This window comes from Coregonus clupeaformis, chromosome 15, assembly GCF_020615455.1.
Source record: "Coregonus clupeaformis isolate EN_2021a chromosome 15, ASM2061545v1, whole genome shotgun sequence".
Taxonomy (NCBI): domain Eukaryota; kingdom Metazoa; phylum Chordata; class Actinopteri; order Salmoniformes; family Salmonidae; genus Coregonus; species Coregonus clupeaformis.
In genome coordinates, this window is record NC_059206.1 from 31514193 (window position 1) to 31585942 (window position 71750).

At 44.0% G+C, this 71750-nt stretch overlaps 3 protein-coding genes and 1 non-coding gene across 7 annotated transcripts; all 4 read left to right on the top strand.

The window, feature by feature from the left end:
* The first annotated feature begins 5396 nt into the window (after positions 1-5396).
* dtwd2 (DTW domain containing 2) lies at positions 5397-18715 on the top strand. The gene is made up of 6 exons (XM_041899537.1): positions 5397-5630; positions 6735-6825; positions 8325-8419; positions 8509-8761; positions 14400-14531; positions 18261-18715. The coding sequence occupies exons 1-6, from the start codon at positions 5452-5454 to the stop codon at positions 18438-18440; spliced, it is 930 nt and encodes a 309-aa protein (XP_041755471.1). The 5' UTR covers positions 5397-5451; the 3' UTR covers positions 18441-18715.
* A 773-nt stretch (positions 18716-19488) lies between these two features.
* On the top strand, positions 19489-19559 carry trnag-ccc. Its single transcript has one exon. It is a non-coding gene; the product is annotated as a tRNA-Gly (tRNA).
* Positions 19560-19754: 195 nt separating this feature from the next.
* LOC121582653 (nucleolysin TIA-1) lies at positions 19755-28843 on the top strand. Of its 4 annotated transcripts, none has more exons than XM_041898624.2 (12): positions 19755-20018; positions 21455-21551; positions 22582-22680; positions 24181-24235; positions 24482-24569; positions 24953-25028; positions 25308-25416; positions 25552-25647; positions 25774-25858; positions 26083-26233; positions 26471-26616; positions 27184-28843. In XM_041898624.2, the coding sequence occupies exons 1-12, from the start codon at positions 19990-19992 to the stop codon at positions 27320-27322; spliced, it is 1170 nt and encodes a 389-aa protein (XP_041754558.1). In that variant the 5' UTR covers positions 19755-19989; the 3' UTR covers positions 27323-28843. The 4 variants fall into 4 exon arrangements, with proteins under 4 accessions (XP_041754558.1, XP_041754557.1, XP_041754559.1 ...); XM_041898623.2 differs by having other exon boundaries at positions 19756-20018; positions 26468-26616; XM_041898625.2 differs by having other exon boundaries at positions 19756-20018; positions 26083-26221; positions 26468-26616.
* A 1571-nt stretch (positions 28844-30414) lies between these two features.
* Positions 30415-37737, top strand: LOC121583509 (uncharacterized protein C2orf42). Its single transcript, XM_045225433.1, has 8 exons — positions 30415-30710; positions 31095-32368; positions 34136-34249; positions 35008-35112; positions 35193-35300; positions 36302-36402; positions 36592-36754; positions 36841-37737. Exons 2-8 carry the CDS (start codon positions 31156-31158, stop codon positions 37098-37100), a joined length of 2064 nt encoding a protein of 687 aa, XP_045081368.1. The 5' UTR covers positions 30415-30710; positions 31095-31155; the 3' UTR covers positions 37101-37737.
* Positions 37738-71750: the final 34013 nt, after the last annotated feature.

Genomic DNA, 71750 nt, shown 5'->3' on the forward strand with positions numbered 1-71750 from the left:
CAAGAACACCATCCCAACCGTGAAGCATGGAGGTGGAAACATCATTCTTTGGGGATGCTTTTCTGCAAAGGGGACAGGACGACTTCACTGCATTGAGGGGAGGATGGATGGGGTCATGTATCGCGAGATCTTGGCCAACAACCTCCTTCCCTCAGTAAGAGCATTGAAGATGGGTCGTGGCTGGGTCTTCCATTATGACAACGACCCGAAACACACAGCCAGGGCAACTAAGGAGTGGCTCCATAAGAAGCATCTCAAGGTCCTGGAGTGGCCTAGCCAGTCTCCAGACCTGAACCCAATAGAAAATCTTTGGAGGGAGCTGAAAGTCCGTATTGCCCAGCGACAGCCCCAAAACCTGAAGGATCTGGAGAAGGTCTGTATGGAGGAGTGGGCCAAAATCCCTGCTGCAGTGTGTGCAAACCTGGTCAAGACCTACAGGAAACGTATGATCTCTGTAATTGCAAACAAAGGTTTCTGTACCAAATATTAAGTTCTGCGTTTCTGATGTATCAAATACTAATGTCATGCAATAAAATGCAAATTAATTACTTAAAAATCATACAATGTGATTTTCTGGATTTTTGTTTTAGATTCAGTCTCTCACAGTTGAAGTGTACCTATGATAAAAATTACAGACCTCTACATGATTTGTAAGTAGGAAAACCTGCAAAATCGGCAGTGTATCAAATACTTGTTCTCCCCACTGTATACTGAGATCATGTGACACTTAGATTGCACACAGGTGGACTTTATTTAACTAATTATGTGACTTCTGAAGGTAATTGGTTGCACAAGATCTTATTTAGGGGCTTCATAGCAAAGGGGGTGAATACATATGCATGCACCACTTTTCCGTTATTTATTTTTTAGAATTTTTTGAAACACATTATTGTTTTCATTTCACTTCACCAATTTGGACTATTTTGTGTATGTCCGTTACATGAAATCCAAATAAAAATCAATTTAAATTACAGGTTGTAATGCAACAAAATAGGAAAAATGCCAAGGTGGATGAATACTTTTGCAAGGCACTATATATATATATATATATATATATATTAACACACACACACACACACACACACACACACACACACACACACACACACACACACATACATACATACATATATATATATATATATATATATATATATATATATATATATATATACAGTACAAGTAAAAAGTTTGGACACACCTACTCATTCAAGGGTTTTCCTTTATTTTTTACTATTTTCTACATATGGAATTATGTAGTAACCAAAAAAGTGTTAAACAATCAAAATATATTTTATATTTGAGATTCTTCAAATAGCCACCCTTTGCCTTGATGACAGTTTTGCACACTCTTGGCATTCTCTCAACCAGCTTCATGAGGTAGTCACCTGGAATGCATTTCAAAAGTTAATTTGTGGAATTTATTTCCTTCTTAATGCGTTTGAGCCAATCAGTTGTGTTGTGACAAGGTGGGGGGGGGATATACAGAAGATAGCCCTATTTGGTAACAAGTCCATATTATGGCAAGAACAGCTCAAATAAGCAAAGAGAAACAACAGTCCATCATTACTTTAAGACATGAAGGTCAGTCAATACGGAACATTTCAAGAACTTTTAAAGTTTCTTCAAGTGCAGTCGCAAAAACCATCAAGCGCTATGATGAAACTGGCTCTCATGAGGACCACCACAGGAATGGAAGACCCAGAGTTACCTCTGCTGCAGAGGATAAGTTCTTTAGAGTTACCAGCCTCAGAAATTGCAGCCCAAATAAATTATTCACAGAGTTCAAGTAACAGACACATCTCAACATCAACTGTTCAGAGGGGACTGTGAATCAGGCCTTCATGGTCGAATTGCTGCAAAGAAACCACTATTAAAGGACACCAATAAGAAGAAGAGACTTGCTTGGGCCAAGAAACACGAGCAATGGACATTTGTCCTTTGGTCTGGAGTCCAAATTTGAGATTTTTGGTTCCAACCGCCGTGGCTTTGTGAGATGCAGTGTGGGTGAACGGATGATCTCTGCATGTGTATTTCCCACCGTAAAGCATGGAGGAGGAGGTGTGATGGTGTGGGGGTGCTTTGCTGGTGACACTGTCTGTGATTTATTTAGAATTCAAGGCACACTTAAGCAGCATGGCTACCACAGCATTCTGCAGCGATACGCCATCCCATCTGGTTTGGGCTTAGTGGGACTATCATTTGTTTTTCAACAGGACAATGACCCAACACACGTCCAGGCTGTGTAAGGGCTAGTTTACCAAGAAGGAGAGGGATGGAGTGCTGCATTAGATGACCTGGCCTCCACAATCCCCCGACCTCAACCAAATTGAGATGGTTTAGGATGAGTGAAGGAAAAGCAGCCAACAAGTGCTCAGCATATGTGGGAACTCCTTCAAGTCTGTTGTAAAAGCATTCCAGGTGAACCTGGTTGAGAGAATGCCAAGAGTGTGCAAAGCTGTCATCAAGGCAAAGGGTGGCTATTTGAAGAATCTCAAATATAGAATATATTTTGGTTTGTTTAACACTTTTTTGGTTACTACATGATTCCATATGTGTTATTTCATAGTTGTGATGTCTTCACTGTGATTCTACAATGTAGAAAATAGTAGAAATAAAGAAAAACCCTGGAATGAGTAGTTATGTCCAAACTTTTGACTGGTACTGTACATACAAATTTTCCTTAAAGTACACTTTTTTGGAGATGACTAATGTTACTGTCCCCACTACATTAAAAATAAAAATTGCATGCAATTTTGTCCTTGACACATTTAATTGAAATATTGTAGAATTCCATTAATTCCTTTGGAGGACTGCTCCTACTGGGGAGTGCCAATATGGCTGACCGGTGGCTTCAAAGGCTCTCAATGGCCAACAATGTATAGTATCAGCAATCCAGGGTTTATATACATCATTAGATCAAGCCCAAACTGTGTGATGTAGTAGGGAGTTGTAGTTTCCAACAGGCCAATATTCTACATAGTGTAGTGAGAGAGAAAAAAACATAGTAATTAACTACAATGACCATAATCCATTGCGTGCCTACATGCCGGTGGACAGAGAGAAGAAAGAAGAATGCGTAATCGAGAGGGATAAAGAGCAGTGGCTTCACAAGGTATCTCTACCTGAAAATACATGATCTAAGTGATTGATAGTTGGTATTCAGCAGCCATAAAAGTATGCCTTATTTACTTTAAAGAACTACTAAAATTGTGATTTTGTCAGACAGCATAGACAGCAACTCTATAGAGATGAGATGTTGACTTGGAATGAAATAATAAAGTAATCAAATAAAAACAAATGTAATATACACAACAACTGAAATATTGTATTAAAGTACAACAATGTGAATAAATGATTGTTAATAAGTGATAAGCAGTAATGGGCAGTCACTACCATCATGGAACTTTTATTAATTGTTTTATTGTGTGTTGTTACAGCATTCAACCCACATTACATTTACATTTACGTCATTTAGCAGACGCTCTTATCCAGAGCGACTTACAAAGGCTTGTCCCTTTGAAAATGGACTTCACGGAAGAAGAAAGAACATTGACACAGGACAATAAATTAAGAAAGTGAACAAAATTATTCAAATTTAGAATCTTCAAAACACCTGTTTTCTTAAAAACACAAGAAACATTTTCAAAAAAAAAAAGGATGCAATGATTTCTTAGGATATTTTTTTGAATTTATATACAAAAATATGCGAGTAAGTATCACATCCCACCTATTCAAGGTGTGAACTGTAACATTTTGTGTATTGTCCTGTGCAATGGATGGTGTTTCTAACCCAACAACTCAAAATACAGTCCTAGGTGGGTTTTTCGACCACTTTCTGCCAAGACCAAAATGCCCAAAAGGCCTACTTCCAGTCAAGAACCAAATATACACTGAGTGTACAAAACATTAATAACACCTTCCTAATTATATTGAGTTGCACCCCCCTCCTTTTGCCCTCAGAACAGCCTCAATTCGTCGGGGCATGGACTCTACAAGGTGTCGTAAGCGTTCCACAGGGCTGCTGGCCCATGTTGACTCCAATGCTTCCCACAGTTGTGTCAAGTTGATACACATGGGAAACTGTTGAGTGTGAAAAAATAACCCTGTTCAAAGGCACTTAAATATTTTGTCTTGCCCACTCACCCTCTGAATGGTACATATACACAATCAATGTCTCAAGGCTTAAAAATCCTTACTTAACCTTTCTCCTCCCCTTCATCTACACTGATTTAAGTGGATTTAACAAGTGACATCAATAAGGGATCATAGCTTTTACCTGGATTCACCAGTCTATGTCATGGAAAGAGCAGGTGTTATTAATGTTTTGTAAACTCAGTGTATATTATCAATGGAAAAGTTATCCAGATGCAACTACCTCACAATTTTTTTTTAACTGACTTAAAGAAATGTTCCGAAACTTTGGCGACTATTAAGTCTTTTTCTAAACCTCCAACTTTGGGCTGGATGTGTATTTCCTTTTAATTTAGCAAATATTTGCCTCATTCTTCAACTCTGCATTGTTAGGAATGGCCTCGTAAGTAAGCATTTCACTGTAAAGTCTACGTAGACTTGTTGTATTCGGCGCATGTGACCAATACAATTTGATGTGTAGTTGATACATGCATAATCTATGAGCAGAATTACTTTCTTACCTCAAATTAGCCACAACATCCTAGTTTGGAAGAGGCATAACACATAGTACATTTCATGTCTAAAAAAAATCATTGAAATCGAAAACCGTGATAATATTTTTATAATCAAACCGAAACCGAACCGACCTCAAAAAGCACTAATCACTCAGCACTAGTGTCCAGGCACCCCATTTTAAGCTGTTTGACCACAGTAAAAGGCCAGCAACACTCCGTATTATTCAGAGCCCCATGAAATGACACTATATATAGTTTCTATAGACCCTACTGAGTACTCTCCACCCCACTTTCATGTCGGGACAAATAATGGTTTTATGTAATATGTAATGCATATAAAGCAGAGGAGGCTGGTGGGAGGAGCTATAGGAGGACCGGGTCATTGTAATGGCTGTAATTGAATCAATGGAATGGTACCAAACAAATCAAACACATGGAAACAACGTGTTTGACTCCGTTCCATTGATTCCAATACAGTCATTACAATGAGCCCATCCTCCTATAGCTCCTCCCACCAGCCTCCTCTGATATACAGTGATTTGCATTGGGGGCATTTATTTAACCTTGGAACATGTTTTCAATCCCAAATTGAATGAAAATGTGAACAAATATTAATTCCTGAACAAATATAAATTATTTTCATATACCATGAATACAGGTTAATGACACCTTTCTACTATTACGTGGGGGACTTTTATTTAGAACGTTTCCGAAATTATGTGACCCGGAAGTACTTGTAATGTTACTGACGAGATTCTGATACGAGTCTCCCTTCATTTTTTTAGTGTCCCATACATTTATAATGGACACAACATGCCGAGGTCTCTCAAATCTTTCTCTAAACCACCCTCTTGCTCCAGTTGAATCTGCCAATTGTGGCAGCTCTTCTTCGCAAGATGATGAAGACGTGGACGGCTTTGTGGATCTGCGATCTCTGCCTGTAGATATCTGCGAGAGACGACCCACATGTTTACGATGTTGGTAAGTTCAGTGGGAGGCTGGGAGCACCACCACAAAATATATAAGTTACCAGTATCTTTGCCACCACCATTGATTGATAGTGTGTGATTGAAAGCTTTTCATCATAGTCGAATATTTAGGATTAGCTAGTTACTGTAATGGACCATCACATATCCCGTTACAATTCTGTAGCTAGAGCTGGACTGTATTGATTACACGGATGCGAACGAAACGGGGAGGGACCTACCTGAATTTGTCAAATAGAAACTTTAGGTTTCGTTGCAAAACGCAACAGTTTGAACTAATGATTAGACCCCTGGAACATTGGTACATTGTGGGAGCCTTGGAGGCAACCCGCCTGAGAGAGACTAGCTAGCTACAGGAGAATATTCATTCTCACCATGACGTATTCTGCTGCTTCTATCGAGACGATATGTGGAAGGAGTCCCTCGCGGGACTAGGGGTAGGCTACTTATCAAATAGTCTTGCAATTTATACGGTTTACCAGACTCAACAGGAAGCAAACAGGGCACCACCCATACGTAAAAATGTATGCAGGCATGACTGTAAGTCGCTTTGGATAAAAGCATCTGCTAAATGGCATATTATTATTATTATTATTATACTTAACGGGGAGGGACCTACCTGAATTTGTCCAATACAAACTCTCGTTTAAATTAACAGTTTCTGTTGCAAATTGTTTGTGCAACAGACGAAACGTTTTGCAACAGAATCAGCGTAATGAATACACCCCAGTACTGTGTCCTTGTCTCCTTTCCTGATTTGTGGACAGGTGAAAGCAAATTCTCAGTAGTCATCCACCATAAGTATACCTTTCACCTCTCCCTGGTAGTCACATATGAAGGTCGGCAGGTAGCTTAGTGGGTAAGAGCGTTGTGCCAGTAACCGAAAGGTCGCTGGTTCTAATCCCCGAGCCGACTAGGTGAAAAATCTGTCGATGTGCCCTTGAGCAAGGCACTTAACCTCTTATCCAGAACACCTGTAAGTCGCTCTGGATAAGAGCGTCTGCTAAATGACCAAAAAAAAAAAGGTCTGCGATGAGGAAGGTATTTATTTAAGACTGTTTGGGACACATCTTCACACTCTCCTCTTCTCTCCAAACAGCCGTCCCCAGAAGGTGTGCCTCTGCCCGTTCCTGCCAGTCCACCCCCTGGAGATCTCCACGTGTCTGTACATCGTACAGCATCCTGCAGAGGTGGGGTGTGTGTGGGGGGGGGGTCGTTCCATATGATTTCAATCACTTTCTGATTGCACCCCTTTTGATTTGAACGAAACCACCCTGTATTCAAGTGTATGCTGTGTCTCAACTGATGGCAGGCACAACACAAACACCTCAGAATGTAAAATAGGTTCTAAGCTACAACATATATGAACATGAAAAAAATCTGAGTTTTTAGATAATTGATGTTAAAGCTTAAAAAATGACTATTTTAATTAAAAACATTTTTTTTTCAATAAATCATTGAACAGTTTGACAACCCTGTTTTATAAGCATTCAAATTATACTGAACAAAAATCTAAACGCAACATGCAACAATTTCAACGATTTTACTGAGTTACAGTTCATATAAGGAAATCAGTCAATTGAAATGAATTCATTAGGCCCTAATCTATGGATTTCACATGACTGGGCAGGGGCGCAGCCATGGGTGGGCCTGGGAGGGCATAGGCCCACCCACTTGGGAGTCAGGCCCAGCCAATCAGAATGAATTTCCCCACACGAAGGCTTTATTACAGACAGAAATACTCCTCAGTTTCATCAGCTGTCCGGGTGGCTGGTCTCAGACGATCCCGCAGGTGAAGAAGCCGGATATGGAGGTCCTGGGCAGGCGTGGTTATACGTGGTCGGTGGTTGTGAGGCCGGTTGGACGTACTGTCAAATTCTCTAAAACGACATTAGAGGCAGCTTATGGTAGAGAAATTAACATTGAATTCTCTGGCAACAGCTCTGGTGGATATTCCTGCAGTCAGCATGCCACTTTCATGCTCCCTCAAAACTTGAGACATCTGTGGCATTGTGTTGTGACAAAACTGCACAATTTAAGAGTGGCCTTTTGTTGTCCCAGCACCTGTGTAATGATCATGTTGTTTAATCAGCTTCTTGATATGCCACACCTGTCAGGTGGATGGATTGTCTTGGCAAAGGAGAAATGATCACTAACAAGGATGTAAACAAATTTGTGCACAACATTTGAGAGAAATACGCTTTTTGTGAGTATGGAACATTTCTGGGATATTTTATTTTAGCTCATGAAACATGGGACCAACACTTTACATGCTGCGTTTATATTTTTGTTCAGTATATATCAAAATCAGTGATGAAGACATGGCTGTCTCATGGTAGGGTGGAGTAGGCAAACTGGGTCAACTTTGAGCACCTCCATCTCCTGAATGTTTTGGCATTCAGGTCCAAAAAGTCACTTTCTGACCACTACTACCATGGGCAAACATGTATGGAAGGTTTCATTCAAATCATAAGGGGTACATTAATAAAGTGATTAAAATGATATGGAACGACCCACTCACAACCCTGAGTTTTGACCTTGAGTAAGGCCCCAAACTGCTCCAGGGGTACTGCTCTGCAGCTGACCCTATGCTGCTCTGAGCCAGTGTGTGTTTGTGTGGTTGGGTACTGTGTCAGCAAAAATAAGAATTTCTATTCAACAATGGAAATTGTTTTCTCTGTGTTTTCAGGAGAGTCGAGCGCTTCGTACCGTTCCTCTCCTTGCTGCGTGCTTGCCCCCAGGAAAATGCAAGGTCTTGGTGGGAAGGAGATTCAATAAAGAGAGGTAAACATTTATCTTTATGTTTGTCCGATACTGAACATTACATGTACATAATTCTCTGTAAACATGTTGCCTCGCTCTCTGCCTTACAGGAACCCAGAGCTGGCTGCAGTGTGTCAAGACAGCAGAACCCTGATCCTGTACCCGGGACCAGATGCTCAGAACCTGGAGGAGCTAGTCCAGAAACAAGACCGGGACCAGGAAGACCAGGACCAGGACAACCTGGACAGGATGGGGGAGCAATTTGTAAGGGCAGTGGAACACAACGTCATCATCATCGACGGCACCTGGAGCCAGGCCAAAGATATGTTCCTCAGAAACACCCTGCTCCACCAGCCCAAACAGGTGGGACAGCTATACTCCAACGGGGCACATTAGATTGAGTATAATGGAACCAGGGTGCTTTACACCAGGGGTGTATTGATTATGTCACGGTTACTATGCCAGAACCCAGAAGCAGACCAGGACAAGGTACGTTGAGAGAAAGGTGAGTGTTTATTTAATAGATTCCGAGTGAGGCTGAATAATCCAGGGAACAGAGCGGGTGGCGTGGATGGGTTGTTGAGGGTGCAGTGGTTGGTCCGGTACTGGCTCGGCAGCCGCCGACCATCAGGCAGAGGTTGGGTGAAGGTTCCGGGTGAGAGACTGCAGACAGAACAAAAACGGAGGTCAGTACACAGCAAGTCACAAGGTGCAAAACAACAAAACTAACACTAACGGCTCAGAGGCTGATACGCTGACAAACATACTGTTCATAGCTAACGATCCGGCAGGAACTGGATGTTAGGCCAGAGCCTAAGAAGGGTGATGATCAGGACCAGGTGTGCAGATTGCTGATGGGATGCAGGTGCGGAAAACAAGAGCGCTCCCCGGAGCGTTCCCGAACCCTCGGGAAACTGGAGATTACGAACCGGAACACTAGTCACCAGACAGGACCCGACTCAGACAGCCGGGATCGTTACAGTACCCCCCTCCGACCAAACGCCACCGGGCGGACTCCCGGAGCGCCAGGATGGAGGCGGTAGAAGTCACTGATGAGGTCCGCATCTAGGACCTGTCGCCGCGAATCCAACTCCTCTCTTCAGGGCCATACCCCTCCCAGTCCACGAGATACTGGAAACCCCCGGCCCCGCCGTCTGGAATCCATGATGCGACGCACCGTGTAGGCAGGACCACCTCCGATCATCCGAGGAGGAGGAGGAGGAGGCGGAGGAGGCAACAGAGGACTGAGGAAGACAGGCTTGAGGCAGGAGACATGAAAGGTGGGATGGACTCTGAGCGTCCTCGGTAGTTTGAGTCGAACTGCCACTGGATTGATCACCTTCTCCACCACAAACGGACCAATGAACTTCGGTAACAACTTCCTAGACTCAGTCCGTAACGGAAGATCCCGTGTGGCCAACCAAACCCTATCTCCGATGGTATAGGTGGGAGCGGGGATCCGGCGACGATTCGCCTGGAGCTGATACCGGTCCGAAACTCTAAGGAGTGCCTTTCTGGCCCGATGCCAGGTCCGGTGGCAACAACGAATATGGGCCTGAACAGAAGGCACTGAGAGCTCCCTTCTCCTGAGAAGGAAACAGGGGAGGTTGGTAGCCATACAGGCACTGGAAGGGGAGACATCCCAGTGGCAGATGTAGGAAGAGTATTGTGGGCATACTCAACCCAAGGCAACTGAGAGACCCAGGAGGTGGGGTTGGAAGAGACCAGACAGCGTAGCGTGGATTCCATCTTCTGGTTGGCTCTCTCCGCCTGACCATTGGATTGGGGGTGAAAACCAGATGTGAGACTGACTGTAGCTCCAATGGCCAAACAGAAGGACTTCCAGACAGCAGAGGTAAACTGAGGGCCACGGTCGGAAACGATATCACTGGGCAAACCGTGGACCCTGAAAACCTCCTAACCAGGATCTCGGACGTCTCCGAGGCAGAGGGAAGCTTGGCAATAGGCACAAAGTGGGCGAACTTGCTGAATCTGTCCACGATAGTCAGAACGACCGTGTTCCCCTCAGAAGCGGGCAACCCAGTGACGAAGTCCAGGGCCAGATGCGACCATGGTCGCCGGGGAATAGGAAGGGGGTGAAGTAGTCCAGAGCTGGGCCGATTGGTACTCTTATTCTGCGCACACACTGGACAGGCAGCAACAAAACCCCGAGTATCCTCGGCCATGGCAGGCCACCAAAAAGCGTCTGCGAAGAAACGCCATTGTCCGAGCCACGCCAGGGTGACAAGCCATCTTGCTGGCGTGGGACCATTTGAGGACAGCCGGACGAATCCGACTCAGGCACAAACAACCGACCCGGGTGGACCGTTACGGGACCGGGCTGAGTCGAAGGGCCGCCAGCACCTCCTCCTCAATCTTCCACATAACTGCTCCCACGACGCAGTTCCGGGGGAGGATTGTCTCGGTCTTGGACCCACTCTCCTCCGTCTTGGAGAACATCCGGGACAAGGCGTCCGCCTTGCCGTTCTTAGATCCAGGTCGGAACGTCAGGGGCAAACTTGAATCGTCCGAAAACAACGCCCACCTGGCCTGACGGGGAGTTGAGACGTTTAGCCGATTGCACGTAAGCAAGATTCTTGTGGTCAGTCCAGACAATAAACGGTTGCTCCGCCCCCTCCAACCAGTGGCGCCACTCCTCCAAGGCAAGTTTCACCGCGAGAAGCTCCCGGTTACCCACATCGTAATTCCTCTCCGCAGGCGAAAGGCGACGAGAGTAGTAGGCGCAGGGATGGAGTTTACTGTCCGTGGAGCATCGCTGCGACAGGATGGCGCCAACTCCCACATCAGACGCGTCCCACTTCAACGACCGAACTGACGGGCCGTGTCCGGTTGAGAGAGAATCGGTGCGTTGGTGAATCGCCTCTTCAAATCCAGAAACGCACGATCCGCCTCCGGATTCCACTTGAAGGTCCTGATACTGGAAGTCAAGGCAGTTAATGGAGCGGCCACACGGCTGTAATCCCGGATGAATCTGCGGTAGAAATTCGCAAACCCCAAAAATCTCTGGAGCTGCAATCTCGTACCGGGCTGGGCCCATTCCAGAACCGCTCTAACCTTCTCCTGGTCCATCCTAATCTCTCCCTGGAGATGATGTACCCGAGAAAGGATGTCGTGTGGGCGTGAAACTCGCACTTCTCGGCCTTCACGAACAGGCGATTCTCCAACAATCGCTGCAGAACCTGCCGGACATGCTGGACGTGGTCGGAAGGTTCCTTCGAGAAGATCAGAATGTCATCCAGGTAAACAAACACAAAGAGACCGATCATATCTCTCAGGACGTCGTTCACCATACTCTGGAATACCGCTGGAGCATTGGTCAGTCCAAACGGCATCACCTGATACTCGAGTGACCCATCGGTGTATTGAAACCCGTCAACCACTCGTCCCCCTCTCTGATCCGGACCAGGTGATACGCATTGCGTAGGTCTAGCTTGGTGAACACCGTAGCACCCTGTAAGGAGTCGAAGGCAGAACTCATCAAGGGCAGGGGATACTTGTTCTTGACCGTGATGTCATTCAACCCCCGATAATCAATACACGGTCGAAGAGAGCCATCCTTCTTACCCACAAAGAAGAATCCTGCCCCCAGGGGTGATGACGAGGAACGAACGAGACCAGCAGCTAGGGACTCCTTGATGTAGGTCTCCAACGCCTCACGTTCAGGTCGGGAGATACTGTATAACCTTCCCTTGGGGTAGACAGCTCCAGGGACCAGGTTGATGGCACAATCATATGGTCGGTGGGGAGGGAGTGACAGAGCCTTCTGCTTACTGAAAACTTCCCCCAAATCGTGATATGTCTCGGGAACCAGGGACAAATCTGGGGGTTTAGCCTCAATCACCTGACTGGGAACCGAATGGGGGCAGGCAGTCTTGAGACAGTTAGCATGACAATCAAGGCTCCAACTCGTTACCTTGCCCGTCACCCAATCGAACGTGGGATTGTGTTCCTTCAGCCAGGGGGTATCCAAGGACCAGAGGAACATGGGAAGACGGCAGAATGAAGAATGAAATCATCTCAGAATGATTCCCCGACAACCGCATCTTAACCGGTTCAGTCCTCATCGTGATACGTGCCAGACTACTGCCGTTCAGAGTGGTCGCTTCAATGGCTTCCGGCAATTGCTCCTTGGAAAGCCCCAGCTGTTCCACCAACTCGGCATCAAGAAAGCTTCCATCGGCACCTGAATCGATAAAAGCGTTAAGCGCTAAGCTCTGATTCCTGTTCACAAGGGTAGCCGGGAAACGGGGTCTGACAGAGGTACTGAGAGGTTGAAACTGGCTCGCTAAAAGTCCTCCCAACTTTAGCGAGCCGGGCAGTTTGACGACCGCCGGGAACAAGTGGAAATGTAATGTCCCGAGCTACCACAGTAGAGGCAGCAGTTGGTCTTACGTCTATGTTGACGCTCCTCCTTGGTTAACCCGTGCCGCCCCACTTGCATGGGTTCAGAATCGGGAGAGAGGACCTCTCCACTAATCCATTGTGGTGGAGAATGATCGACGTGTTCTGGTCCACCACCCGACCCGACTGGGAACTGAGAAGCTGATCGATTGGACGGACCCCATTGCTTCTCCCTCCTTCGCTCTCGGACTCGATTATCCACCCGAATAGACAAGGCTACCAAGCTGTCCAGGTCACTAGGCTCCGGATAGGAGATCAACTCATCCCTTGAGCTGCTCCGACAGACCCTGGTAAAAGGCCGCTTGCAGAGACTCCTCGTTCCACCCACTCTCCACAGCCAACGTCTTGAACTCGATCACGAAGTCGGCCACGCTGCGGGTTCCTTGGCGAAGCGAAAACAGGCGCCTAGCTGCGTCCCTCCCTCGGACGGAATGGTCGAAGAGCTTCCTCATCTCGGCCGTGAACCCCTGGTATGAAGCCATGCAGGGGTCCTGTCGTTCCCAAACGGCTGAAGCCCACTCCAGCGCTCGACCACGCAGCAACTCAATCACAAAGGCTATCCTAGCCTTGTCTGTGGCATAAGAGTAGGGCTGTAGATCGAACACTAATCCACACTGCATAAGGAAGGAACGGCATCTTCCCAGCTCCCCCTCATATTTATCCGGCGTCGGAACCTTGGGCTCACGGATGGACACAGCTTCAGAAGCGGCAGGCGAGATGGGTGAAACCGGTAGTGGATCCTCCACCGGACACTTACGTTGGTTCTGGACCTCCGTCAGACCGGTAGAAAGGTTCCGAACTGACAACGCGATCTCCTGTAGTACCGTGCTATGATGGCCCAACATCTTCTCCTGCTGGGTAATAGCATGGCGAACAGAGTCCAGGTCCGCTGGGTTCATTACTGGCCGGATCGTTCTGTCACGGTTACTATGCCAGAACCCAGAAGCAGACCAGGACAAGGTACGTTGAGAGAAAGGTGAGTGTTTATTTAATAGATTCCGAGTGAGGCTGAATAATCCAGGGAACAGAGCGGGTGGCGTGGATGGGTTGTTGAGGGTGCAGTGGTTGGTCGGTACTGGCTCGGCAGCCGCCGACCATCAGGCAGAGGTTGGGTGAAGGTTCCGGGTGAGAGACTGCAGACAGAACAAAAACGGAGGTCAGTACACAGCAAGTCACAAGGTGCAAAACAACAAAACTAACACTAACGGCTCAGAGGCTGATACGCTGACAAACATACTGTTCATAGCTAACGATCCGGCAGGAACTGGATGTTAGGCCAGAGCCTAAGAAGGGTGATGATCAGGACCAGGTGTGCAGATTGCTGATGGGATGCAGGTGCGGAAAACAAGAGCGCTCCCCGGAGCGTTCCCGAACCCTCGGGAAACTGGAGATTACGAACCGGAACACTAGTCACCAGACAGGACCCGACTCAGACAGCCGGGATCGTTACAGATTAAGTACAATGGAGCCAATGCAATAGTCCCAAAAGTGCAAACTACAAGCTAAATCAAGGGCTTTCAAGTATATAGTCTGGTTATTTGTAGTGTGGAAATGGAGTCTGCTACGTTGTGTATTTCAGGTACAGCTGAGCAGGAGTGAGCAGACTAGCCAGTATGTGATCCGTTCTCAGCCATCAAACATCTGCCTGTCCACCCTGGAGTGTGCTGCTGTCACCCTGTCCATCCTAGAGAGGAACGAAGCAATACAGGAGGTGGGTACCATATAGACCTATACTGTACGTGACATGACAATCATATATACAGACATTCATACTTGTTCTACACGATAAAATATACACATCGATTTCTATCTGTACTTTCTATAACATCTCACAACTTCTACCCTCCTGACCATACCCTCTTGAGCAGTGTTGGGGGTAATGTGTTATAAAGCAACGCATTACAGTAATAATATTACATTTTATAGTAACGAGTAATGTAATGGAGTTATTGCTTCAATTTGAGTAATAATATTATAGTTTCTGATCAAAGAAATAGGTTGTTACTTTTGTTATCATTCCCTTCCTATTGCAGTTATTGATCCAAATAAATATTTGTGGTTATTATTCCCTCTCTGTTGGTGCAATATATATTTTTTAAACCCATCCCAGATTCAAATAGTTTTCGTCCTCAGTGTCACCAAGTTCCTGTTTACGCACGCACTACTACTAACTGCTTTAGTGAGAGAGATGAAAAATGACAGCAGCATCTAAAACATTGACTTTCTCAGTGTGGAAGTACTCTGCAAAGGCAACACGCCAACACAAAACACGTATCGAAAGACCCCCAAGACCTGACCACTGCTGCTGAAGATGACTGTAGGCCTATCTCATCCAAACAACCAAGGCTTGATTTTAATCGTTCAGGAGGACAGGCTGTAAACTAGGGAGAGCTGAACAAGCTTGTAGCGGGGCATGTAGTAGACGAAATGCTGCCCTTATCCATGGTAGAATCTGTCATTATTACGATACTTGTTTTGGTGTATAGGCTACCGTAGGGCTGTGGTGGTGGGGCAGACCTACAAGTCTAATAAATCCTTGTAATATAGCGTTACACCATCACAATAAATCCTTTTTTTTTTTTTGACAAGTCTAAAGAAACATGATATGAAGAAAATGTAGTCTATTTCAGAAGAACAGAATAGCATACTCTGAGTTGTTCTTATGTTAGGGCCTGATCTGGCTATGCCATATGGCTGTGGCCTACACTATTTCATTTAGCAGACAAGATTTGCTTAGAATTCCATGCCATTATTTTATAGTATGAAGAATTGAACATAGCTGAATAAAATAGAAAGGATCTTTTCTCCAAATGATTTGAGGGAGTGCGCACGTGACTATTCTGTGTTGAGCGGTTAACATTTTTACATTTTTAGTCATTTAGCAGACGCTCTTATCCAGAGAGGCTTATAGTTAGTGAGTGCATACATTGTCGGCAAGGAATATGGGAACTGTCATGGTAATTATTCTAATCAAAGGAGAGACTTTTAGATTTCCTCAAAGCAATTTAGCTTTATTAATTACATTTACGTCATTTAGCAGACGCTCTTATCCAGAGCGACTTACAAAGTGGTGCATTCAACTTATGATACCCAGTGGGACAACCACTTTTTTTTATGTGGGGGGGCGGGGGGTAGAAGGATTACTTTTATACTATTCCAGGTATTCCTTAAAGAGGTAGGGTTTCAAGTGTCTCCGGAAGGTGGTCAGTGAGTCCGCTGTCCTGGTGTCGTGGGGGAGCTTGTTCCACCATTGGGGTGCCAGAGCAGCGAATAGCTTTGACAAAGAAACAGGTACTCCTATATGTTTTATTTAGAGGCTGTACACACTTCATCAGTCTCCCATTCACAATTTGACAAGCACTTGATAATGCCTCGAATTTCTCGGCTGCATCCCCTTTGTGTGGCCATAATGCCCCCTAAAAAAATCTGTGCCTTTTGCGGCCAGTGGCCGTTGTGCCCTTGGGCTGAATATAATAATTAGAATTCCCTTCACTCACACACACACTGCACCTCTCACTCACGTGGCTCTGAGTCACATGATCGGGTCTTTCTCACATGCTACAAGTGGAGACCGACACATCGGGGACGCAACTGCGCATGTCCTTATCCAATTCCTAGGCGCATATTGAAGATATTGGAAGAACTGTCCACATTGACTTTTCGTCAGCCAACAAGATGAGTAGGCCTAACAAACAGCAAAAGCACTAGCCTATGTCAATCTACTATCCCCCATGGTACAAAAGTTGACCTATTCTGTGCGATAAATAAATATTCCAAACATAGTCTGGGACAGTTGTGGGATGCGATAGATCCCAAATTAATAAAACCACTAGCATCAAAAAAACTGTTTTAAGCAATGAGCCTGACACAACATGAGAATGTTTAGCTTAAAATGTTAGGCTATTTCTTCACATGATAAGTGCAGCAATGCCAGGGTTGTGGGTTCGATTCCCACGGGGGGCCAGTATGAAAAAATAAAATAATGTATGCACTCACTAACTGTAAGTCGCTCTGGATAAGAGCGTCTGCTAAATGACTAAAATGTAAAAATAATATATCATTCACAAGTGATAGGCTAATATTGTCACCCATCACACTATTCTTGATTTAAAATTGTATTTACATATACTAAATAATATATGTGTGAAATTTGCGTTGATTTAGAATGGACCATTATCATGCAACTGTCTCGAAAAAAAATACGTATTCTATTCATTTAAATAGCGAATGGAGGACGCTTTTCCGTGGTTCATTTTCATGCCAGCCAGGTAGGCTATACTCCTGTTTTTAAAGAGAAGCAATGTGCTTAATATTAGGAAAGTTGAGAAATAAATATAGTAGACCTAGCCTATAGAAAGCTTTTTTTGGTTTACCTTTATTTAACTAGGCAAATCAGTGAAGAACAAATTCTTATTTACAATGACGGCCTACCAAAAGGCTAAATGCCTACTGCAGGGACGGGGGCTGGGATTAAAAATAAAAATATAGGACAAAACACACATCACGACAAGAGACAACACTACATAAAGAGAGACCTAAGACAACAACATAGCATGGCAGCAACACATGGCAACACAGCATGGTAGCAACACCACATGACTACAACATGGCAGCAGCACAAAACATGGTACAAACATTATTGGGCACAGGCAACAGCACAAAGGCAAGAAGGCAGAGACAACAATACATCACGCGAAGCAGCCACAACTGTCAGTAAGAGTTTGCAGCTCGTTCCAGCGCTAGCTGCAGCGAACTGAAAAGAGGAGCGACCCAGGGATGTGTGTGCTTTGGGGACCTTTAACAGAATGTGACTGGCAGAACGGGTGGAGGATGAGGCCATCACTCTGTTTTCTCATGCAATTGCATAGCCTATAGAAATGTTGCGCAACATCAGCTCATGGGCTCTCATGAAGTGATTGATTAGATTTCCGATTAGATTTGCATTGATGTCAGAGTGATTAGAGGGACAATAGAGTGCTGAGTACCAGGCAGTTAGCAAGTTTGTTAGGCTTCTAATGACCATCAGCAGCATCAGAGCTTGGAGAAGCCTAATTACTGTAACTAAACGGTCACGTGGAATTTCACTGCCATCATGACTCGTGACTGCCGGTGTGGCGGTAATACGGTCACCGTAACAGCCCTAGGCCTACGTAACGTTGACATTGTTTACATTTAGTGAGGACGTCTAACATTTTGGGATGTAATGCGAAAAAGTAATATGACGAGTAGTGTAACAAATTACTTTTCCCAAGGAGTCATAAGTAAAGTAATTGTTGAAATCAGTAACGCGTAATGGATAATATATTACTTTTTGTGAGTAACGACCCCAACACTGCTCCTGAGCATAAGACTGCTACAGACCCACACCATGATGGCGGACGGCCCTTTGCAGCAACCTGCCTGTACGTGACTGTACATTTCCTCTTCCTGTCCCTTCCAGGTTCTGTTGAAGCCTCTGCAGGCTCTCTGCTCCTTCCAGCTGCAGCATGGGGCCCTTGTCCACCACAGCAAGGAACACCTGATACGACACGGCATGTATGACAAACAGATGCCCACGAACAAACGCAAGATCAAGAGAATGGAGAACCTTATTACTAACCAGCACATCTGCCCTAGATGAGGGACTACTAGGTTGTGTCTGAAATAAAAGAACACCCTGGCCTATCCTCATATAGTTCACTACTTTTGACCTGAGTGCAATTTGGATTAATCAACATTTCTTCTACCTTTCCCAGATGTGTGCAGAGCACTGAAATTCAGACCCCTCAAGGATTTAAAACCATTGGATGGGTGTGGATGGTGTTTCTACCCCCATATTTCCAATCCAATGTGTGGTTATTTGAAATGTCTTATTTGTTTTTATACATGTGTTGAAATAAATTATGAATAAGTAAAGTGTCTGCTGTCTAATTTGATTATGCAGAACCTGATGGCATGGTGCACATTGGTGGAAAAAGTACCCAGTTGTCTTACTTGAGTAAAAGTAAAGATACCTTAATAGAAAATGACTCATGTGAAAGTTACCCAGTGAAATACTACTTTAGTAAAAGTCTGAAAGTATTTGGTGTTAAATATCTTTAAGTATCAAAAGTATAAATAATTTTAACATTCCTTATATTAAGCAAACCAGACAGCATGATTTTCTGGATTTGTATTTATTTGTGGAAAGTCAGGGGCACACCAACACTCAGAAATCATTTGCATTGGTGTTTAGTGAGTCCGCCAGATCAGCAGCAGTAGGGCTGACCAGGGATGTTCTCTGGATAAGTGTGTGAATTGGACCATTTTCCTGTCCTGCTAAACATTCTAAATGTAACAAGTACTTTTGGGTGTCAGGGAAAATGTATGGAATAAAAAGTACATTATTTTCTTTAGGAATGTATAGTAAAAGTAAAAGTTGACAAAAATATATAAATAGTAAAGTAAAGAACAGATACCCCCCAAAAAACGACTTAAGTAGTACTTTAAAGTATTTTTACTTAAGTACTTTACACCGCTGATGGTGCATAGAACTTCAGTGAGGACACCTGAACAGTCTTTGACCTAACCCGGTCATTGGCAAGAGGAATGCGTTGAATAAATAAAAATGCAATTGAAAGGATGAAGAAGGATGTTATACAGTACTGCAGTGAAGGCTTAGAATCTCAAATTCTCCGAGTTGCTATAACGCGCCGCTGGTGTAGTGGTATCATGCAAGATTCCCATTCTTGCGACCCGGGTTCGATTCCCGGGCGGCGCACGTGTTTTGTTACATTATATCCCAATTTTCTCCTACATTTTACATACACATAAAACCAAATATTCAACATGCCATCCCATAGCACAAATCATATGTTACTGTTAATCAATCGTTGCATTACAAGTCTTATTTTGGCCATCGCGCCATCCTGCCAGTACTTTCACCAAAGCCACAGTGCGCATGCGATGCTTTTCCTCAGCGATGCGATATATCCGCTTTCTTTCTCCGCCATTTTATGTCTCTTTTCTATTGTTCATAATTGAAGTTAGCAGGGGCGGCGGAGCGATTTACTGCGCATTAAAACATTTTTGGATATTGCTCAGTGGACATCAGCAAAATAGGATAAAGGCGCAAGAATCCAAGGTCATCATAGAATACGACACACGTGGATTTTTCTCTCAGGGTTCGATCTCTCACTCGGTCGGAAAATATGATGGACGACGAAACACCCAAGACCCTGTATGTATGAATAGCGGCACGATAACAGTATTAGCTAGCCGACTGACCATTTATTTCAAGTATCATGTGGCAGTGCATGTATCGGTCTTATGTGTCAATTGCATTTTCATAATATGTGGTTCATAATAATCATGTCAGTCATTTCTCTACCCTCCTGTTTATTAGCTAGCTGGTTGTGAGCCAGCCAACTGGGTTTATGATGAAAATGCACTGGCTAATAGGCGAGCTAACTAACAACATGTCAGACGTGTCCATTTTTTAGACAAAGGCATTGTAGCCAGCTATGCTGTAGAAGAGAACATTGTTGCGACTTGCATAATTGTGTCGAAAGCCACCTTTTAGATCTCAACATTTAGAGATATTGTGATGTTCTTATTCGCCTATGGGAGTTAACTGTGAATAATTGTGAATATTTTGGTAATAATATCATATTTGATGAAGACTAGCTAGTTAGCCTGCTAATCATGCTATCTTGCTTACTAACTCTTGTCGGCAGCATGTCGGGCCTCTAAATTAGCTTCAGCATCATGCTGAACAATGCTGTTGTCGTCAGCCCGACACCTTTCTACACCGGTGTCGATACAGTATTAGAGAAATCATAACCTACCTGCTAACGTTGGCTAGCTAGCTATACCTACACTGGTCGGCATACATCAATGACCAATAATCGTCGGACATCAATGTGTTATCTGTTGATGTTGGCTAGCTAGCTACCATACCTCTACAAATCTGAGATTCAGGTTGGGTTTGTCAGCTAGCTAACATGAGTGTGTTGGGTTGGAACTACGACACTGGCCATGTATGAAAATGCACATATGGAAATTGTTGAATGTGAAAGCGCGGCCTAGTCCTGTCGATACCAAGTTTCAGATTCTGGGGCCTAGGCGCCTAGCTTTAGGAAATTCTAACCGTGAATGTTAACTTACTCTATACATTTGTGTTAGTTCTTGCAGCAGACACAAACTGTGACACTAACAGAATCTGTCGTGAAAATGTTGCAAATATTATGTTCGGTAGCTGTAAAAGCCAGGTGTCTACTTTCCAAACAAAGCTGGCTAACGTTATTTGACTGGTTTTGAATGGCACTGCCCTCTGCTATGTTATGGTTTTAGTTTCACCTCAGTTGTCTTCTTCATGTGGCCACTGTGGTTATACGGTGCCTTGCTTGGGCTGGTATCCATTTTAAGATGTGAAATCCCAATATCCTAATTGTTAGCTGTGAGGGAGAATACACTGAGTTAAAGGGACAGTTCATCCCAAAATAAGAAACAATTCCAGATGGTTTCATACAGCTGTACATTGTAGATGGTGAACTATACCTTTTTTTAAATCTTCACAACCACACTTCCTTGTCTATCAGCTAAGTGGAGCATTTGTGTGTCTTGTATTTGCTGAGCCCAGGGTGTCCATGCTGATGTGTTGTCAATGTGCTGCAGGTATGTGGGGAACCTGTCCCGGGATGTGACCGAAGCCCTCATCATGCAGCTGTTCGGCCAGATCGGCCCCTGCAAGAGCTGTAAAATGATAGTAGATGTGAGTCTATATCAACCTGCCTATTGGCTAGTAGGGAACCTTCTCCAATCAGATTCCCCTTTGATTCAAGTCAGAATTACTTACCACTGTGCCATGTTCAGTCAGAACAAATGGGAGAGAAGGTTTTGAAAGGAAAAACAAAAAGAGCATTATGATTAGACTTGGAGCTCAGCATTATGGACAAAAATCCATATTGCCATAAATTGCCTGAATTGTGGGGATAACAATGAATAGGATACGTTTATAATATTAATGTGAACCACAATTTTTGTAAATGATAAATTTATACTACTAGTTTGATCGTTGTAGGCATCAATTGTCCCATTAACAATCACCCATATTAGCAAATGTATTTCATTTCAAACTTCACATTTCTCTAGTATAGGCTATTTATCTTAATGAACAATATCAGCAAAATGCCTGCGATAAGTGATTGGTATGGTCGGTGTCGATAATTTTCGGTTTAACATCACAGCTCTAATTGGGCTCGTTGAAAACAAAAACATCTACTTTTGTGCATACTGAACGCAGACCATGACTAAGGGCCTATTCAGTGGTCTGCAACACATTGCAAATGGGAATTTTATGTATAAAGCCTATAGAAAAACAAAGATGACCACACAATTCCCTGTTCTACATGACAGAGGGATATCTGTCCTACACACTACTGCTTTATCTGGCACTCACTGAAAGAGACCCAGGACTGACTAGCCAAATAGGACAGAACAGCTTTGACCAATAATAGCCAGGTGCCGGTTTAAGAACACATTGTACTGTACTGTTGGGAGACTTTCCTCTGGGTTTGATTAACATTGAGATCCTGAGTCTGTCAAGCTAAATAGAGGGAAAATTGTTTGGCTAATCTGTAAATGATGATGATGAATGATAATGGATTTTATTTATATAGGCTAGCTGGGGCTTAACATGCTTTACATTGTAAGGAGACTCAACTTGGCCTACATTTTACAATGGTAGGATGAAACGGTGGGAAGGTCTGGTGTTAAAGTTCCTGTCCCCTATTCCCCTCCAGACGGCAGGTAATGACCCATACTGCTTTGTGGAGTTCTACGAACACAGGCACGCTGCCTCGTCACTCGCAGCCATGAACGGTCGTAAAATAATGGGTAAGGTAAGCTATCGTATCTACAGGGTGAGTCTGGTTGGGTCGGCTGGGGAGGGAGGGAAGGAGGAGAGGGTTGGCCAAAGAAGAAGAAGAGGAGGAAGGAATTGAAGCAGAGTTGTAATCAAATCAACCCCTAGACCTTATCCCTAGACACTTGACTTGATGTAGGTCTGGAAAGGACAGATGGGTGCAAGCAATATGGCGGCCCAATGAGGAGTGGGTAGGGGCTTGGGGTTGATTTGGGACTGAGTGTCATTGACTGGGTATCGCACTGAATCGTGTTATCAGTTCAACTTTAACAGTTTACATTAAACATCAGGAAGTATGACATGCATGGAAAGAGTTTCCTCATTGATCAATAATACCACAACACCAGAAACATCAAAAATGTTTTATACTTAAGTAGGCTACATTTGAATGGTCTGGCAACATTCCTTACAACGGTAGGCTACTTTGTTCTTCACCCCAAAATCTGTCTCCATCCCTCAAGTGTCTAAAGATAAGACTACATATTCCACACATATGTTGTGTAGATGCCATTCTATATAAATTAGGAACAATCTGCAGGCCTCAATCTCTAATTAATGGGGAAGTTTGACACTGTGTAATTTGACTGAATTAGATGGTGCCAATCTTTCCCATTCATTTGGGTTTGAAGCCTGCAGATGTCGCAATGTAAGTTAAACATCTGGTTCCTTTGACCTGGGGGGAGATACTTAATGAAGGAGCGTGGAAGACGGATTGCATTTGAATTCAAACACGTTGAAACTCCTGTTGATAAGATGTTTTTTTTTTTTGCTAGCTACTGATTTGGGATTCTGTGCTATCACCTGACCCTGGCCATCCCAGATTGGTTGTAGCTAGTAGGCCTACTACTCTACATACTACTTAATCCTACTGGTAGAAACAGTGTCTGGATGTCACCCATGTACAGTTTCATGCTCAGAAGAGAAGACTTGGCATAGCCAATTAATATTGGCAGCATGTCCAATGACTTTAAACCTGGTTGGGTTGTGTAATCTTTCTAAGTAGTGTCCCGAATTGACCGGTTTCAAATAACACTTCTATACTTCTACCCTACCCCCATTTATTATTCTGTACAATGTGTTCTTTTGCAAAAACCCTTTGCATAAAGAATCCAAATAATAACAATACTATTTATATCTCTAAAGACACATTCAGTTGAAAATATTTTATCCTCAACAGGTATTGAAGGACCATTTGAGGAGTAATACAAGTTCGTAAAATTCACTTGTTTGTAAGTCCCTTGTTATTTGGACCTTTTTACTTCCTAGACGTTTTGTTCCAAATTTGATTGATTAGACGGTGAGACTGAATTGTGACGTAGTCTGAGTGTGACCAGGCTTTCCCTCTATCACTGGTGTGACTACAACAAGCCCTCTAATAGGCTGACAGACGCGTGCTGTACAAGTAAGGCTTGCTTTTCACCCCTCTTTCCATCCCCCTCTATCTTTTTCTCTCTTTCCATCTCTTTCTCTTCTTTAGGAGGTCAAGGTGAACTGGGCAACAACCCCTAGCAGCCAGAAGAAAGACACAAGCAGTGAGTACTATCTCCATTAATACTTTGACATGCACCATACCTAACTGTGTTAAAGGAGTAATGCCTATATAAAGCATGGAAATTTAAGAATTAATCAAATGTGGCTAGACTTTGTATGGTGCATTTAGAGCACACTTGTGTTATCCAAGATTATTCCAAGAATTGTTAGCATTGGTGCCTAAATGAGTTGACCTTTTGTAATCTTCAAAAATGTATTATTATACATATGATTCTGTCTGTGTTCAGATCACTTCCACGTTTTCGTTGGAGACCTCAGTCCTGAAATCACCACGGATGACATCAAAGCTGCTTTCGCCCCCTTTGGGAGGATATCGTGAGTGTTCTCTGTTTCTCCCTACCCCAGTTATCTCGGTTATGCTTATTCAAAACACTACAAAGATCTGTTCCTTCAATCGTGAATGTATTGATTGAACATGAGAACAAGCTGTACTCGTAGCATTCATCTGTAAAATATGTTCTCTACAGGTCTTTTTGGAGTATGTCTCTCAACAAGTAGCTAATTAAATACTATTCACAGCACTTCTTAGAATCATACTTATCATCCAGTGCTTTACAGCAACGTGGGGCCGACACCTCCCTGGACAGCAACCCAGTGAGACGGTGGCAAGGAAAAGCTTCCTAGAAACACAGATGCATTCAGTGGCCAGAGACCATAACTTCCTATTGTCTTGCTAACAGTAGTCTGTCTGTCCACAGTGATGCTCGGGTGGTGAAAGACATGGCTACTGGCAAATCTAAAGGCTATGGCTTTGTGTCCTTCTTCAACAAATGGGTGAGTGCCCGCCCCTCCCAACCTCAGCTTACTGTGCAGCATCTTGAGTTTGTGGTTTACATGAAATCATTAGCATCAGAGCAAAGTGTGAGCCTCCATTTCTTCTTTGTGTCCCCCCTCAGACAACACCCATCAATGTTTAGCCAAGCAAATACCACCCTGTAGTTCAGTAGCTACTTTGAACTATAGAGTTTACATGGGTGAAGACAATATTTAGATTCTAGGTTATACCATTATTACTACCACTATGCATTATAAATGGTATGCTTTTGTGTGTAGGATGCAGAGAATGCCATCCAACAGATGGGAGGTCAGTGGTTGGGAGGACGGCAGATCAGGACGAACTGGGCCACCAGGAAGCCCCCTGCGCCCAAAGCCACCTACGAGAGTGAGTTAGACACACACACCACTCCAAAGAATGACTCGCACACACCTGCTGGCATTCAAATGATATTTTTTTTTGCCATCTATTTTCCCATTCATGTTTTAAATCAACCTTCTGTTCTTCTCCACTGTGGAGTAGCAAACACCAAGCACCTGTCATTTGAAGAGGTTGTGAACCAGTCCAGCCCCAGCAACTGTACCGTCTACTGTGGAGGAGTCACAACAGGACTCACAGGTCAGAACCTCAAGACAATCTGTACTGTGTAATATGGAAGTCATGACATGACTTGCAGGTTATTTAGAGGGAATATGTGATGTCATTGGTGACCCATTCCTTACTCATGTACCTTGTTGTTTCCAGAGCAACTGATGAGGCAGACCTTCACGCCCTTCGGCCAGATCATGGAGATCAGAGTTTTCCCAGACAAAGGCTACTCATTTGTGAGGTAAGTCCATGCACATCGTCTACAGAATACACTGGTACAGAAGCCCTTATTCCCACAGAGTAACCCAGAATCACAGCAAAACCTGGTCATCTCCAGTTGAAAACACTGAACTTTTGACTGCTTGACCAGGTGTCTGCATCTCTAGTTCGATGGGAAGAGCCCTGATGGTGACCTTGAAGTTGATTAGGAGATTTTCCTCTCACCTGTGTCTCACCCTGGTCTAGGTTCAACTCCCACGAGGGAGCGGCCCACGCCATAGTGTCAGTGAATGGAACGTCCATAGATGGTCACGTGGTGAAGTGTTACTGGGGGAAAGAGACCACAGACATGGTCAGCCCCATGCAGCAGGTACAGATGCCTCAGGTAAGACCGCAGGTAACAGCACTTCCTTTCTCATACAACATCCTTTTTACTGTCTTTGTTATTACATATCTGTGTATTACATATTTATGTTATTACATGCTCAGCTTTAGAGGGCTTGCGGTAGCAGTTGCCCATAAGCACAGAGCAAAGTGGGATAGCTAAGGGAAACAGAAAAACATAGTTGACCCATTTTGATCCATTAGTTGATCCATGACATAGTTTGAACCCTAAGTGTTGTCTCCACAGCAGAACAAAATCGGGTTTGCAGCGCAGCCCTACGGCCAGTATGCCCAGTGGTACGGTAACGCCCAGCAGATTGGCCAGTACGTCCCAAACGGGTGGCAGGTGCCCACCTACGGCGTCTACGGACAGGCCTGGAACCAGCAGGGATTCAAGTGAGTACTCATGGACTCCTAGATGGAAGTTAACAAGGCCCGAGTGGCGCAGTGGTCTAAGGCACTGCATCGCAGTGCTAGCTGTGCCGCTAGAGGTCCTGGTTCGAATCCAGGCTCTGTCGTAGCCGGCCGCGACTGGGAGAACCATGGGGCGGCGCACAATTGGCCCAGCGTCGTCCAGGGTATGGGAGGGAATGGCCGGCAGGGATGTAGCTCAGTTGGTAGAGCATGGCATTTGCAACGCCAGGGTTGTGGGTTCGATTCCCACGGGGGGCCAGTATGAAAAAATATATTTAAAAAAAAAAATAATAATGTATGCATTCACTTACCTGTAAGTCGCTCTGGATAAGAGCATCTGCTAAATGACTAAAATGTAAATGTAAAATGAGGAGACTTGTATAACATTAGTGGCCCTTGAAGATCAGTCTTGCTTCTTGTTCATGTCGTTGCACTCACTCATTACCTTTACCCTCCTGCCCTTTAACCATCACCCATTTTGGGGTTACACCTTTTCTCTCCCCATCCTTCACCTATCCTCTAACCTCCATGCTGTCTCTCTATGTGTAGTCATTTACAGGCGGGTGCAGGGTGGACGGGCGTGGGAGCAGTCAGTAACGGAGGCGTGGTGGAGCCTGGACAGGGAGTCAACGGGACTGTGCTGGCCAACCAGTCCGGCATGGGCACCGCTGGCTACCACACCCACTGATCAGCGCTGGCCCGGCGGCCCAGCATCGGCCTCCTACCCTCCACAACAGGGATCCTATAAAGGGGGTGGGGGGGGGGACCATCATGTGCCCCGTCTTTTACAACATGATTAAGAACTCTATGGCGGGGAGGGGGGGTTCCCCTGTCCGTCCCCCCACCCAACCTGGTTTTTACATGTACGTTTTAAGGTGGAGAAGAGGAGGAGGAAAAGCTTGTGTGTCAATGGCAATAGAGTTGCCTAGTCCTGGTATATAAGATACACACGTGTGTGTGTGTGTTATATATATATATATATGCGCATACACACACCCATGTACACACACACCCATGTACACACACCTACAAAGGTCTTTGGCCCGGTGTCAGATCGACTGACTCATGAATCAAAAAGGACTATGCCATTTTTAATTAAAAAGTACTATTAAATGAATAAAATACATGATAATGACTTATTTTGGATTTGCTTTTTCTCGTTTGTTTGTTTAGAACGATTTCAACTGCTGATATCGTTAAGAAACGAGCTTTGCCTTTTTGTTGTTTTGTTTTGGGACTGTCATTTTAAAGAAATGTTTAAAGCAATGACACCATGGAATCATGTGAAATGTAAGAACCTTTTTTGTTTTTTATGTTTATAAAAAATGAATCAAATGGATGTCAACTGTTGTATTTTTTTTTTTTTAATTTCAATATCTCAACTAAGAAACAATTGCAGGGATTACTGCCACTGTTCATCTTTCTTTTAAAGGCAGACAAATATTGCACAATACTATTACTTAGTTACCTTTTCACAAAATTTGATGTTACACAAATTCTAGGTATTTTGAATTGTTTTGCATTCCACTTTTTTCCTTTTGAAACTTTTCTTTTAGGAGGGCTTACGTACGTACATATACTATTTTGTATGTAAATAACCAAACAAAGTCTATTCAACTGTTCTGAAGCTGTATAGAGGGGGAAAAAACCTCGTGTTAATTATGGAAGCTTGCTTGCTTTTTTTGACAGGCGGGGCAGGGCTGGGGATCATTAATCTAGACTGGGGCATATTAGCGTCACTGTTAAATGCTGGTCCATGATGATGTAGGGACAGTGCAACATTTGATTCTTCCAGGGGCCTGAGGAGAGCGATCTGCAGTGCAAAAATGATCTAGACTGAAAAGTAATGTAGAATTAAAGTAATTCTGTGTATAAAACTTAAATATTGACCTTTTTTTTATGACAAAGTAGTAAATAGTTATCAATCGTAAAAATAAACTTCAATGGATCATAATTTTGCACTGTGCCCCCCCTCCCCCCATGGAGTTCTTTAAATAATACAGTTGGATGAGACCCATTGTGTTGCCTTATTTTGAGTTAATTTAATTTTAACCAACCAATTATCGTAGAGTAGGCAGTGCCTAAGGATAGACCTTATGTTTTGAGGCAGTGTTTTTTTTGGGGGGGGGGATGTTGCTGATGCTATAACGTGTTCTTGCTTTGTCCCATTAAAATGCTGATGTGTATAAACACTGCTTGCGGAAACTTATCATATTTCTATCTCTTCATCACATCGTTCTTGTTACTGTGTTTTACAGGCTTGATTTGAGAGTATTGTGAGAGGTGGTCCAGTCTTGCAATGAAATGCTTTTTTGTTTACAATGAGCTTTCCTACTTGTAATATTCAGATCCATTGATTTTGTCATCAGATAAGACATTTTGTAAGTAGCCGAAACTGGTTGAACGCGCCAACCAGTTAGCAAGTCGGAAAAGTCAAAGTTATCTAGTTCTGACTAGCACGTGAATGCGGCCTTGGATTGCTGATGCAATGTTTTGACCATCGAGTGACTTTGAAGCCACTGGTCGGCCATATTGGCAGTCCACAGTAGGAGTAATCCTCCGTAGGAATGAATGGATTTCTACAGTATTTCAATCAAATGTATCATGGACAAATTACATTTAATTACTTTGTTGCAGTGGGGACAGTAACATTAGTAATCTAAAATTATACTTTAAGGAAAACGTTTTTATATATATATTTGTTCATGTTTAGCTCTCCATAATATAATTTAAAAGTATATGCATGAAGGTGGTAACAACCAATGTAGACATTAATACATGCATTTCTATAGATGCATTTCTTCGCCAGCTTGTACTCCTAAAACCCGGAAATTAGTTACCTCTGGTTAATTCAGCCATTCCTATGGCGAAAATGAATGAGGAAAGAATAGGGTATTGGGATAAATGCCGAAAATAAGGTCTGAGGTTATCACAAGTTCAAGAGACGTTATACGTTTTGTTCTATGAGATCAGTCAGATAATATGACCTTTATGAATTATGAAGCCTTTGCTTTTTTAAAATAACATGAATGCTTCAAAATTCACAAAAAGTGACATCTGATGAAGATTATCATAGAACAAAACGTATATGATCTTATAAAGCCTTATTCGGACGGGATACATTTTACTGGGAAGCTCAGGTAATGTAATTTTGTGCACGAGCACAAATCACCACATCGGTAATTTTAGTATCGTCCGAATCTGCCATGTCAGTAATTTTTACTTGGCAGGAAGGTTATTATGCTAGCCCTAAAAACGTACTGTTTTTCGGCAAACTACAAGGTCCTCTGATAATACTTATACTGTGCGAATCGCCATCCCTGTGTTTTTAGGGATATTACAGAGTTTAACAGGTAATGCACTCAGGTTGGGTAAGAACATGGGGAACAATTTGATGCTTAAAACAAAGCGCTATGCACGTAGTGTCAGATGAATGATCTGTTTTGTCATATATCAACTTTTCTAGTGCCATACTTCTCTTTTAAAAGATGAAGTGGACGATATTGTGCCAATGAATTTATAAATTGCCAAATACGTCAGGTAATTACATAGGTTACAGTTCATGGTTATTATTGATATGCATTATTATTTCGACTTTCTCCGAATTGAAGGCAATTAGGCTAATATTCGGCTATCCCTAGACATTTAAAATATATTCACGCCTAGAAGAGCCTCCAAGGTTCCGTCATAATGGTCAATTGTGAATGAGGAAAACAAATAATTACAGGGGCAGTTTGGTAAAACTAATCCCGTCCGAATCGTCCACTGGAAAAACGTACATGCTGGGGTAATTATTACATAGCCTACGTTCTGTGGAGTTAGTGCCTACAAAAAGACGCCATTACTATTTTACGACGGTGGGGGAGTACCAAGATGGACGTGCGGTGGGTCAAACATCTAGTGTATACATAAATTATTGTCCAACACCCTACCCAATCAGGATGCTCGTTACAGGCGCAATGCGGATACATTGGATGTAAGGAGGAATGGCGACGGTCGAGGGGAAGAGGAGGCTTGTGTATGAAAACTGAAACGACCATACAGCGCCAGGATTATAGGCAGTGAAAAAAACACAGGTATGCATTCAGCTGTAACCAATCATGGTCCAAACACAGGCGTGAACAGTAGATTGCGATGCGTCTGGTATAATTATGGACCCATTTAACGCAGCGTTATTGTTCACTTCAGGAACAATGTCAACCTACCTAAATTAGCTTTTCTATTCCTTTCTTATCAAAGTTACATGAGTTGAAAAATAACAGGTTTTTATGATACATTATTTGTCATATTGTATATATATAAAAAAAACATTTTTCTGAATACATAAAGGCGATAAAGGCCTACAAGGGCTTGACTGGAACAAATTATTGCATTATGGCCTAAGTTATTTTCTGATCACATTGATTACAGTATTATCTACTTGCTGAAATTAGATCAGGCTGTATCTGTTCTCTTTTCAGACCTACTCTGTCTTCCAGACTTCAGGCCAACTGCCAGTGGAGACAGACTGAGGCTGCCCAAATGGAGTCTGGGGTGGCAGTGACCTCACCTCCCACATCGGTGGTTGCCCCCACATCACAGACCCCCGCCCTTACACCCCCCAACCTCTGCTCAAAGCAGAGAGAGAGTAGCAGGAAGACTGCTACCAGCACCACCCCATCCTTTTTGTCCAATCTGGGCAAGCCCACCCTACGAGGGATCAGGAAATGTCCCCAGTGTGGCGTTTTCAACGGCACCCGCGGGCTTAGCTGCAAGAACAAGGCTTGTGGAATTGTCTTCAGAGGTGGGGGGGCTGTGGGGGGAGGTAGAGGGGCCAAGAGAGGGGCGGTGGAGGTGGTGCGGGTGGTGATTGACGGAGGAGGAGGGGAAGAGGAAGAGGGGGGTGAAGGAAGAGGTGGTGAATCCTCAGGTGGAGGTGCGCAGGTGTTCTCTGTCTGTCAGCGAGTGAGAGGGGTGGGAGCGGCTGCAACACAGCGGGGGTTCATAGAGCTTGTCCCCACAGATACGACCATTGCCACGAGCGAAGGGGCGACCCTGCTGACCCGGGTCAATGTGGGCCGCTGCTTCCTGCCCACCTGCCGCCATGCCCACGGTCAAAGGTCAGGCCAGAGCCAATCACAGCAGGCCGCTGTTCTGACCAACCCCCCGTCCAAGCAGGGTTTGTCTAACTCCGTCTCCCCCTGTGTCCACGTGAAGCAGGCCATGGCGTGCCAGGCGCAGGCCACCCCTCTCCCCCTGAAGAGCTCTATCCTGGAGGGGCTTCAGGCCTCAGCCGAGGCCAGGGAAGAGCTCTGGAGGCTGGCTACTGAGTCCCCGGGACCCCTGGTCCAGAGGGTGAACAAAGATACTCTGGTGGTGAAATGTCACAGTGGACCAAGTCATCCTTTGGGGCTGCTGCACCTAACTGTAGGCGTGGGGGGGTCTGCTGCTGGGGGGAAGGGGAAGGTCAGAGAGGGGGCTGTGTTTCAGTGTGCCTGTCAGGGGGGTGTCAGAGGAGGTACGGCGGGGGGAAGAGTGGCCATGGAGACCTCTCAGGATGGGGATGGGAAGGTGAGAGGGTCCTCAGGTGGCGTCTCCTCTGGTGTCTTACCTGACTCCACCTCTCGGCCTGGTGCTGATGCTGGCCCTGTAGCTCCATACCTCTGCCTCCACTTCTATGCCTGTGTCTGTGCCTTCACCAGTGACGAGAAACTGGCCTCAGAGTTCACAGGTTTCCTCAACTACAGCTCCAATGGTAGGTCCCTAGGAGAGGGATTGATATGAGTGTGTGTGATCTTTGCACTTTGTGTAATATGTCATATGGTGTATGTACAGTTGAAGTTGGAAGTTTACATACACCTTAGCCAAATACATTTAAACTCAGTTTTTCACAATTACTGACATTTAATCCTAGTAGAAATTCCCTGTCTTATGTCAGTTAGGATCACCACTTTATTTTAAGAATGTGAAATGTCAGAATAATAGTAGAGAGAATGATTTATTTCAGCTTTTATTTATTTCATCACATTCCCAGTGGGTCAGAAGTTTACATACACTCAATTAGTATTTGGTAGCATTGCGTTTAAATTGTTTAACTTGGGTCAAACGTTTCGGGTAGCCTTCCACAAGCTTCCCACAATAAGTTGGGTGAATTTTGGCCCATTCCTCCTGACAGAGCTGGTGTAACTGAGTCAGGTTTGTAGGCCTCCTTGCTCGCACAAGCTTTTTCAGTTCTGCCCACAAATGTTCTATAGGATTGAGGTCAGGGCTTTGTGATGGCCACTCCAATACCTTGACTTTGTTGTCCTTAAGCCATTTTACCACAACTTTGGAAGTATGCTTGGGTTCATTGTCCATTTGGAAGACCCATTTGCGACCAAGCTTTAACTTCCTGACTGATGTCTTGAGATGTTGCTTCAATAGATCCACCTAATTTTCCTTCCTCATGATGCCATCTATTTTGTGAAGTGCACCAGTCCCTCCTGCAGCAAAGCACCCCTACAGCATGATGCTGCCACCCCGTGCTTCACGGTTGGGATGGTGTTCTTCGGCTTGCAAGGCCACCCCCTTTTTCCTCCAAACATAATGATGGTCATTATGGCCAAACAGTTCTATTTTTGTTTCATCAGACCAGAGGACATTTCTCCAAAAAGTAGGATCTTTGTCCCCATGTGCAGTTGCAAACCGTAGTCTGGCTTTTTTATGGCGGTTTTGGAGCAGTGGCTTCTTCCTTGCAGAGCGGCCTTTCAGGTTATGTTGATATAGGACTCGTTTTACTGTGGATATAGATACTTTTGTACCTGTTTCCTCCAGCATCTTCACAAGGTCCTTTGCTGTTTTTCTGGGATTGATTTGCACTTTTCGCACCAAAGTACGTTCATCTCTAGGAGACAGAACGCGTCTCCTTCCTGAGCGGTATGACGGCTGCGTGGTCCCATGGTGTTTATACTTGCATACTATTGTTTGTACAGATGAACGTGGTACCTTCAGGCGTTTGGAAATTGCTCCAAAGGATGAACCAGACTTGTGGAGGTCTACAATTTTTTTTCTGAGGTCTTGGCTGATTTCTTTTGATTTTCCCATGATGTCAAGCAAAGAGGCACTGAGTTTGAAGGTAGGCCTTGAAATACATCCACAGATACACCTCCAATTGACTCAAATTATGTCAATTAGCCTATCAGAAGCTTCTAAAGCAATGACATCATTTTCTGGAATTTTACAAGCTGTTTAAAGGCACAGTCAACTTAGTGTATGTTACTTCTGACCCACTGGAATTGTGATACAGTGAATTATAAGTGAAATAATCTGTCTGTAAACAATTGTTGGAAAAATTACTTGTGTCATGCACAAAGTAGATGTCCTAACCAACTTGCCAAAACTATAGTTTGTTAACAAGACATTTGTGGAGTGGTTGAAAAACAAGTTTTAATGACTCCAACCTAAGTGTATGTAAACTTCCGACTTCAACTGTATGTGTGCGCTGCTGTACCTGTAGGAGACTCTGTTATCATCTGTACTGCAGGTTTACAACAGAATTCGGACTGCACAGTCCTCTGTCGCTCCAGCCCACCTCAGCTGCCTGAACCAATCACCACTCACAAATCCAAGAGACTCCGTCTGGAGGAGCACCTCATTGGTGAGCTGCCCTGTAAATCACACTGTTCATCCAATAGAAGTGCGAGTGCCTCATCATCGAAATAGGACCTTCTGTATGTTCTTTGAAATCTGCCTGAGCACGATTTTTTTCTCTCAATCTGTCCTTCTCTGTGACCTTCTCTCCTCTTTTTCCTCTTTGTCTCTGTCTCCTCTGTCTCTGTCTCTGTCTCTGACTCCTCTGTCTCTGTCTCTGTCTCCTCTGTTACTTTCTTCTTCCTTTTCTCCTGTCTGTCCCCTCTCTCTGTCTCTTCCTCCCTCCTCTCTTCTCTCTCCTCCCTCCATCCAGCTGTATGTCCTGTATGGTGGGTGGGGGTAGGGGTGGGTAGAGACGGGGGGCAGCCCCCCAGCCAGAGGAGGCCTTAATAATAATAATAATAATAATAATAATATGCCATTTAGCAGACGCTTTTATCCAAAGCGACTTACAGTCATGCGTGCATACATTTTTTTTTTGTGTATGGGCCTTGTCAGAGGAAATCTCCTGGTCCTTGTGCTCCTGTTTCTATTGGGCTCAAGAACCCAGGTGCAGCCTGCCTGCCTGCCTGCCTCCTTTCTCTGTCTCTTGCCAACTGCCTCCGTCCTGTCCGTCTGTCCTCCTTTCTGTCTCTCACTGCCTTTCTCACTGCATTTCTCACTGCATTTATGCCCCTTAAGGGTATCCAATGAACCACAGATTCTTGAGCATTAAAAGGTAATATTATATTATTATATCTTTTTTTATTAATTATGACGTGTCAGGGAGCAGCCAGCCTGTGGATGAGAGCCTGGTGACCCTGGGGTTCCAGCAGTGGCTAGCCAGCGTTACAGAGCGGATCCACCTGACCATGCACTACCAGTTTGATGGTAACACATACACACACACACAGCCCTCCGGCCCTCTGAGTTTGTTTAATTGATGATGATGATGACGATGTTGTCTCCAGGTAAGCCGGAGCCTCTGCTGTTCCACGTCCCCCAGGTGTTCTTCAACGCCCTGCAGCACCGTCTGTCCCTGGGCTCCAAGAAGAGACGGCTGCCCAATGCTACCTCAGGTAACCCTTAACCCTAACCCAACCCAACCCTGACCCTAATTCAACTACAGTGAGCTCCAAAAGTATTGGGACAGTGAAACATGTTTTGTTGTTTTGGTTCTGTATTCCAGCACTTTAGATTTGAAATGATACAATGACTATTTGGTGAAAGTCCAGACTGTCAGCTTTAATTTGAGGGTCCCAATACTTTTGGTTCCCTAAGATGGGGGGACTATGTACAAAAAGTGCCGTAATTTCTAAACTGTTCCCCCGATATGGATGAAAATACCCTCAAATTAAAGCTGACAGTCTGCACTTTAACCTCATAGTCATTGTATCATTTAAAATGCTGGAGTACAGAACCAAAACAAAAACAAAAAATTGTCACTGTCCCAATACTTTTGGAGCTCACTGTATAACTCTACAAATGAGCCTACTCTAAGCCTAACATAGACTCGGACACCCAGGCTTTGTTTCCATTGTTCGGAACGCCTGGGGAACTTGTCTGAAGAAAGATGCTAAAAGTGCGGTGGAGTCTAGATTAATGTTAGTGACGCACTGCCACCTATCAAATCAATTAAATATTTTGATTGGGTGGAGCTCCAAACAGAGGATATTTTTCTAAATCCTTTTCTGACTTGCAACAAGCTAACTAGCATAAGATACAAAAAAGAAGGCAGCATAGGCTACTAAAATGTTGTCTAACCCGGTAGAAAAAGAGGCACAAACAAAACTAGGAAAAACAAAAGGGAAAAAACAACTACATGTAATTTCTACTCCAAGACAATCAAATGCGAGCGTTAACAGCCAGCACTCCAATTCAAACGCAAAATCCAATACTGAAGTTCTCCAGATTTCCAATATTTCAGTCAACAAGATGAGATTTGGAAAGATGGCCTCACGAGACTAACCCTAACACAACTACAGGTAAACCTTAACCCAACACCAACCATAACCCTAACCCTAACCCTGAAGTAACCACCAGTTTTAGGCTAAGTTATCTTTTTGTTTTCATTGGTCAGCGTTTGTGAGGAATGATGATCTGCCCCATGGCTCCTTCTCCAAGTACACCTGGCACATCACCAACCTGATGCAGGTGAAACGCATCTTCGACACCCCAGAGGTCAGCTCTCTCTTCTTCACTCCTCCCCATCTCCCTCCTTCATCTCATCCACTCACAAAGTCTTCAGACTGCTCATGTCATGTATTTACGAAAGGGTGTTGGTATGTTTTGGTTTTAGTCACTCCGTGACTTTCTCTCTATCTCACCATGCATTCTTCTCCCTCTTTCTGTCTTCCTCTGTCTGTGTAGCTGCCCCTGGAGTTGACCCAGAGTTTTGTGAAGAACAGTGATGGTTCCTACTCTCCGTTCCGCTGTCCTGAGCCTCTTCCTCCTGACCCCACTGAGGGCTACAGCCGGACGGACAGATCCCAGGCCATACGACCCCTGGAGCTACGCACATTCCTCGAAGTCGGTCAGTGTGTGTGTGTGTGTGTGTGTGAGCTGGGTTGGACTGGTGTGTGTGATGTCATATGAACTGATTTCTTCTGATCACCACAGGACTGTGTACAGCGGATCAGAAGGATCCCACTCCCTTTGTGATCGAGTGGATCCCAGACATCCTGCCTCGCTGTCGCGTCGGAGAGCTTCGCATCCGCTTCCAGTACGGTCACCAGCACGGAGGACAGACGGAATACTGCGATGGAACGCCGGGACGCATCGGAGGGGGAGGGGGGACAGAGAGGGGGGGTCGCAAGTCATCATCAGAGACCTCCCATCCCAAACAAACTGTAGAAGTACCACAGGGAACTGTCCCATGAGAAGTCACTGGAGGATCTGTTAGTTAATAGTTCTGGAATTATGGAAGTCTAGAGCATTGTTTTTTAGAAAGAGTGAGATGAGGGGGGACCGTTTTTAGAGAGGGAAAGAGAGAGAGATGAGGGAAAACAATTTAGAGAGAAGGAAAGAGAGATGTGAAAGAGTCGTGGGGAATGGACTGCTGCTGATGGCCAAGAATTGTATTTTTAATATCACTGTTTGTTCAATCTTCTCCCAAAGTAACTCCATGTCCCTTCCGTTGCAGCTAACATGGATTTGTGTTCATTTACGCTATTACATGATTTCTATGAATCAAATCGCATGTCCTTGATAACAGTAGCTACTCTGCAGAGAAGTAGCATCTGAATGTAATATCAAGTCATTGAGATAATCAAATGAGAAACGTGTGTGAGGCTTGTGTGTGTCTGAAGGGTTGTAAATGAATGACATCTGAATGATTACCTTTTGTGTGTGTGTGTGTGTTTATAAGTGGTGAATAAGAACTTTCTGATGTATAGCTATCTAATTCACTGTCGAATAGAATATTTACTTTTGTTGCCCGTAGATACAGAAGAAGTTATGGTTTGTTATCTTATCTTTTTGTGGTGTAGATTAATAAATTCCTTGACCTTGAGAATAGACACTTTATTCTCTGAAAAACAACTATTTCTATTTCCTAGCACCGCTCCCTCCCATCCTTTACATCACTTATTTTACTGATAAAGAACGTACACACTTGTGTCCTAGACGTTTTTCAGCGGAAGTGTTGAGCTTAGTCTTTGTCCGCCAGGTGGCGATATTAGCTAACAATTTCACACCAGCATTCCACAAACTAGACTAGTGGCTACGGAAGAGAGAAATTAGGTTTAGCTTTATAGAAACGTAACTGTCCAATGTTTGGCCATGGCTCCATCCACTGATGAACAGACAGCTCACTTCAATTACACACTCCTTCTCAGGATATTATCATAACCACACAGTCTCAGAATAATATCCACATTTACATGAACTCATTGATTCAGTTAATGCTCCTTAGAGAACCGCATACCAAATTAGTGATGTACAGAGTAGGAGGAGGACATTAGTGTATCAGAGGTGTGTGTGGGTGTCAGAACATCGATGGCTCCCGGCCCTATTTGTCCTCCCTCTCAGACCCCCAGGAGACAACCTCCACAACAGTGTGTGTGACACTGACAGACACAGAAAGAAACTAAGGGAGAGAAGAGAAACATCCTGTTTGACAGCATGAAAGCGAGCTTGAAAGTTGGATGAGGATGAAGGAGCGGGCTGGAAAGAGGGAGGGTGGGAAGGAGAGAGGGAGAGAATAACATTGGTAGAAGAATTGGAGCGAAGGCCACATGTCAAGTAGAATATGATTCAAATCTCAGGGTCACAAAATGATTTTAGCTGGTGCGTAGTGTGTGTTTGGGTGCGCACTAGTGTGTATGTGTCCCTTGACGATGGAATTGTGAGGAGCCAGCGCCCTGTGACTGTGTGTGTGTCTCTGTGTCTGTCAAAACCAGCCTACAGACACACTGAGACGACAGCTCTCTCTTAGCCTTGTTCTTCTGAATTACGGAGAAAATGAGCATGAGTCTGTGTCAAGGCTATATAGTAAGCGGCTAAGAGTAAAAAACTTAATAGAATCCAAAGGGTACTCGCACTCAAACCATACAGGGACAACCTGCAGGTGGTCGAGATGGAGACTCTGTACATATTTATATTATTTAATACATGTTCAGGTACTACATGCAAAAAGTGTTACACTTCCTCTGGACACTCCCGCTTAATCCAGTCCAAGAGGGGGAGCAAGCAAGTGCACACTTCAGAAAGAGGAGTATTGAGACTTGAGATTCACCCACTGTCTAATTGAAGAACACTGAGACAATGAAGTGATCAGCAGATGTCAAGCAGTACCTTTGAGACTCAATGGATCACTTAGCTACTGACCTCTAAGGCCTGGCTGTCAATTTTTAAACCACCAACCAACCAACCCAATCACACATCACTCGCCTGCCAATACCTCCTACTCTCTCTCTCCCTGCCTCACTGCCCTTCTCTCTCTTTCTCTCGCTCTCTCTCTCTCTCTCTTGAATGTTGGGGGTTATTGAGGGGGTGCTGGGTTCAGTGGTGACCCTACTCATCCCTAGTTTGTATGATCCTCACTGACCCTGTGTTCCTTTCTCTCTCTGTCCCATTACAGCATCATTCATCTGACCTGTTTACCTTCATTGTAACCAGGCTTCCCACAGCAAAACAAGTTGAAATTCACTAATTTGATTCATCTGCTTGCTCTGCCCTCATATTTAGCCTCACATTGAAGTGCTTTACCATTTTCTTTTCAGGACAACCAGGTTTACAAGTAGAACACAAAACAATTTGACAAACAGTTGCATTCATTAGTTTGATTGACTAATGTCAAACCAATAAGATCCGCCAAGCAAAAACCTGATAAAATATATTTATAAGAATGTAGAAAGTACAGAAATTGTTTGCTCTATGGGAAATGAATATCCTACTAGTCAGTGATAACTTTTTGGAGTTTGCGACACCAACTACAGTTGAAGTCGGAAGTTTACATGCACTTAGGTTGGAGTCAATAAAACACGTTTTTCAACCACTCCACAAATATCTTGTTATAGATTTGGCAAGCTATAGTTTTGGCAAGTCGGTTAGGACATCTACTTTATGCATGACAACAGTAATATTTCCAACAATTGTTTACAGACAGATTATTTCACTTATAATTCACTGTATCACAATTCCAGTGGGTCAGAAGTTTACATACACTAAGTTGACTGTGCCTTTAAATAGCTTGGAAAATTCCAGAAAATGATGTCATAGCTTTAGAAGCTTCTGATAGGCTAATTGACATCATTTGAGTCAATTGGAGGTGTACCTGTGGATGTATTTCAAGGCCTACCTTCAAACTCAGTGCCTCTTTGCTTGACATCATGGGAAAATCAAAAGAATTCAGCCAAGACCTCAGAAAGAAAACTGTAGACCTCCACAAGTCTGGTTCATCCTTGGGAGCAATTTCCAAACGCCTGAAGGTACCATGTTCATCTGTATAAACAATAATACGCAAGTTTAAACACCATGGGACCACGCAGCCGTCATACCACTCAGGAAGGAGACGCGTTCTGTCTCCTAGAGATGAACATACTTTGGTGTGCAAATCAATCCCAGAACAACAGCAAAGGACCCTGTGAAGATGCTGGAGGAAACAGGTACAAAAGTATCTATATCCACAGTAAAACGAGTCCTATATCGACATAACCTGAAAGGCCGCTCAGTAAGGAAGAAGCCACTGCTCCAAAACCGCCATAAAAAAGCCAGATTACGGTTTGCAACTGCACATGGGGACAAAGACCGTACTTTTTGGAGAAATGGCCTCTGGTCTGATAAAACTGTTTGACCATAATGACCATCGTTATGTTTGGAGGAAAAAGGGGGTTGCTTGCAAGCCGAAGAACACCATCCCAACCGTGAAGCACGGGGGTGGCAACATCATGCTGTGGGGGTGCTTTGCTGCAGGAGGGACTAGTGCACTTCACAAAATAGATGGCATCATGAGGAAGGAAAGTTATGTGGATATATTGAAGCAACATCTCAAGACATCAGTCAGGAAGTTAACGCTTGATCGCAAATGGGTCTTCCAAATGGACAATGAACCCAAGCATACTTCCAAAGTTGTGGCAAAATGGCTTAAGGACAACAAAGTCAAGGTATTGGAGTGGCCATCACAAAGCCCTGACCTCAATCTTATAGAACATTTGTGGGCAGAACTGAAAAAGCGTGTGCGAGCAAAGAGGCCTACAAACCTGACTCAGTTACACCAGCTCTGTCAGGAGGAATGGGCCAAAATTCACCCAACTTATTATGGGAAGCTTGTGGAAGGCTACCTGAAACGTTTGACCCAAGTTAAACAATTTAAAGGCAATGCTACCAAATACTAATTGAGTGTATGTAAACTTCTGACCCACTAGGAATGTGATGAAAGAAATAAAAGCTGAAATAAATCATTCTCTCTACTATTATTCTGACATTTCACATTCTTAAAATAAAGTGGTGATCCTAACTGACCTAAAACAGAGAATCTTTACAAGGATTAAATGTCAGGAATTGTGAAAAACTGAGTTTAAATGTATTTGGCTAAGGTGTATGTAAACTTCTGACTTCAACTGTATGTGAGCTTATTATAGTATTATAGACACTACGTCCTGGGATTTCCTATGATCTTCTATGTAGAGGAACCCCTTACCTTCTAACGACTCTTGTGTGGCTTCTGAGCGTCATAGAGCAGTACATGTGCGTGTTCGTGAGAGTCTCAGGTTTTCATAGATGGGTCATAGTAGTTTGTAGCTCAAACCATTTGGACTCTTCAGATGTTTTTGTGAGAAGAACTGCCCCCGGACCCCTTCAAGATCCGCCCTTGTCTCACAAACACCGCTCTAACTCAGCCCCCATTAATCACAGACTAATGGTTGTTAACCAGAAGAAATTGACTTTTCCAATGGTGCAACCCATCAAAAACACTTTTAAAAAAGAGTTAGAAGTCCAAAACGTGATGGTGGGACTCAAGAGGTTAACTCAACCATTTATCTGTTACAACTAGGCCCCTACAGAGAGTGGAAGATATATTGAGGGGTGAAGGGGTGAGATGAGAGGAGGAGAGTAGGGTGAGATGAGTGGGTGAGGGGCATTGCTTCTCTTCTCTATTTGCTTGTTTCTCCCCCTCAGATGTTGTGTCCAGGGTACAGTATTACTATAAAAGGTCATGAAGCCATGCTTTGTCTCATTCTGTTTAGCCTGGCTAATTTACTAATAGTATTATTTACCAGCCTCCACCTGGAAATGATGTCAGCATGGACACGTTGGTGTTTACTGGTGCTGGAGGGCAAGAGGTTAAACACATTCATAAGAGGTGTATGCGCACAAGCTCACACACACACACACACACACACACACACACGTAGTGTAGTGTAGTGTAGTGTTGAGTGGCTGGGCTGAGTAGGGTCGTCAGTAGATCCATCAGAGAGGAGAGTAGTCAGTAGCCTGAGGATACATGGGCCAATTATGGTCATAAATTATAATGGGACTGAGAGACTGGCAGGATGACTGATGAGATCTCTCTCTGCTCATTTACATGGCTGTGTAGCCATCATCACACCTCTCTAATATAAGGCTGTTTTTAATGGGAGAGCTCTATTTCCAATGTAGTTAATATATATTGCAAAATTAAACTTGGACTTGTATTTGAACTAATACTAACCCTAACTTACTATAGTCCTCCTAACCCTTTATCACATGACTGTCCTCCATGTCAACTTAGGAACAACAACGTAAAAAGTTACCCCTTTAGTACTGTTCTCCAGTCACATTGAGCTTTTTACCACTTTTTGCAAAACCTCACACTCCAGGTTAGGCTGCAGTTACATGGGTGATCGAGAGCTTGATGATTAGTTGACAAGTTGAATCAGGTGTGCTTGTCCAGGGCTATAATAAAATGTGTACTGTTGGGGGTACTGGAGGACTGGAGTTGGAAAACACTGCTGTAGAGAACAAAGGGGTGCAGTGTGCTGACGTGTGTCCCCATGCAGAGCAGAGCTGATAAGCCTCATGGTTAATGGTGTTAGGGCAGATTCCATTACCCCCTCCAGACTGCTCTCATTAAATTAACATCCCTCAGCCAGACTGAGAGAGAGGAGTGCTGGAGAGAGGGAAGGAAGGAAGGAGGGAGGGAGGGGAGGGGAGGGAGGCAGAAAGTGAGGGAGGAAGAGGGGGAGGTTGAGAGAAACTGTTATGTGATAACTGTAGTACTACTAAGATCATTACCAGAGATATGCCAGATATAATGTCTGCCCCCCATAGTGTACACTCCCTCACCCCCCTCTCTCGCCCTCTCTTTATTTCTCACTACCCCACCTTTCTAATCTCTGTCCTCCTATATCTTTTCAGTTGCAGTCTGTTACTTCTTTTCAATTCACTTTCAATTTAAGGGGCTTTATTGGCATGGGAAACATGTTTACATTGCCAAAGCAAGTGAAATAGATAGTAAACAAAAGTGAAATAAACAATAAAAAATTAACAGTAAACATTACACTCACAAAAGTTCCAAAAGAATAAAGACATGTCAAGTGTCATATTATGTCTATATACAGCGTTGTAAAGATGTGCAAGTAGTTAAAGTACAAAATGGAAAATAAATATAGGTTGTATTTACAATGGTGTTTGTTCTTCACTGGTTGCCCTTTTCTTGTGGCAACAGGTCACAAATCTTGCTGCTGTGATTGCACACTGGTATTTCACCCAATAGATATGGGAGTTTATCAAAATTGGATTTGTTTTCGAATTCTTTGTGGGTCTGTGTAATCTGAGGGAAATATGTGTCTCTAATATGGTCATACATTTGGCAAGAAGTTAGGAAGTGCAGCTCAGTTTCCACTTCATTTTGTGGGCAGTGTGCACATAGCCTGTCTTCTCTTGAGAGCCAGGTCTGCCTTCGGCGGCCCTTCTCAATAGCAAGGCTATGCTCACTGAGTCTGTACATAGTCAAAGATTTCCTTAATTTTGGGTCAGTCACAGTGGACAGGTATTCTGCCACTGTGTACTCTCTGTTTAGGGTCAAATAGCATTCTAGTTTGCTCTGTTCTTTTGTTAATTCTTTCCAATGTGTCAAGTAATTACCTTTTTGTTTTCTCATGATTTGGTGTTGCTGTCCTGGGGCTCTGTGGGGTCTGTTTGTGTTAGTGAACAGAGCCCCAGGACCAGCTTGCTTAGGGGGCTCTTCTCCAGGTTTTTCTCTGTAGGTGATGGCTTTGTTATGGAAGGTTTGGGAATCGCTTCCTTTTAGGTCGTTGTAGAATTTAACAGCTCTTTTCTGGATTTTGATCATTATTGGGTATCGGCCTAATTCTGCTCTGCATGCATTATTTGGTGTTTTACGTTGTACACTGAGGATATTTTTGCAGAATTCTGCATGCAGAGTCTCAATTTGGTGTTTGTCCCATTTTGTGAATTCTTGGTTGGTGAGCGGACCCCAGACCTCACAACCATAAAGGGCAATGGGTTCTATAACTGATTCAAGTATTTTTAGCCAGATCCTAATTGGTTTGTCAAATTTTATGTTCCTTTTGATGGCATAGAAGGCCCTTCTTGCCTTGTCTCTCAGATCGTTCACAGCTTTGTGGAAGTTACCTGTGGTGCTGATGTTTAGGCCGAGGTATGTGTAGTTTTTTGTGTACTCTAGGGCAACGGTGTCTAGATGGAATTTGTATTTGTGGTCCTGGCAACTGGACCTTTTTTGGAACACCATTATTTTTGTCTTACTGAGATTTACTGTCAGGGCCCAGGTCTGACAGAATCTGTGCAGAAGATCTAGGTGCTGCTGTAGGCCCTCCTTGGTTGGGGACAGAAGCACCAGATCATCAGCAAACAGTAGATATTTGACTTCAGATTCTAGTAGGGTGAGGCCGGGTGCTGCAGACTGTCAATTAGGGTGTGCAGGGTGAATACGTGGTCTGTCGTACGGTAATTTGGTCAAAAGCCAATTTGACATTTGCTCAGTGCATTGTTTTCGCTGAGGAAATGTACGAGTCTGCTGTTTATGAAATGCAAAGGATTTTCCAAAGGTTGCTGTTGACGCATATCCCACAGTAGTTATTGGGGTCAAATTTGTCTCCACGTTTGTGGATTGGGGTGATCAGTCCTTGGTTCCAAATATTAGGGAATATGCCAGAGCTAAGGATGATCTTAGAGAGTTTAAGTATAGCCAATTGGAATTTGTGGTCTGTATATTTTATCATTTCATTTAGGATACCATCAACCCCACAGGCCTTTTTGGAGGGTTTGTATTTTGTCCTGTAGTTCATTCAATGTAATTGGAGAATCCAGTGGGTTCTGGTAGTCTTTAATAGTTGATTCTAAGATTTGTATTTGGTAATGTATATGTTTTTGCTGTTTGTTCTTTGTTATAGGGCCAAAAAGATTGGAGAAGTGGTTTATCCATACATCTCCTTTTGGATAGATAACTCTTCTCTCTTTCCCCATCCCTGTCTCCCTTTCTCCTCCCCTCTCTTTGCCTGGGACACCTCCTTCCCTCTCTCTCAGACCCTGTTTTGACCTTGCTGGACCCAATGCATCCTCCTCTCCTTCTCCTTCCCTCTCTCCTCTCTTCCTCTATGAGTAATCTGTGCCATGGCCCTCCCTCCATCCATCAGAGGAGTCTCATTGTTGTGACGTCTAGTTAATTCTGGCCTCATGATTTATCAAATTCTTATTACAGCTCACTGAAAGCCTCATTCATTGTCCTGATGTATGGTAATGATAGTCCCAGTGTCGCTGCCAGAATCTCAACAAACCCCTTCTCTTTTTCTCCCTCACTCCCTCCTTCTCTGTCTCTCTTCTCCTCTGCTCATCTTCTTTCTCTTTGTGCTTCTCGTTTTCATTGAGGAAGCTTTCTCTTTCTTTCTTTCTCCCTCCCTCCCTCCCTCCCTCCCTCCCTCCCTCCCTCCCTCCCTCCCTCCCTCCCTCCCTCCCTCCCTCCCTCCCTCCCTCTCTGTCAGTCTGGATGAAGGGACAAGTGTTGGGGTAGAGGAGGTCAAGCATAAGCACAGCTATCTAATCACCTCTTCTCCTTCTTTCTTCTCCTCCCTCTCTCCTCCCATCCATCAGTGAACTGGCGGCCCTGGGCCCAGTTTCCCAAAAGCATCATAAGGTTAAGTTCATAGTTAGAACTAGGGCTGTTGCGATGACCGTATTATCACCACACCGGCAGTCACGAGTCATGAAGCCAGTCAAATTCCACATGAGCTCATGTTGTGCCACATTTCTATAGGCTATACAATTGCAGGAGAAAACAGAGTGATGGCGGCTAATAAAAAGAGGAGGATCCCATCAGCTTTCTATAGGCTAGGCCTACTATATTTATTACTCAACTTTCCTAATATTAAGCACATTATTTATATTTACAACAGGAGTATAGCCTACCTGGCTGGCATGAAAATAAACCACGGGGAAAAGCGTCCTCCATTTGCTATTTATGTGCATAGATGACATGTATTCTTTCCCGCTGCCCCTGTTGTCGAGACAGGTGCATGATAATGGTCCATTCTAAATCAAAACAAATGTCACACATATTATTTAGTATATGTAAAGACAAGATTAAATCAATAATATTCTGATGGGGTGACAATATTAGCCTATCACTTGTGAATGATATATTATCACTTGTGACTGATGCCCAGCATAAGAAACAAAGCCTTTTTTATGCACGTTTTTCAAATCATAGTCGCACACCTCATGTAGCCTAGCCCATAGGCCTATACGTTATAATAAGGTTTGTATCACAACTAAAGTGGCCAAATAACTTCTTAGAATTAAGCACATTAATCCGCTTTACAAGGGGTGTAGAGCCTAACTGGCATATATAAGCAACACGTGAGTTTCAAGTTTGGGGAAGATAATTTTCACCATAAAAATGCACCTTTTTAAGAAAAGCATTATATGCATAATTGCATTTGCGGTCACTTTTGATAATGGTGTTTTCCGCTGAAAGGAACATTCACGCTTATAGCCTACTACCATGATGCTAAATGTGTTTATGTTAATTAACAGTCAATTACCGCGAGACGACAGTTATTTGCTTGACAATCACCTGCTGATGAAATTTTGTGACCGCCACAGCCCTAGTTAGAACCTTAGTTGGAGCATTGCTAATTCTCTGAGCTGCATTGCAGCGGGAAGTAGGGTTGTTGAGGGTGCTGCATCACCCCCTGATAAATACATTTAAAAATCCCTCAAAATTAGTGCACTGGGCCATTATTACTATTGTATTATCCCCCCTTGATTTTTTAAAAACTCAGCTCCCCCACCCCTAAACATCTATCGCAGCCATGCCGAGCTGTTTCCAGTAGCTCCTTATTTATCGACTGCCTCAGACCACTCGAACAGCTAAGTGATGCATTTTTGCCCTTCCATTTCACTTTATTCACAGAAGATCTCCACTAAACATAGAATCAAGATGTTTATCTGTCTGACTGTGACCGCTTAACTTCAGAACGAAATTGAATACAAATACGCAAAGTTACTAAAGTCTTTATAATTGTTACAAACAAGTGAAGGATGAAAAGATGCTTCAAATGAAAACCGAGATGACTACATGGGCCTATATATTTGAATCATATTGAAATCAATTTCATGTTCAATCAATTGAGTTCTATTTTGCCAATAGGCTTTTGTGTGTAATTTCAACTTGAATATATTTAATGGACTGAGTTGACCCTTGTATTTAATTTTTAATTTTTGCACTGTCTCTATGCACAATCACAGGACTCCACACACTCACGCACACTGACTCTCCAACACACGCACACATGCACATAGACACACAGACACACATTTCATTTGCTCACACACACATAATTTGCTCACACACACATAACATGCACACACATTTATCTGCCAGGTCACCCGTGATACAAGTCAGTAGTCAACGTCCATCCATGTCTGAGGAAGTTGGGAGATGACGTGGCCATTAGGGGCAACAGTGAGAGCTGTTACCTTCAAGTAGGTTTCGGTTTTTCTAGGGGGTTGTGGACGGGGATGGCCTCTGGTGCCAAAGGTTGTATGTTCAAATCCAGTGATTGAAAGTTGTTTTTTACATTTTAGTTTTAGGCCTATCCCAAACCTTAACCCTTACCTTAATCATTCGGAGTTAATGCCTAACTTTAAGATTTCGAGGTTAATGCCTAAACTTAACCTTAAATGTGATGTTTGAGAAACATGGATGAACGTCTAATTCTGACATGAGACTGTGAGAGCTTGTTGCAGCCATTTATACTGAATCCACACACACACTCACATACTATTATCATATACGCTGCTGCTACTCTGTGTCACTGGTGTAGAGAGGAGTAGGCAGGAGGCAGTTGCAGGTTTAGAAGACTGAATTTATTTAAGCACCATAGATCAAAGCAGGACGAAACCCAAACGCTGTTGTGCTCAAAATATATCTTCATAAACAAAACAGCACAGGGCAAACCCAAAGGGCAAAATATAAAGTACTCAGGAAATAGTAGGAGAGATTCCTCTCAGGAAAAAAAGTAACATTTACAATGACCGACAAAGACAAATGGCAGAGGGAGTATACAGTTGAAGTCAGAAGTTTACATACACCTTAGCCAAATACATTTAAACTCAGTTTTTCACAATTCCTGACATTTAATCCTAGTAAAAATTCCCTTTCTTAGGTCAGTTAGGATCACCACTTTATTTTAAGAATATGAAATGTCAGAATAATAGTAGAGAGAATGATTTATTTCAGCTTTTATTTATTTCATCACATTCCCAGTGGGTCAGAAGTTTACATACACTCAATTAGTATTTGGTTGCATTGCCTTCAAATTATTTAACTTGGGTCAAATGTTTCAGGTAGCCTTCCACAAGCTTCCCACAATAGGTTGGGTGAATTTTGGCCCATTCCTCCCGACAGAGCTGGTGTAACTGAGTCAGGTTTGTAGGCCTCCTTGCTCGCACACGCTTTTTCAGTTCTGCCCACAAATGTTCTATAGGATTGAGGTCAGGGCTTTGTGATGGCCACTCCAATACCTTGACTTTGTTGTCCTTAAGCCATTTTGCCACAACTTTGGAAGTATGCTTGGGGTCATTGTCCATTTGGAAGACCCATTTGCGACCAAGCTTTAACTTCCTGACTGATGTCTTGAGATGTTGCTTCAATATATCCACATAATTTTCCTTCCTCATGATGCCATCTATTTTGTGAAGTGCACCAGTCCCTCCTGCAGCAAAGCACCCCTACAGCATGATGCTGCCACCACCGTGCTTCACGGTTGGGATGGTGTTATTCGGCTTGCAAGCAGCCCCCTTTTTCCTCCAAACATAACGATGGTCATTATGGCCAAACAGTTCAATTTTTGTTTCATCAGACGAGAGGACATTTCTCCAAAAAGTACGATCTTCGTCCCCATGTGCAGTTGCAAACCGTAGTCCGGCTTTTTTATGGGAGTTTTGGAGCAGTGGCTTCTTCCTTGCTGAGTGGCCTTTCAGGTTATGTCGATATAGGACTCGTTTTACTGTGGATATAGATACTTTTGTACCTGTTTCCTCCAGCATCTTCACAAGGTCCTTGGCTGTTGTTCTGGGATTGATTTGCACTCCAAAGTACGTTCATCTCTAGGAGACAGAACATTTCTCCTTTCTGAGCGGTATGACGTTTGCGTGGTCCCATGGTGTTTATACTTGCGTACTATTGTTTGTACAGATGAACGTGGTACCTTCAGACATTTGGAAATTGCTCCCAAGGATGAACCAGACTTGTGGAGGTCTACAATTATCTTTCTGAGATCTGTTCTGATTTATTTTGATTTTCCCATGATGTCAAGCAAAGAGGCACTGAGTTTGAAGGTAGGCCTTCAAATACATCCACAGGTACTCCTCCAATTGACTCAAATTATGTCAATTAGCCTATCAGAAACTTCTAAAGCCATGACATCATTTTCAGGAATTTTCCAAGCTGTTTAAAGGCACAGTCAACTTAGTGTATGTAACTACTTCTGACCCACTGGAATTGTGATACAGTGAATTATAAGTGAAATAATCTGTCTGTAAACAATTGTTGGAAAAATTACTTGTGTCATGCACAAAGTAGATGTCCTAACCGACTTGCCAAAACAATAGTTTGTTAACAAGAAATGTGTGGAGTGGTTGAAAAAAGAGTTTTAATGACTCCAACCTAAGTGTATGTAAACTTCCGACTTCAACTGTATATACAGTGATAGAGTGGGAATTGGAAGCAGGTGTATGTAATGATGACGAGACAAGTCCGGGGTTGATGAATGAAGGGCGTTTGCCAGCAGTAGGTTCGGCAGCAGCTAGAAGACTGGCGACGCCGAACGGCTGAGCTGGACAGGAGGAGGAGCCAAAGCGAAGGCTGGTGTGACACTCTGTTTATCATATATCCTGATGCCTAGTCAGGATATATGATAAAGCCGTCAGAACATGGAAGGTCGGTGACAAAGTCTATGGACAGGTGTGACCAAGGTCGCTGAGGCACTGGGAGAGGAACTAGTTTGCCTGCCAGGGCATTCCGAGGTGTCTTCATTTGGGCACATATGGAACAGGAGTTGACATAGCGGGAGACATCAGAAGCCAAGATGGGCCACCAGTATTTTTGGGCTAGAGAATGCAGGGTGCACGTAATACCAGAAAGCCCTGCCGTAATGGTGGTGTGCGCCCAGATCAGCAGGCGGTCACGGACACTGGTGGGTACATACACGCACGCCGGAGGGGCATTGGCAGGCGCTGGGGCCTCTTGAGCCGCCAGGTGGATGTCTTCGGCCACATCCCAAACGACAGGTGCAACGATGAGAGACGAGGGCAGGATAGGACCCCCCAGATCCCACCTTTCTCCGGTATGGTGCATCCTGGAGAGTGCGTCGGCTTTCACATTCTGGGATCCTGTGCGGTAGGACGGAATGAATTGAAAGCGAGTAAGAAATTGGGCCTACCTGGCTTGACGAGAGTTCATCCGTTTCGCTGCCCGTATGTGCTCCAAATTCCGGTGGTCAGTAAGAATCCGGAATGGATGGACTGCGCCCTCCAGCCAGTGTCTCCATTCCTACAGAGCGAGGACCACCGCCAACAGCTCCCTGTCTCCAACTCTATAGTTCCTCTCTGCAGGGGTAAGCTTTTTAGAGAAAAACGCACAGGGATACATTTTCTCTGGCTTACCGTGCCGCTGGGAGAGGACCGCACCCATGCCCTCCTCCGATGCGTCCACCTCCAGGATGAAAGGACGAGATGGATCTGGGTATTTTAGGATGGGCTCTGTGGTGAACCTCTCCTTCAGCCTCTTGAAGGCAGTGTCAGCCTCAGGATTCCAGGCCAGGAGAGAGGTGAGCGGGGAGGCTATGGAGCTGAAGGACCTGATGAAACGCCGGTAGAAATTGGCGAAGCCCAGGAAGCTCTGTAGGCCCTTGATGGTGGTGGGGACTGGCCATGACCTGACGGCATCCGTCTTCACTCCTTCCATGAACACCCCCTGAGGACTGATCCTGTATCCCAGGAAGGAGATGGCCTGTTGGTAGAATTCGCATTTCTCCCCCTTCACCAACAGGCTGTGTTCCCGGAGGAGGAGTAGGACAGCTCGGACGTCCCTGACGCGCTCCTCGAACGGAGCCGAGTAGATCAGGATATCGTCGATGTACACCACCACCTGTCTACTCAGAATGTCCCGGAACACGTCATTGACAAAGGACTGGAACACAGAAGGTGCGTTGGCGAGGCCGAAGGGCATGACGCAGTATTCATAGTGGCCTGTGAGGAGGGAGACACGTAGCCTTTGATGAAGAGAAGACATCGGAGAGATCTGCGTACTCACGTGGAATGTTGGGCTGGAGGGCGGACTCCGGACTCTCCACTGACGTGGAACAACAAACCACCGGCAGGCAGGTCTTCCAGCATGAGGTAGACCAGGCTGTGCTCCTCTTGGTGATCCAATTGATGGTGGGGTTGTGTAGTCTGAGCCAGGGCAATCCCAAGACGATCCGGTGAAGGGGTGGCGTGACGATGTGGAATGACAGCTCCTCGTGGTTCTCCGGTAGTGTGGGAATGGTGATGGTGATGGGGAGAGTGATGTGCGTAATGGTGCCTGATCCAAGGGGTTTATTGTCCAGTGAGGTGATGTGTAGCGGAGATGGCAGTGGCACGGTGGGCAACCCCCATTCAGAGACCAGCTCCCTATCTATAAGGTTCCCCGCTGATCCGGAATCTATCATTGCAGTAGAAATGGAAGAGAAGGAATAACCAGTCACCGTTATGGGAACTAAAAACAATGATGACGTAACATTCACGGAGATCTGCTGCCCACCTCCATGGGTGAGGACTCGGAAGCAGGGCGGCTTCCATAGCTCAGATGGGGTGAGCGTCGAGGCTCCGGGAGGTGTTGGGAACGCCGTCTCTCTCTCAACATGTCGTCAAGACGGATGGACGTGGTGATGAGGGTATCAAGGTCCATCTCGTTGTCCCGACATGCGAGTTCCGTCTTAATGTCCTCCCGTAAGCCTCTTCTGAAGGCCGTGCGCAGAGCACGCTCATTCCAGCCGGAAGACGCCGCCACCGTGCGAAAGCTCAGAGCGTACTCGGACGCAAACACCGCCCTGAACCGAGTGAGGAAAGTGGGGTAGGGAAGCGCCACTGCCTCCTCTCCTTCCCAGACTGCCGTGGCCCAACCCAGCGCCTTTCCTTTAAGTAGTGAAATCACCAGCGCTATCCTGGCTTGGTCAGATTTATATGCCCCAGGCTGATGCGCCAGATAAAGTGAAACCTGTAGCAGGAAGCCGCTACATTTAGTAGTTTTACCGTCATAGCGCTCCGGTTGGGCGAGGGTTCCCACAGAAGTGGGTGATAGCACGGGAACAGATGGATTGGGGGCACTCACCGCTCCCTGAGGTGGAACCGGAGCGCTGGGCAGATTATGCAGAGTTTGGAGCACTTCCTCCATGGCGGCGTTCAACTGGGCAAGCTGCTGCTGGTGCTGGTTGAGGCACTGGGAAACTCCTGCTGCATCCATTTTCGTTTGGTGTGTGATTCTGTGACGAGTACTGAGTATACGAAGAGGCAGGACGCAGACGCAGGAATTAACAAGGTCAAGGTTTACTTAATGATGAGAAAGAGAATAACAAAGAGAGAGTAAACGACACAACGCTTAACAATCACACACAACACAATACAGAACAGTCTAGGGCTAAATAGGGGTGGTGATGAGATGATGAGGTGGAGGTGATTAGGGTGCGTTGGGGTTTCCATTCCGGTGTTGCCGAGGTGGTGCGCTCAGACCGGTGGCTCAGTAGACCGGCGAATCAGAGCGCCGGAGGGGAGCAATGGGAGGAGACGTGACAGAAGCTGTTTAATAGCCTGTTGGTGTCAGACTTGATGCACCGGTACCTCTTGCCGTGCGGCAGAAGAGAAAATAGTCTGTGGCTTTGGTGGTTGAGGTCAAAGATGATTTTCCGGGCCTTATTTTCACACCGCCTGAGGTCCTGGATGGCAGGGAGCTCGGCCCCAGGGATGTACTGTGTTGTCCGCACAACCCTCTGTAGCGCCATGCAATAGAGGGCGGTGCTATTGCCATACCAAGCAGTGATGCAGCCAGTCAAAATGCTCTAAATTGTACAGCTGTAGAACATTTTCAGGATTTGAGTGCCCATGCCAAACTTTTTCAACCTTCTGAGGGGGAAGAGGCACTGTCGCTCCTTCTTCACGACTGTGCGTGTGTATTTGGACCATTTAAAGTCTTTAGTGAGTTGGACACCGAGGAACTTGAAGCTGTCTACCTACTCCACTGCCGCCCATCAATGTGGAAGGGGGCGTGCTCGCCCCTCCGTTTCCTGTAGTCCACGATCAGCTCCTTGGTCTTGCTGACGTTGAGGAAGAGGTTGTTGCTCGAGCACCACACTGCCAGGTCACTGACCTCCTCCCTGTAGGCTGACTCATCGTCGCTGGTGATCAGGCCTACCACCGTCGTGTCGTCAGCAACCTTGATAATGGTGTTGGGTGAACAGGGAGTACAGGAGGGGACTAAGCACACACCCCTGTGGGGACCCTGTGTTAAGGGTCAGCATGGTGATGTTGCCTACCCTCACCACCTGGGGTCAGCCCGTCAGGAAGTCCAGGATCCAGTTGCAGAGGGAGGTGTTCATTCCCAAGTCCTAAGCTTAGTGACGAACTTGGAGGGGATAATGGTGTTGAGCTGTAGTCAATAAACAGCATTCTCACATAGGTATTCCTCTTATCTAGGTGGGTGAGGGCAGTGTGGAGAGCAATTGAGATTGCGTCGTCTATGGATCTGTTGGGGCGGTATGCAAATTGGAGTGGGTCTAGGGTGGCTGGGATGGTGGAGTTAATGTGTGCCATAACCAGCCTCTCAAAGCACTTCATGATTACAGAAGTGAGTACTACAGGGCGGTAATCATTGTGGCATGAAGCCTTAGGGTTCTTAGGAACAGGAATGATTGTGGTCATCTTAAAACATGTGGGGATTACAGACTGGGACAAGGAGAGGTTGAAAATTACTATGAATATGCCTGCCAGCTGTTCTAGGCATGCTCTGAGAACGCGCCCTGGAATACCGTCGGGTCCTGCGGCCTTGCGGGTGTTGACCTGATTAAAGACCCTTCTCACGTCAGCCTCGGAGAGTGTGTCATCCAGTCCTCTTGGTCAGTGACGGCCTTCACACTCGGCTCGATGTTGTTGTCAAAGCGTGCATAAAATGCTTTGAGTTTGTTTGGTAGAGGGGCATCATTGGGCAGATAATAATAAGCCATTTAGCAGACGCTTTTATCCAAAGCGACTTACAGTCATGTGCGCATACATTTTACGTATGGGTGGTCCAGGGGATCGAACCCACTACCCTGGCGTTACAAGCGCCATGCTCTACCAATTGAGCTACAGAGGACCACAATCACGGTTGGGTCTTCCTTTGTAATCCGTAATGGACTGTAGCTCCTGCCACATGCGGCGGGAGTCGGAGCCTGTGTAATATGATTCCACCTTATTCCTATATTGTCCTTTTGCTCGTTTGATGACTCTGCGGAGGTCATAGCGGGACTTCTTGTACTTATTCCTGTCTTCGGCCGTAGCATCAGGGTTGTCTACGATAGCTCTGTGTGCGGTTGCCCTGCTCTTTAGTTTAACGCCAACCACTGCGTTAATCCAGGGCTTTTGATCGCCATAACAAAGGGGTTGTCTTAATTAATTTGTCTTAAACCACTTTGACATTATGGGGTATTGTGTGTATGTCAGAGACAAAAAATCTCAATTTAATCCATTTTAAATTCAGGCTGTAACACAACAAAATGTGGAAGAAGTCAAGGGGTGTGAATACTATCTGAAGGCACTGTATGTTAAGGTAAGATTTTATTGGAGAAAGCTGATCCGAGAGAAGCGATGGTATCGACACATGGACTAACGACGCATTTGGCAAACGTTCTCTCTTCGTGGTGTTTTGGGAAACGCATGTTACATCTTCGGCCGTTGTAGGAACGATGCATCATTAATACACTTATAAGCCGAAGTTCCATCGCTATCAGGAAACCGGGCCCTGGCCTCTCCCCCCACACTCTCAATTGAGTTATATTTTGCCAATAGGCTACTGTCTGTAATTTTTGCCAGCATAAATTTAATGTACTACCTGAGTTGACTGTTGTATTTAATTGTTTATTTTTGCACTGCCTCTATGAACACTCACAAGGCTCTACACACTCACACACACTGACACGCGCGCCCATACATCTCCCTCCAGCAGACAGGCTCCTGTGGAGAGAGTGGATGGATGCTGCCAGACTCATGCATCTTGTGTCAGACCATGGACCTCTCCTTAATGAGCTTGTCTGGGCCCAACCCCTCCTCTCTCCTCCTCCTCATCCATTATTTTCCCTCTCTCTACTCATCCTTCCTTCGTTTGGCCACCTCTATCTGTCTTTATCAGACCAAACTGAGCTGGGCTCTCTGCCCCTTTCACTCTCCCTCTCTCCCTTTTGAATCATTCCTTCTTTACTCTATTTAATGAGCTTGTCTAGGGTCTGCCCCTACAGTTGAAGTCGGAAGTTTACATACACCTTAGCTAAATACATTTAAACTCAGTTTTTCACAATTCCTGACATTTAATCCTAGTAAAAATTCCCTGTCTTAGGTCAGTTAGGATCACCACTTTATTTTAAGAATGTGAAATGTCAGAATAATAGTAGAGAGAATGATTTATTTCAACTTTTATTTCTTTCATCACATTCCTAGTGGGTCAGAAGTTTACATACACTCAATTAGTATTTGGTAGAATTGCCTTTAAATTGTTTAACTTGGGTCAAACGTGTCGGGTAGCCTTCCACAAGCTACCCACAATAAGTTGGGTGAATTTTGGCCCATTCCTCCTGACAGAGCTGGTGTAACTGAGTCAGGTTTGTAGGCCTCCTTGCTCGCACACGCTTTTTCAGTTCTGCCCACACATTTTCTATAGGAATGAGGTCAGGGCTTTGTGATGGCCACTCCAATACCTTGACTTTGTTGTCCTTAAGCCATTTTGCCACAACTTTTGAAGTATGCTTGGGGTCATTGTCCATTTGGAAGACCCATTTGCGACCAAGCTTTAACTTCCTGACTGATGTCTTGAGATGTTGCTTCAATATATCCACATAATTTTCCTTCCTCATGATGCCATCTATTTTGTGAAGTGCACCAGTCCCTCCTGCAGCAAAGCACCCCTACAGCATGATGCTGCAACCCCTGTGCTTCACGGTTGGGATGGTGTTCTTCGGCTTGCAAGTAACCCTGTTTTTCCTCCAAACATAACGATGGTCATTATGGCCAAACTATTTTTGTTTCATCAGACCGCAGGACATTTCCCCAAAAAGTATGATCTTTGTCCCCATGTGCAGCTGCAAACCGTAGTCTGGCTTTTTTATGGCGGTTTTGGAGCAGTGGCTTCTTCCTTGCTGAGCGGCCTTCAGGTTATGTCGATATAGGACTCGTTTTACTGTGGATATAGATACTTTTGTACCTGTTTCCTCCAGCATCTTTACAAGGTCCTTTGCTGTTGTTCTGGGATTGATTTGCACTTTTCGCACCAAAGTACGTTCATCTCTAGGAGACAGAACGCGTCTCCTTCCTAAGCAGTATGACGGCTGCGTGGTCCCATGGTGTTTATACTTGCGTACTATTGTTTGTACAGATGAACATGGTACCTTCAGGTGTTTGGAAATTGCTCCCAAGGATGAACCAGACTTGTGGAAGTCTACAATTATCTTTCTGAGGTCTTGGCTGATTTCTTTTGATTTTCCCATGATGTCAAGCAAAGAGGCACTGAGTTTGAAGGTAGGCCTTGAAATACATCCACAGGTACACCTCCAATTGACTCAAATTATGTCAATTAGCCTATCAGAAGCTTCTAAAGCCATGACATCATTTTCTGGAATTTTCCAAGCTGTTTAAAGGCACAGTCAACTTAGTGTATGTAAACTTCTGACCCACTGGAATTGTGATACAGTGAATTATAAGTGAAATGATCTGTCTGTAAACAATTGTTGGAAAAATTTCTTGTGTCATGCACAAAGTAGATGTCCTAACCGACTTGCCAAAACTATAGTTTGTTAACAAGAAATTTGTGGAGTGGTTGAAAAACGAGTTTTAATGACTCCAACATAAGTGTATGTAAACTTCCGACTTCAACTGTATTTAGGAAATATGAGACTTAGCAAATTCCCGACTGGAAGACTTCTACCCACCACTTGCTGTGGATTATGTGAAGAGGCTTCTAGCCTAGTCAGTCCCAGCCAGAGATATGCAGCTTGCTATGCCATTAGCTTAGCTGACTCTGGTGTCATATAATGTTCTTATGAGAGAGAGAGAGAGATCTATTTGGTGAAATACTACAGTGTACCATCACAGCAGCTAGATTTGTGACCTGTCACCACAAGAAAAGGGCAACCAGTGGAGCACAAACACCAGTGTAAATACAAACTATATTTATCTGTTTCTTTAATGTCCCTTTCATACTTCAACTATTTGCACATTGTTACAACACTGTACATAGCCAGCAATATAACATTTGAAAATGTATCTTCTTTTGAAACTTTTGTGAGTGTAATGTTTACAGTTAATTTCTGATTGTTTATTTCACTTTTGTTTATTATCTATTCCACTTTGTTTGGCAATGTAAACATGTTTCCCATGCCAATAAAGCCCTATAAATTACAGAGAGAGAGAGAGAGAGAGTGTGTGTATATGGGACCTGGAAGTGACTTGGTAAAGGTATATATTATCTATTATCTATGTGTGTCTCCTGGCTGGGCTGCTAGAGGTCACCTTAGGAGCTGATGCATGATTCTTGCTGGGATCACAATCATAACTACTCATCAACCCCATTGTGCGTCCGTGCGTGCATGCGCTGGCGTGTGTGCACGTGCGACTATACCCACTCTTCCAAATTGTTCTCCAAACAGCAAAAATAAAAGGTTCCCCTTCTGGAATAGCCTGTTTAAACTGTGAATAAAGGTAATGAAAAGATTGAAAAGATACATTTCACTATGACAATGTTTTGTAATGCTGCCCCCTTCTGGCCACAGTCCTCTACACTCAGTCTGGTCTCTACCCTTCCTACCCTACCATCCCTCTCTCCCTCTTTCCATCCCTCTCTCCCCCCTTCCATCCCTCTCTCCCTCTTTCCCTCCCTCTCTCCCTCCTTCCTTCTGCTGGGCCATTCTTCAGTGTTATTATTGGATTTCAGAGATGCCAGAGGGGGCATACATCACTTCTCCTCTCATCCCTCCCCTCTCCCTCATTCAAATCAAATCAAGCTTTATTTATATAGTACATTTCAGACATGGAATGCAACGCAATGTGCTTTCCAGGAAAAAACAATGAAAATAAAAGCTGAAATATTTACTACACAACAAACATAAGATAAAAAACAAAAGAATGACATTAACTGAACAACTAAACAGCACCCTAAGGAAAAGCAAAGCTAAAAATATGTATTTTAAGATCTCTTTTAAATATGTCCACAGTTCTGGGATAGTTAAAAGGCCAGTGCCAGAGGACCTGAGGGACCTACTGGGTACATAACTTAAAAGTATGTCTGACATGTATTAGGGTGCACAATCGTGGATTGATTTTAAAACCAATAGAATAATCTTAAAATGAATTCTAAAACTCACAGGCAGCCAATGCAGAGACTTTAAAACCGGTGTAATGTGTGCTCTCCGTCTGGTCTTGGTCATTACCCGTGCTGCAGCATTCTGTATGTTTTGCAGTTGACCAATGGCTTTCTTGGGTAGACCAGACAGGAGAGCATTACAGTAGTTAAGCCTGCTTGTAATAAAAGCATGGATGAGTCTCTCTGTATCAGCCTGAGAGAGAAATGGCCGCACCTTGGCAATGTTCCTCAGGTGGTAAAAAGCTATTTTGGTCATAATGTGGGATTCTAAATTTAGATCAGAATCTAAAATAACACCTATGTTTTTTAGCTGGTGTTTTATCTTTATTGCCCGTGAATTAAAATGTGAGGCTAGATTCTCTCTCTGTGCTTTGGCTCCAACAATAAGTACCTTGGTCTTGTCTTGATTTAGCTGGAGGAAGTTGTGAGGCATCCAAGTATTTAAATCACTAACACAGTCTAATAATTTATGCGTGGAGACTTCATCCCCCCTTCACACTCATTCTTTCATTTATCTTTAAAAAATGTAATAACTCCCTCTCCTCTCTTTGGCCATTAATAAAGATGAACTGACTGCACTGTCAGCCCCTGCCTTCATCTCTCTCTCTCTCTCTCTCTCTCTCTCTCTCTCTCTCTCTCTCTCTCTCTCTCTCTCTCTCTCTCTCTCTCTCTCTCTCTACCTTCCCTTTCTCATTCTCTCTCTCCAGTTCATCAATGCTCTCTTTAACTATTTTCACCCCTCTATCACATCCCTTCATCTATCTTCTCTTCTTTCCATCCCCTCCCCTCCATCTCTCTTCTTTTCTTCTCCTCCCTTCGTCTCTGTCTCCGTCTCAAGTCGAGTCCCAAGTGGAACGGGTTGAGTCTTGAGTCAAGTCCAAGTCATGCATTCTAAGAGCAAGTCAAGTCGAATCACAAGCTTTTTCAAGTCAAGTCTGAAGTCAAGTAAAATAAAATCTATACGTGCAATGACTTGTTCAACTACAAATCTTTGTCTATTTATTCAGGCTACCAGACAGACCTTTTAATTATTTTGTCTACAACATATTTTGATTAGGCCTATGTAAAATTAATTTTAACATCAAATTCCAAATGCAAGCTTCATAAGTGCATTTACAATGTCAAGCAATTTCATACCAAAATACAAGTAGGCCAATGCTAGTAGTTGTTGCTTGAGTCCCCATTGCTGGTGAGCTTTGATATTCTTTATCACCATTTTCTTTGGAGCTGCATATTTATTTATGGCAATCCTCTCTCCCTAGAATTTGACATTTGCGCTGCACCCAATCCTGTATAGCTGCAGTAAATCTGCAATCTGTTTGCTAGCTCAGTGGTTCTCAAACCTTTTGACCCGCGAACCCCCAAAAGGAGTGGTTCAAAGGTGGCTACCCCGAGGACCCACATGCACACAATCACTGCGCAAATGTGGCCTGTCATTACAGCAGTGGCGGTCGGTGCCGTTTAAGATGAGGGAGGATGATACATTTTTTTATGAGCATGGCCTTATTTCTATTACAGCATATTGGATGACTGTCATTCATATTTCATTCACCCAGCTCAATGTAACATCGATAGGTTTAGGCTACTACATGATACTCAAATTCTCCCTTTACCCATCATGAGGTTGCTACAACCTAGCCTATGAATGAAAGTTTACAATGTAGGTCGAGATGATCTTTTTTGTAATCAAGGTGACAGACAGTGACACATTCAATACCACCTTGCACACTCTTGCCTGCATCTAGCTGATCTAGGGTGAAATCATTAGTCCAACAGTTGCAAACGAGAGTTCTACTGGACAAATTCAGGTATGTTTATCCCCGTTCCGTTTAAGATTTTTTTTCAACAGAATTGGCGGAATGTATACACCCCTGATCACACGCAAACACAGTTCACTTTCATAGCAGCCACATACAAACTGCATGATAATTTTCTCATTGTATAATTCCTTCTCGCATCTACGTGGTTTTCTCCTCTCACCTTTTTCTCTTTGCTTGTGGACTTCAGTGCACAACACATCAGCTGTCTGTTACCAGGCGAAAAAACCTTTCCAGGCCAAACCTTCATATCATAACCGCTAACCTCTACACACAGCCTACATCGTTGTCACCATATTAGCTAACGTCATAGTCAACATAGCTACTAGAACTAAAGCTTTAGTAAACCCGCTACAATCATGCAGTACAGTGTACAGTCAGCGAGCAGTTTAGCAGTTACACCGGCGGGCCTCAGTGGCAATAAATTAATTAAACCTAAAGCTTACCTTGACCTGGAAGAGTTCCAGTGTTGGATAGCCATAGCCAGCTAGCTAACATAGCATCCCTCTCTGTTTGAGCCGGGTGTTTGAGTAGGCTAAACTAGCTAGCTGCATTAGCTAGCTAAGTGAACATTTTTTAAAAAATACAACGAAATATAGCTAGCTGTCTTTTATGAAATTCACTGACAAGGATGGTCCTCCCCTAACTTCTCTGAGGAGTCTCCACTGCATTACAGACATAAACGGTGATACATTTTCAAAATGCAAGACGCATAAATAAACTGCGTTTTACACCTGAAGTTTGAGGTGAAAGTCATTAATGTTAGCGGTCAATATCAACTAGCGATATCGTGTCACTTCTCTGAAGTCCAGAGCAAGCAGGATAATACGCCTACCCTACCTTTATGCAGTGAAGATTGCAGGAGACTGATAGAAAGCATGGTCTGTCTGCACCGTGTGCTATCCCTTTGGAAGGCCGCCTGCCTGCAGGAGTGCTCATTGCCAACAGTGTAGCCCCTTTCTTCCTCACAAATATTGTAATACATTTGCCAGAATATGTTACATCTTCATCCCACAATATTGAAGGCTGTGCAATGTTACAGCTATCTTCAGACATATAGCCAGTAGCCACCCAAACTAGGACTATCTGAAGTATGAAAATGTTCAATGAAATTGATAGCCAGGTAGCCTATCGTTATTGTTCTGGCAAAGATGTGTCCATTGTAGATTGCTATATGGATAATATAACTGTAGGCCTACTCTGTTTTTGCCAGGCAAAACTGGAGAAAATGAAACAAGTGCAGACTATTCTGGATATGCGCGCCCACCTTTGCGCTCTAATGCTGATGACTGGTCATTGGTCAACAATCAAGACACACAACTTTTTGGTTCTGAAGCACAGATTCTATTTTTATTTTATTTTTTTACAATAATTTGGTGCAATACCGTATGTTAGAAACCAGATTTAATAGGGAAAGGTATACATTTAAAATAAAAATGGTATGTACTGTATATGTAGCCAATTAAAATATGTAGAAAATTATGATTTTTTTTAGCTCATGAAACATGGGACCAACACTTTACATGTTGCGTTTATATTTTTGTTCAGTGTACTTTAATCACAAGGTAAAATAGTAATTACACCGTAATAATCTAGAAATTAGGCTACTTGTTTGCTTCTTGGTACCAGGTTAATTTTTCCCATTCAGACATGTGTTGATTGACATTTTGTTGGTCCAATCAGAAGGCTGAATGTGCGTTTCACTAGCCAATCTGTGATGCTGCCTGCGGCTACTGTCTCTGGCTACGTGGAGAGTAATCCACGGAGACTCTGTGCCACAAAATAAGTGACACCACATTAAAAAACCTGGCCAGATAATTTCAAGTCATCAGTCTCAAGTTAAAGTTGAGTCCCGAGTCTTGAGGCTCCAAGTCCAAGTCAAGTCTCAAGTTATTATATTTTATGTCAAGTCGAGTCTCAGGTCATGAAATTTGTGACTGGAGTCAAATTGGAGTCCAAGTCATGTGATTCGAGTCCACACCTCTGCCCTCTTCTCCCTTTCTTTCCTCGCTCTCTTTTTTCTCTCATCCCGACAGATCAGTCTATCATGTGGCGAGGTCTGGACACTGGCCTCCCTCTGCCTCCCTGGTTCATCAGACCTGTGAAAAGCAGAAATCACTCTCTCCTCTCCTCCACTGGCTCCTGCCATTTATAGTTCTATCCATCACACCTGGCACAAATTCAATACCAGTTCGTCCCCTCTTCCTCCATCTCTTTTAATCTCTCTCTCTCTCTCGTCTCTCTCTCTCTCTCTCTCTCTCTCTCTCTCTCTCTCTCTCTCTCTCTCTCTAGTATCTTTGTCTTGCCCTCTCTCACCTCATTCTCCTGTCTTCTACACATGAGGTAGTGATGTGGCTGTATATGCGTATTTATTCTTATCCCTAAATCAATCAATTATTCAATCAATAACTTGATATCCCTTATAATTAAATTAACAGGTAATCTCTTTCTCAGCCATGTGTTTTTGAAAGGAAAATCACTTACTGCTTCTGCCAAGAGGCCCAGGCTTTTATGGTAGAACACTTGACCCATAACCTCAGGGTTGCTGGTTGACACACCACATTGGCTGTTTCCCCTCTGTCACTACATTAGCCAGCTTAATAACTAACCCATTTGGCCATTGATATAGTAGCATTATTAGTAATTTCCAAAGATCTACTTGACCTTAGCATCTCCAGTTAGAGGCCAGTTGACAGAGGCAGCCCTGGTAATATGAGAGGTTAACTGTGGGTATAATTGTGCTGAGCACCAGCTCCAGTGGGTAAAACTGATTTGTTTAAACAGCCAGGGAGTCGTTAGTCAGCCTAGCCATGCCTCCCAGACTCTAAAGCTTTTCTAACCTTGTTAGTAATCTCTAATTCTTTCTCTCCGCGCCACCATTAAACTTTTCTCACAGGCTCTGGGCTGTGAATGGAATTTGATTGGATGTGTTGAGCAAACAAACCATAAATTACACCCTGCTGCACTAACTAGTGTAGGTGGCCTGAATGACTATACACTGTGCAGGCTTTTGTTCCAGCCCAGTATGAACACACCAGCTTCAATTAAGCAAGGGGAATCACAGCACAGGCTCAGACAACACAGGCTCAGACAACACAGACTCAGACATACACATTACTACATCACCTCCAGCATGTGCAGCCTGACAGCTGGGTAACAGCTGGTGGCGGGGGTACACAATGTGACATGACCCCTGTGGAAGAGTGTAGTGCAGTACAACACATCCCAACACGACACCAGACAGACAGACAGGGCTGCCATCAGCTCAATTATCCAGCATCAGCATGCAGCAGGCGTGTGTGTGTGCACGTGCGTGTGTGTTTGGCACAGCGAGGGGCAGAGCACAGGCTAATTTGACAAGCTGAAATGAGGACCCTTCAAATTCTGCTGCATCAGTGGACCTGAGTCAATATTTCCCCTCAGAGCCTCCCTTTGCCTCCAGATGAATGAATAGACAGACTAGTATTTGAGCAGCTGACAGACAGCAAGGGAAAGGGGGACGAGACAGAGAGGGTAAGGGCTGAGAAAGAGAGAGAAAGTCGCTTTTAATAACAAAACCAATTAACTTGTTTTTCATGGAAGAAAACAGATGTACTGTAATTCAGTCGAGTCTCAGTAATGTGTCAAACTTCATCAGATTAATGAAAGTTCATAATGTGCATCATAAAAATAATACATATTTTGTTCAATGATACTGCCCACTAACTGAACCCGATCAATGTAGCCAGAGAGAGACAGAGAGAGAGAGAGAGAAAGAGAGACAGAGAGAGAGATGTCCCCTCTGTCATTCTGTCACAGCACTACCCCCCTTGCTGTCCGTCAGCTATCAGAGGAAGAGTGACCAGTGACCAGTGACAGCCTCCCTGACACACACACAAACACATACACACACACACACACACACACACACACACACACACACACACACACACACACACACACACACACACACACACACACACACACACAGGAGATCAGGTGTATGGAAGGTAATGCCAGGTCCTGTCGCCCACAACGACTCTGATCTGCAAGCTGACACAGAGAGAGATAGAGAGGGAGAGGCCGTGTCTGAAATCTGCTGTTGTGACTTTGGCTATTAAAGATAATTGACTAATTAATTACTGGAATAATTAATTTATCTAATTTATTGTAATTACTTTGGTTATCCTATCCAAATTAATCAAAGGTTGGGCACCATGACGTTTTCTTTAAAATATAGAGATCCCTTGAAATAACTCTGTCCGTGGTTATCATTAACCGTTTTACCAATCCTATATCAACAATAGTCTTAATCAACAGTCAGGTACTATATTCTCATTGTGAAAGTCGTCGAGCTCGGAAACTTCAAGGACCCAATCACTTGAAAATTAACTCAAGGCCACAGATAATTCAGTTTTAAGGTTTTATTTACTAGACTAAATAAGTTGGAAAATTAGGTAGTTAACAGAGTAAGGCAGAACAGAGTAAGGCAGGGTCTATGCTAACAGAATACAACACTGTTATTGAGGTGAGAATCTCCACAGATCAACATACATTAACTTCTGTACTTGAACTCAGCAAATACAACAGTACATACATTCACCAGACTTTTGAGGATGATATGGTCTTATCAACTGATAGTCTTATCCACCAAAAATTCACAACTGTGGAACTATAGGTTCATCCACCAGGAGTTGCCAGTGGCTAGGCTATCAGTTCGCATCCCAATGTGGACAATGCCTCAACAGTATTAATTATGATATGTAATTAAGACTAACAGTCTTACAAAAATCAGTTTCTGCCACCACTTTTACACAGACAGCGTCACATCAAAGGGAAATTCAATACAACAAGGTATTTACATGAATTTGAGTGTCGTCTGGTTCAGTCGAGTTTCCGTTATGACGGAGTGGTACACAAGGAAAAAGTCTCTGGTCCTGGCGTTTGGAGCTTTTGGTCGAAGAAGGCCCTCATAGAAGCTCAAACATATGCTCTCTCAGTTCAGTTCTCAGTTCGTTCAGTACAACGAGATACAGTTTGTTAAGTCACTAGGGTGCAATATAATGTTTGTTCGGGTCCCCTTTGGGAGCGATGAAGACTGTTCGTCGCGAGTGAGCAGAGTTGCGGGTTCCTCTCAGGTGATTCTTCTCTTTGAGTAGGATGGTGCAAGTCAAAGTTGCATAGGTTTCTCGCAGCAATGTTTTGGTTTCCAAGGAGACGGATCATTGAACCTTCAAGGTTCTCCTCTTATCTAACGGCCCAGTTGTGCAACAAGGGAACTCCCCGTTGATTGTAAAGATTTGGCATATCAATATTCATAGGAGATAAGCATGAAACGTACGCATACAGTGGGGAAAAAAAGTATTTAGTCAGCCACCAATTGTGCAAGTTCTCCCACTTAAAAAGATGAGAGAGGCCTGTAATTTTCATCATAGGTACACGTCAACTATGACAAACAAAATGAGAAAAAGAAATCCAGAAAATCACATTGTAGGATTTTTAATGAATTTATTTGCAAATTATGGTGGAAAATAAGTATTTGGTCAATAACAAAAGTTTCTCAATACTTTGTTATATACCCTTTGTTGGCAATGACACAGGTCAAACGTTTTCTGTAAGTCTTCACAAGGTTTTCACACACTGTTGCTGGTATTTTGGCCCATTCCTCCATGCAGATCTCCTCTAGAGCAGTGATGTTTTGGGGCTGTCGCTGGGCAACACAGACTTTCAACTCTATGGGGTTGAGATCTGGAGACTGGCTAGGCCACTCCAGGACCTTGAAATGCTTCTTACGAAGCCACTCCTTCGTTGCCCGGGCGGTGTGTTTGGAATCATTGTCATGCTGAAAGACCCAGCCATGTTTCATCTTCAATGCCCTTGCTGATGGAAGGAGGTTTTCACTCAAAATCTCACGATACATGGCCCCATTCATTCTTTCCTTTACATGGATCAGTCGTCCTGGTCCCTTTGCAGAAAAACAGCCCCAAAGCATGATGTTTCCACCCCCATGCTTCACAGTAGGTATGGTGTTCTTTGGATGCAACTCAGCATTCTTTGTCCTCCAAACACGACGAGTTGAGTTTTTACCAAAAAGTTATATTTTGGTTTCATCTGACCATATGACATTCCCCCAATCCTCTTCTGGATCATCCAAATGCACTCTAGCAAACTTCAGACGGGCCTGGACATGTACTGGCTTAAGCAGGGGGACACGTCTGGCACTGCAGGATTTGAGTCCCTGGCGGCGTAGTGTGTTACTGATGGTAGGCTTTGTTACTTTGGTCCCAGCTCTCTGCAGGTCATTCACTAGGTTCACCCGTGTGATTCTGGGATTTTTGCTCACCGTTCTTGTGATCATTTTGACCCCACGGGGTGAGATCTTGCGTGGAGCCCCAGATCGAGGGAGATTATCAGTGGTCTTGTATGTCTTCCATTTCCTAATAATTGCTCCCACAGTTGATTTCTTCAAACCAAGCTGCTTACCTATTGCAGATTCAGTCTTCCCAGCCTGGTGCAGGTCTACAATTTTGTTTCTGGTGTCCTTTGACAGCTCTTTGGTCTTGGCCATAGTGGAGTTTGGAGTGTGACTGTTTGAGGTTGTGGACAGGTGTCTTTTATACTGATAACAAGTTCAAACAGGTGCCATTAATACAGGTAATGAGTGGAGGACAGAGGAGCCTCTTAAAGAAGAAGTTACAGGTCTGTGGGAGCCAGAAATCTTGCTTGTTTGTAGGTGACCAAATACTTATTTTCCACCATAATTTGCAAATAAATTCATAAAAAATCCTACATTGTGATTTTCAGGATTTTTTTTTCTCAATTTGTCTGTCATAGTTGACGTGTACCTATGATGAAAATTACAGGCCTCTCTCATCTTTTTAAGTGGGAGAACTTGCACAATTGGTGGCTGACTAAATACTTTTTTCCCCCACTGTAAGTGTTTCACGAAATACAAAAAGGTGTTTTGAATAAGAAAACAAGCTCTAGGATGAAGTACATATTTCGGGGAGTGCAAAAGTGACCATGATGAAATCCATACATTTTATGTTACACATTATACCTTTTAATAACATGGGGAAAAGATAGGATCATTATCACAATGTATATTCTGGTTATATCAACATGTCATGAGTTCAACAGTTTTAATACACTGAAGAAAAGTGTTTAGTTGTCCCTTTTCGCTCTTGCCATTTCTCCTTGTTAAGGAGGGTGAAGAAAAAAGGGTTCCTTTGTTGGGACATAGCTGATGCGCCAAAGGTCTCGGATGACCTCCCCCCTTAATACATGTAAATCGTAAAAGGGGTCTGCTGACTTTCTCCTGACACCCAGCCGGGCATTCAGAGTCATCACAGGACGGTGGGAAGAGAAGTTTGTTTGTTCTGTGATTGGTTGAAAGGGGGCGCTGTCAATTACAGAATCTGTGAAGCTTGGCATGGAATGTCACGCTCCGTCCATTCGTGGGTTCACGATACAACACTGTCCTGCCTTACTAAAACTACATACTGTGTCCTAATCGTAGGCTACTACATACTATTTAGAATGTACTGTTTATTAAAAAAGTATTCTGTAAGAAACAAATCTAAACATAATACATCTAATCCGCAATTGCGTTGTTTCCCGCCATTTGTTCATTTTGGTACAGTGCATCTCCTTATCTGATTATTAGCTGTTGACAAACGTGGGTCTGGAAAGACGATTCTCTTCCTCTATAGTGTGCAGCGAATTCTACTAGATGAAAAGCCGAAATTAGTCTGACATCCTGGCATTTAAAGCATACAACATTTTCGGACATGGCCAGGTATTCGGACACAGCGGCCAGGTATTCGGACACAGCGGGCAGGTTTTCAGACACAGCCAGTGTGTTAAGAAACAAGAAAGAGGAAGAGAGTGTGTGAAAGGGACAGGATGAGAAGAGCATGGTGTAGGAGAGGGAAAAAGAGAGACAGAGGGAGATTGTTTTAACTCAAATGACAACAATAAAACACTAACAATAAGTCAGTTATAAACACATAAGGTATTTATTAATAAGTTATATTCTTGCTCTCAATAATTTCCACCTTAGAGTTGAGATAGCATTATAATACTAGCCAATCTTGATAGGCGTACAGTTTCACCATCACATAGGAAATAATATTGATATAGTTATAATGAAAACAGGCATGAACACAGTAGTTAATCAGTGAATCTTTACCTGTCCAGGTAACTCTATCTACTCACCCGTATGTGTGACTGGCTGTTTTCTCTGCTCTTTCTTTTAGTAGACTCCAAAAAAACAAAACTCAGAAATTTCCAACTTGCTAAGTGGTTGTAGTCATACACGTGTCGCGTTCAACCAGTTAGCAAGTCGAACATTTCTGAGTTTCCTAGTTCCGACTAGCACGTCAACGCGGCCGACGTGAGTAAGACATTTAAGCATGTTAACCCCCGCAAGGCTGCCGGCCCAGACGGCATCCCTAGCCGTGTCCTCAGAGCATGCGCAGACCAGCTGGCTGGTGTGTTTACGGACATATTCAATCTCTCCCTATCCCAGTCTGCTGTCCCCACATGCTTCAAGATGGCCACCATTGTTCCTGTATCCAAGAAAGCAAAGGTAACTGAACTAAATGACTATCGCCCCGTAGCACTCAACTCTGTCATCATGAAGTGCTTTGAGAGACTAGTCAAGGATCATATCACCTCAACCTTACCTGTCACCATAGACCCACTTCAATTTGCTTACCGCCCAAATAGATCCACAGACGATGCAATCGCCATCACACTGCACACTGCCCTGTCCCATCTGGACAAGAGGAATACCTATGTAAGAATGCTGTTAATTGACTATAGCATTCAACACCATAGTATCCTCCAAGCTCATCATTAAGCTCGAGGCCCTGAGTCTGAACGCCCTGTGCAACTGGGTCTTGGACTTCCTGACGGGCCGCCCCCCCAGGTGGTGAAGGTAGGAAACAACATCTCCACTTCGCTGATCCTCAACACTGGGGCCCCTCAAGGGTGCGTGCTCAGCCCCCTCCTGTACACATGACTGTGTGGCCAAGCACGCCTCCAACTCAATCATCAAGTTTGCAGACGACACAACAGTAGTAGGCTTGTTTACTAACAATGACGAGACAGCTTACAGGGAGGAGGTGAGGGCTCTGGGAGTGTGGTGCCAGGAAAATAACCTCTCACTCAACATCAACAAAACAAAGGAGATGATACATTACATTACATTTAAGTCATTTAGCAGACGCTCTTATCCAGAGCGACTTACAAATTGGTGCATTCACCCTATAGCCAGTGGGTTAACCACTCCCCCCCAGCAACTTTTTGGCTCATGCTGCGTTCGTAACCAGGTGGGAGGTGGAAATGTAGCAGTTGTGAAGTCGTAAATACCAGTTGGATGCATTCACGTGCTTTGAACTCGTTGAGAAATGCTGGATGGCTAATGGCCTTTTATAGTGTTCAAAAACCATATTAATAGATTGCTTTTTTTCTCTTTTTTTTTAACACTTCATTTTAAGGGGTCCTTATTACGATGTAGCTACATATGTAATTACACTGTAACAAGTTTTGTAATTAATTGTAATAATTTATAGTTACACTCTACTAACAACATGTAACTGGTCATGATTGCAGTCTGTAATTACACAGGTGTAACAAGGAATGCTTGCTACCATGCTTGTTACAAATGTTCAAGTTTCCAATAGTGTCAAAGGCACCCTTTTTTTAGCCTGCACAAACCACAGTTATAAGTGTTAACCAATTGAAAACCAACCACCTCATTGACACAACTCTGCTATAAAGGGCTCTGGAGTCTGATGCCCATGCCCAGATCAAGCTTTCGTTTGAAACGCATGGAAGCTTATAAACGCTATGGCAAAAATGGGGGGTTTACATAATTAAACAAACCATATATTTTTTAATCATTTAATGGTGCATTTGACCTGGATAGCAACAGTAGCTAAGGAGGGTGGGGCTTGAACATGGGATAATTACTTTATTAACCATCAATCAAACATTTGTAACACATTAATAAACAGTTATTGTTAAAATTGTGAGATAGTCATTCAGTGCTTGCCAAATTCTGAGCCTATTAAGCTTGGTTGAAGAATGATTTATAAATGCACTGGTTGAAGAACATTCTCACTTTTGGATGGGATGCACTGGTGCCCTTATTTATCCCAGGAATTAACGCATCATGTAAAGGTCTGCCCATCTGCGCAACACGCTCGAAATAACGACGACCTCGAACGTGCCCACAATTTGTATTGACGCGGATGTCATAGTGACAGTGCGCAAAGAACCGAGATCGAGAGGAAAGTTTGTAGAAAATCCAGACATATGAGATTGATGCGAAAAAAACAAAGTGTTGTAGAGGAAACAAAAACTTCCACACAGGAGAGAGAATGTAGGTTTTGCATGAAATTTGTTTTGCTTTTTGGATACAGAAATTGTGCCTAGCTAACAAACGTTAGCTGCCTTTTTTGGTAGGCCTACATTTACATTTACGTCATTTAGCAGACGCTCTTATCCAGAGCGATTTACACATTGGTGCATTCACCTTAAAGCCAGTGGGATAACCACTTTACAATGTGTATTTTTTTATTTTTTTGGGGGGGTGGGGTAAGTGGGGGTTAGAAGGATTACTTTATCCTATCCCAGGTATTCCTTAAAGAGGTGGGGTTTCAAGTGTCTCCGGAAGGTGGTGAGTGACTCCGCTGTCCTGGCGTCGTGAGGGAGCTTGTTCCACCATTGGGGTGCCAGAGCAGCAAACAGTTTTGACTGGGCTGAGCGGGAACTGTGCTTCCGCAGAGGTAGGGGGGCCAGCAGGCCAGAGGTGGATGAACGCAATGCCCTCGTTTGGGTGTAGGGACTGATCAGAGCCTGAAGGTACGGAGGTGCCGTTCCCCTCACAGCTCCGTAGGCAAGCACCATGGTCTTGTAGCAGATGCGAGCTTCAACTGGAAGCCAGTGGAGTGTGCGGAGGAGCGGGGTGATGTGAGAGAACTTGGGAAGGTTGAACACCAGACGGGCTGCGGTATTCTGGATGAGTTGTAGGGGTTTAATGGCACAGGCAGGGAGCCCAGCCAACAGCGAGTTGCAGTAATCCAGACGGGAGATGACAAGTGCCTGGATTAGGACCTGTG

Coding starts and splice junctions, on each gene's coding strand:
- dtwd2 (XM_041899537.1), top strand. CDS start 5,452: ATGGACACAACATGCCGAGGTCTCTCAAATCTTTCTCTAAACCACCCT. Junction 6,826..8,324: donor TCGTACAGCATCCTGCAGAG/GTGGGGTGTGTG, acceptor CTGTGTTTTCAG/GAGAGTCGAGCGCTTCGTAC. Junction 14,532..18,260: donor GGAACGAAGCAATACAGGAG/GTGGGTACCATA, acceptor TGTCCCTTCCAG/GTTCTGTTGAAGCCTCTGCA.
- LOC121583509 (XM_045225433.1), top strand. CDS start 31,156: ATGGAGTCTGGGGTGGCAGTGACCTCACCTCCCACATCGGTGGTTGCC. Junction 35,113..35,192: donor CATGCACTACCAGTTTGATG/GTAACACATACA, acceptor TGTTGTCTCCAG/GTAAGCCGGAGCCTCTGCTG. Junction 36,755..36,840: donor ACGCACATTCCTCGAAGTCG/GTCAGTGTGTGT, acceptor TGATCACCACAG/GACTGTGTACAGCGGATCAG.
- LOC121582653 (XM_041898623.2), top strand. CDS start 19,990: ATGATGGACGACGAAACACCCAAGACCCT. Junction 21,552..22,581: donor GCTGTAAAATGATAGTAGAT/GTGAGTCTATAT, acceptor ATTCCCCTCCAG/ACGGCAGGTAATGACCCATA. Junction 26,234..26,467: donor TGCCTCAGGTAAGACCGCAG/GTAACAGCACTT, acceptor TTGTCTCCACAG/CAGAACAAAATCGGGTTTGC.